The sequence below is a fragment of the Zalophus californianus genome, chromosome 8 (assembly GCF_009762305.2).
Source record: "Zalophus californianus isolate mZalCal1 chromosome 8, mZalCal1.pri.v2, whole genome shotgun sequence".
NCBI lineage: Eukaryota > Metazoa > Chordata > Mammalia > Carnivora > Otariidae > Zalophus > Zalophus californianus.
In genome coordinates this window covers 135,364,488-135,435,753 of record NC_045602.1, presented here as the reverse complement: position 1 = coordinate 135,435,753, position 71,266 = coordinate 135,364,488, and positions in this window count along the sequence as shown.

The window sequence follows — 71,266 nt, the reverse complement described above, 5'->3', positions numbered from 1 at the left end:
ACACCAGCCACACACCCTTCCCTCCCCATTTGCGCCCCACTCCTCCTGCAGCAACCCCACGGACTTTTATTCCTCCTCTGTGCCACCTGCCGGCTCGCCCTAGCCCCGGGCCGCACCCCTCCACCTGCTCCCCGCCCTCTGCAGAGGTGCTGCTGGAGAGCATCCCTGCGACCTCCCCGTGTCCCAGTCCCGGGCCGGCTCTCTGCTTCTCATCCGACGACATGGTTTTCAGGAGCTCAAAGCGCTAACTAAATGATCCCTTTGTCTTCTAATCTTCATCCCAGCTGAGCTGGAACTTCTCTAACGTTTCCACCCAGATTCCACTAGAAGTCAAAGCCAGGGCTTGTCTCCCCGGGACCTGGGGAGGGGCTACAAGGCTGGAATTTATTTAGAGCTTGTGTTTTACCTGGAAAACTCTCACAGTTCTCTTTCTTCTACGATATATGTCTGTACCTTCCTCAAGGCAAAATAAGTCTCCCTGGCAAGTCTCTGGGTGAACTCCGTGCTCCATGAAGACCGGCTCTGGGCGAGGCTGGCAAGGAGTCCAGGCTCCAAATGTAAAGAGGGCTCCCTGTCAGTGCAGACCCTGGAGGAGCACGACCCTGAGGCTGACACCTCCCTACGTTGTGCACCTGTGCTGCGTCTTCCTCATTGTACCCCCAGCCTGCTTGCACCGCATTTTGAGAGATGGGAGTAAAGGTAAGGGGTGGTGCTAGCTGCCCGTAGCATCTATCACCGTGCACCAGAGCAGATGAGATTCTAACAAAGCGCCTCCTTGAAGATCTCAAGTGGGGATAACACAGAGACAATTAGATCATTCACCAGGTTAGCATCCTTATACTTATTTATTCACTCTTTTTTAAAAAAAGATTTTATTTATTTATTCATGAGAGAGAGAGAGAGAGGCAGAGGGAGAAGCAGGCTCCCAAGGAGCAGGGAGCCCGACGCGGGACTCGATCCCAGGACCCTGGGATCATGACCTGAGCCGAAGGCAGACGCTTAACCATCTGAGCCACCCAGGCGCCCTTGCTTATTCACTCTTAAGAAATAGTTTCTGAAAGCTGACTGTGTCCAAACGCCTCGCTAGACACTTGGAAAACAGCAGTGCCCGGACAGGCCTGGTGTCTCTCGGGGTCTGGCATTCCAGAGGCTTCGGTGTATTTGCTGGAGCAAAACCAGACCGGAAGGTGGAAAAATGCGTCTGCGTCTGGGTGAAGCTGGGTGCGTTCCTGGCCATGCCCAGCTTTCCTGCTTCAGCATTTGCAAAAGTGGCTGGTCCTTGGGGGGGCGCTCGCCCCAAGAGTAAAAGGGGGTGCAGTGTCCAATACACTTGGGAAATGCTGGCTAGTCGATGTCCTTGAGAGATTGGTGATGTGCATTTGCAGATTAGATTCTGCATTTCCACAGGTAGCCCCCTTTTCCTGCAACATCTGTTAACATCTGGCCACAGAGGTTCTGCCACGCCCACTTCCAGAAATGCTGATCTTCAACTTTTCCACTAGTTTGTTGGGCTCAGCATTTTCCTCATTTGTCTATATCTGAGGAAGAGCTTACCTCTTCCCTCCTTCTGAGAACTTGTGAAGCTGCGTGGACATAGCTTGATGGTTTTTCCGGATTGTGCACTTGGGGCTGAGGTTGCTGGGTGCAGAGCCCACCTTGGGATGCCGTCGCCCCGAGCTTAGGGACGACGTAGTGATAAAGAGGATTTTGCTGCTGCAGACAGCTCTGGTATAGCCCCTAACGTGGTAACAATGAGGCAGAAACATTAAAAATCACACCAACAGAACAGAATGTGGGGGAGGGGGCATGGAAGCCCATCGGAAGGGAAACACAAAACCCGGGCAGCCAAGAAAGGTAATTTAGAAATAAAATGGAAGCAGTTTCCCTGAGACTGCCCTGCTAGGTTGTGAGCTGCAGGAGAAACTGGTCCTCGCTCCGGTGTGTGTGTGGGCCTGTGCGCGCGCAACCCCGAGGGGGCAGGGGGGAGAGGGGGTGATGCCCCTCGCTCCCAGCTGGCCCGGCTGTCCTTGCAGCCAAAGCTGAGAAGCCCCGCTCCCCAGGCCTGCGGTGGGGACCCAGGGAGCACCACCTCCCGGTTCACTCGCTCTTTGTCCAAGGGAACTTTTCTGGCATCTTACTAAGTGTCCCAGGTGATAAAACAATCCTTGCGTCCCATCCCTCTCTTCTTTCAGACCCTATTTCCATCCTGATTGCTCCTCTTGCTTTGTTGTTCTCCCTCCTGAATGTCTCCCCGCCCCCAGCCCTCGCCCCCCACGCACCCTCGCTGGCGCGCCCCTGCGCCCTCCGGGTACACAGAGGAACTGAGCAGCTCCCCGAGTCACCCCAGCCTGGGTATTTTTGACAGTGCAGCTGCAGTCTCTCTGGGAACTGGGCTACACAAATCCGGGGAGCGGCGGGTCTTGTACCTCTGCTTCTTCCCTCCTGGGCTCTGCGCGTCCCAGAGTGACCCCCAGCAGCGCCAAGACATAGGTGTGGGAGAGCCCCGGGGACGGCTGCCCTCCCTGCTCCCCTCGAGCCTTCTTAGCTTGTAGCCCTGTTGCTGGCTTCCTCTGCGGGTCAATGGCCAGGAGGATTCCAAGAACGACAGTTCTCACCTGGGACACGGGGCAGCGGCTGGGGACATTTGACTGTCATGCCTGGGGGTGGCAGGTGTTGCTGGCATCTGGTGGGGAGAGGCCAGGGATGCTGCCCAGTGCTGCAATGCACAGAACAACCCTCGCCCCCGAGGATGAATGCTCTGGTCACAAACCTCACTAGTGCCCAGGCGGAGAGACCTTGAACTCCACCCTTTCTCTCCCTTCCTTGGCAGCCCTGTGGTTGATTCCAGCAGAACTTGGGCTAGAATTGGGCTGAATCGGCCTCAGTTATTTCCTTCATAGATTTCTTTACATTGAGGCACTCTGCTTTCTCAAGTCAAATAAACGTATCTGAAGTAGGAACTTCCTGTGACTATTGTATTTGGGAAACCAGTATCACATGCCACCAATAGATGGTACTCCTCAAAATAAGAGCAATGAAGATATGGCCGAAGTTATTCACCACATTGGCCGCAGATGGTTGCCTTGTGAAGATTCTGAACACAAGGCTCCCTTTTTTTGTGGTTGCTGTTACTCATGTGTCAGAAGGAGGTTAAAGACATGCTAGCATCCCCAGGAGACTTCCCCCACAAAGGAGGAAGGGCCTGCAGGAATGAGCTTTCTTTGAGAGATGGTATTCCCTCCAGTGCTGTCTGCCTGTCACCTGGGTCTTCTCGGGGGCTGTGGGTGGTGCATATCTCATATTAGGGGAGAACACAGCCTGCCCTTCTTAGGCCTACCAGGGAGCTGGACCTCTGCTCTGAGAGACTCCAGGAGGGAGAGCCGGGTCAGCCACCTCCAGCTCTGCAATCCCAAGCAAGCTACTCAAGCTTCCTCGGCCTCAGTTTCTTTACCTGTAAAATGGGGGTGTTGCCGTACTCACAGCCAGTGTAGTTGTGAGCATTCAGTGAGAGAACAAACACACATTCCAACTCAGCTCAGTGCTGAGCATGGTTACTGCTGAATGATTCCACTCTTATCATGATGCATCATCTGAAAACAAGGAGGACAGTCTCTACTATGATGTTGAGCAACAAATGCCTACGTGTGTTTGGTGAGATTTATACATTATATTAACATACACATGCACGCACGCACAGATGACCATAAATGCTCTAAAAGCCAAATCACCCTGCCTGGGGCGCCTGGGTGGCTCAGATGGTTAAGCGTCTGCCTTCGACTCAGGTCCTGATCCCAGGGTCCTGGGATCGAGCCCCGCATCGGGCTCCCTGCTCCGCGGGAAGCCTGCTTCTCCCTCTCCCACTCCCCCTGCTTGTGTTCCCTCTCTCGCTGTCTCTCTCTGTCAAAAAAAAAAAAAAAAAAAAAGCCAAATCACTCTGCCTGATCTTCAGATCCCTCAAGGACTGTAGATGAAGCTTTGATTTCCCTGCCGGCTTCCTCCTTCTAATGTGCCTGGAGAACAGCTAGCTCCCTTGGGGCTCCAAAGAGCCCAGGTCTCTACTCTTAGCCCTGAAGAAATTCCCAGGAGGCCTGGACAGTCTTAGAATCCACGAGCCTGGAGAGGTGTTGGCCAAAGATCCAGGAGGGTGGAGTGTCACATCTGAGTTCCCTTGTCCCCTGTCCCAAGAGAGGCTTCCACCCATGCCCCAGACCCCAAAACCCTCATCAAGCCTCCCTGCCCAAGCAAAGCCCAGGCCAGTGCCTGTCGCAGCCAAGGAGCCTGGGCTTGGTCTTGCTGAGGGTGGAGCCCACCTGCCTTGGCTCTGATGTGAATGGGTGGCATTTGGATTTGAAGTACAGGGAGCCGTTCCACAGCTGTGGGTGTGAGTCCCCAGGACTTAAATGCTTGTGAGGGATGACATCCCTATCTACAGAATGAAGATAATAAACCTTCCAATCTCTGAGAGCTGACTTGAGGATTTGGTGGGACAGTGTCATCAGACACTTTGCGTGGAGCTGGGATGCAGTGAACCTGCAATAGATGGCAGCTACTATGAATATTTTTAGGTCACAGGGAGCTTTACCCATGAGAAAGAGAACCTTGTAGCCCAGAGTAGTCAATAAAGAGAAAAAGGGGAAACTTGGGCTGGAATTGCCTCTAAAGAGCAAGCATTGGTAGGGCTCTTGGACTTTCTGTTGCCAGGTGCTGGTAAGTGCTCCGGAGAAAAATGAAGGAGGGAGGGAGATGCGTGAGTGTGTGTGCCAGTGTGTGTGCCAGTGTGTGTGCGAGCAATTTAAATGTACGGTGGTTAGATGAGGCCTCAAAGGGAAGTCAGTATTTGTGTAACAATCTAAAGAAAATAAGGGAGTGACCCACTGGAATAGCAAGGAGTCTATTTCAAGTGGCCAAAACAGCCAGTGCAAAGACCCTGGGGTATCGAAGGACTGGCAAGGAGGCAGGTGGGCTGGAGCAGAGGGAGCCGGGGTAAAAGTGGGCAGAGTGTGCAAAAAGGCAAGGGGAGGTGGTGTGGGACCAGAGTGTGCAAAAAGGCAAGGGGAGGCGGCCAAGACCTCATGAGATGTGGATCCGTGGGAAGATCGAGAGCAAGGAATTGACAGGACTCAACTTGCACCTTACTGGGATCTTTTTGGCTGCTGAGATGCAGACTTGAGGTCCAGGCAAGCTCAGGAGTCTGGGAGGAGGCAACTGCAGGTATCTGGGTAAGAAAGGGTGTGGGTTGCAGCACGGTGGGATCTTCTGAAAGAAGTGCTCATATTCAGAATCTATTTGTTGACCAATTCGGAGTCAAACGAATGTGGGGGAACAAGGGTGACGTGTATCCAGAAGGGCTCCTGTGTTCCATGCCTGAGCTCCCTGAGTCTGGACCGTTGTGCTTTCTTTGTAGCTTGGGCCCCTTGTGCCTCCGCGGTGGGGGCTGAGAGAGAGGACGGGGCAAAGACAGAGCTGGTTCGAGGTGCCCGGGAATGGCCGCAAAGGGTGTGAAAGCTGGCAGAGACCAAACCCTTGAACCTGGGTTGGCAAGGCTGTAGGCCCGGCAGGAGCCAGGACCTTACGGCCGGACGCTGGCCAGCAGGTCGGGTAAACAGAAATTCAGAGAGGCTTCCCAGGCTGAGCGGGGCATGGCTCTCTCCACGGCCCCTCTCCCGCAGAGGCTTGGATCCATGTAGGCCTCGTGTTATTTCAGCTGAAGATGGCAGGAACCCCCCGAGGCACGGCACAGGGACCGGATGGGAAGGACATTCCTGCGCTGGGTACAGGCCAGGCCATGGGGATGCAGATGCTCTGTGTCCCCTCGTGGAATATTCCACGTGGACTGGGTTGCGGGGACCGGGTTGGGGGGAAAGTGGGGGGGACAGGGTCAGGCAGAGCCGGAGATGAGCACTGCCTCCTGCACACCTCTGCGTAACCCATGTCCTGGTATTGACCGAGCGCCTGCGGGGAGGCGAAGCTGGTCCAGCCGCGCGGCACCCCACCCGGCCTCCTGTGCTCACCCCGCAGCCTGGGATGTTCTCTCCACTCCTCCCAACCTGAGGACTCTCCCCGCCCGCTCTAACTCCAGGGTCCTGTCGTGGCTCTTGTCTGTCTTCTGTGGGCTCAGTGCTTCTCCGTCAGGGATCCTCCTTGCCCTCTGGGGGCATTTGGTGGTGTCTGGGGGGCAGTGTTGGTTGTCAAGAGTCGGGGGGCAGGGGGCATGCCCCCGGCATGGGGTGGGTGGGTGAAGGCCAGGATGCTGCTGAAACCCAGCGAAGCCCAGGATGGCCTGCCGCAGGGAATAGCCTGCCTCAGATGTCGGTGGTGGAGGCCAGGAAGGCCTGTGCAGAGGACAATGGTGGGTGGCTGGCCGGCCCGCGGCACCCTTCATAAGCCAGGTGCTGTCCTGACCTCGCCACGAGGACATCATCTTTTTTCTCTCAGCCCTTGCAGGAAGACCTGTAAACCACCCCCTTTGACGGGCGAGGAACCGAGGGGGGGCTGTCCCTGGCCTGGGCGGTGGGCACAGAGGGAGGCGGAGAGCTCCCAGAGCTGAGACACGGCCGCAGCGGGCATTTTAAAAAAGTACACCGGCCCCACACAGATCTGGACCGGCGCCAGCTCCGCGCCCATGTCCAGTGGATGCTTCTCTGGGCTCATGGCCATCATGGGTGCAGGAGCATGCCTGCCTGTGATGGACACGGACGTGCCTCCCAGATCCCCACAGGGAGGGATTGGCCGCCTCAGCTGCTAGGATCTCCATCAGCAGGCAGACCTCCGTGGTCAGCCCCGGGGGCTGGCCTCAGCTTAGACTGCTGACCTGCCCAAGGCCTCGTCCCTCCCCGGCTGGCCAGTGTCCACTGACCGATGGATGCAGGGCTAGAAAGACCTGGCCAACATGGCCCTACTCAGGACAAGTCCCCCTGGGGCAGGCTGAGGTTGTCATGGAGCCCGGACCTCAACCCACTCCCCTTCCTCCTCAACCTCTTCACCCACGTGGGATCCCAAGGGCCCCTCATAATCCTTCTGGTGCTTACCTACCTGTGTCTCAGGGCCTGCTTCCCGGGAACCTTGGCCAAGGCAGTCCCCATTTCTCTGCCAAATCCTCCTCCTGGGAGACTGTTCTCACACCTGCTCCGTGGAGACAAAAGTGCCCGGAAAGCCTAAACAGAATCCTGCCACATCCTAGATTGACCCCTTCTGTCACTTCCTGTTGCATTTAAGATAAAATTCCATCTCCATTTGGCCTGTACACACTGAAATGTCACCTCCTCTGGGAAGTCCACCCCGACCACTCTGGCCGAACCACGCTCTGCTCTTTGTCAGCCCCTGCTGGTTTCCCATCACAGTGTTGATTACAACTGTGATCATTGTCCTCACCCGTCTGGGCCTGTGGCACTGGATGGTGAGCAACACGAGGGCGGGGACTTTCTGCTTCATTCATCATAGCTGGGTCTTACCTGGAGCAAGGCAGACACATGGGGGCCCTCAGGAAGAGTCTGTAGGATAAATGAATTGGGGCAGAAACAGCCTGAGGTGTGTCCCCGAGTTGCACCCCCTGTGTGATCTTCTCCCCTTGGGTCTGGGTGGAACTTGCAACTTGCTTCTAGCCAATAGAGCATCACAAAAGGTGAACAGATGGCACCCCCTTGATTAGGTTGTTTATATACGACGCGGCCTGAGCAGATTGGAGAGCGATTCTCCTGCTGACGCCGAAGAGGCAGCCATGCTATGAGCTGCCCGCAGAGTGGATCAGGGGCCAGGAAGTGTGGGTGCTTCTAGGGCCTGAGGCCGGCCCCCGACTAGCAGTCAGTCAGCAGTGGCACGTGAATGGTGCCAACAACCATGTTGATGTACGTGGGGGTGGGCCCTTCCCCAGCTGAGCTTCCAAATAAGAATGCAGCCCTGCAGACACCTCGACTGCAGCTTTTTGAGACCCTCATGGAACGACCCAACTCAGCCATGCCCCGATTCTGACCCATGGAAACAACTGTGAGATAATAAATGTGTGTTGCTTTAAGCCACTAAGTTTGTGGTAATAATGTTATGCAGCCATAGAAAAATAATGCCATTATTGCTAGAAAAATGCATGTAAATGTCACATGTACACCAGCAGACATTCATTGGGTGGTATTATTGTTATTCTACTAATTCATTTATCCATCCATCCTGCAGCGTGAAGGTCACCACAGGGAAGCTCTGTATCTTGCAGCCACCCTGATGCTTTGACCAGCGATATCTGGAACCCCAGGGGTATGTGGGCTCCATCTTGGGATGTCCCTTGTCTGCACGTGATTAGCAGACCAGCTTTAACCAGCTTTGAAAAGGCACTGAGAGTCTTACCATCTAAATCTGATCTCAGGAAAATTAGAAGTATTTTTTTAATTCTAAAAAATTAAAAGTAAATTTTAAGTATTAAAATTAGAGGTGTGTGTGTGCATGTGTGTGTGTCTATGCGTGCAGTTGGTCAAGGGCAGGGTAGGCAAAACAGCATTACTCTCCCTCCCACTGACTTGGGCTCAAGCCCCGAGCGGCTGCAGGGTGTGAGTGAGGGAACAGGGAAGCGACTGCATGGGTCCTGATCTCTGGCTGGCTGTCAGCGGGGAGACCAGACACAGATGTCAATATCTACAGCAAATGCGAGACTATTTAGGTACACTTTAGCAGAAATGAATCATCCTGCAGACATAAACATTTTAATCGGAGTGACAATTTATTCAAACAATTTGACAATGCTCACACATGCAGAACAGATGGGTTGGGGTGGGGGGCCCAGCAAGCGAGCTGGTGGGGGAAGAACCCCCAGCAGATACTGGGCAGCCTGCTGGGGGTGCAAAATGGAAGATAAGGGGCTCCCTGCCCCTTCCTGCCAGCAGATAGGCTCCTGGAATGAGCACAGGTCCTTCCCCGTGGGGAAACCTGCCTGTCTGTTTAGGCACTTCTGTTTGATGTCCAGACTGCTGGAGTGTGAGGGAGATTATGGATAGAGGAAAGCCAATCATTAATTCATTCAGCTATTTGGAGAATTCGCTGAGCATCTATTATGGGCCAGGTACTGTGTTGGCTGGTGGGTGTGTGTGTGTGTGTGTGTGTGTGTGTGTGTGTGTGCGTGCACACGTATGAGTGGGTGCACATAAATGTGAGTGGGTGGGTGCGTGTGTGGTGTGCATGCACACGTGTGTGCACAGCCTCATCCATCATTACTGTCTTAGGGTTTTTGCATTTGGAGTCCATAGCTGTCTGAAACTGGCCCAGAAGCAGCCCCAGGACAAGGGCTTCAGTCAAGGGGTTCATTTGGGAGGTAACCCTAGGATGCTCCCATAGGGTTTGAGGAAATGAGGGAAGGTAGGGCTGGAGGCTGACACAGGGTATGTTAATGAACAGGTCACCTTGCAGGCAACTGGGGCTCAATCTCGCTGGACCCCTGGGAGGTGGTATAGGGCATGCCTCCGGGGTGTCCTTCCCAAGGGGTGAGGGAGCAGGGCACTGGTCCTTCACTCCCACTCCCTTTCTCTTGTATCACTTGTTCTGGACAAAGACACTGCCATGTTGAGGACACTCAAGGAGTCTATAGAGAGATGCTCGTGGCAAAGAACTGAGGCCTTCTGCCAACAGCCATGTGAGGTGCCATAATGGAAATGGGCCCTCCAGCCCCAGCCTATCTTCAGATGATATAGCGCCTGTCAACATCCTGACCCCTACCTCATAAGAGACAGTGAGGCAGACCCACCTAGATAAACTCCATCCAAATTCCCAGTCCACAGAAAATGTGACACAGTGTCTGCGGGGTCATTAGTTACACAATAAGTAACTTGTACAATACCTATTTCTCCAATTAATCCTAAAGGAACTTGCGAAGTACTTAAGGACTGTCATTATCTTCATTTTGCAGAGGAGGGGACGGGGGCAGAGTGACACCGCCAAACATTTTCAGAGCTGGGATTAGATCCCAGGTCTGTCCCCCTCTGAGACTGTATTAGTCAGGGTACTTCAGAGAAACAGATCAAGAGGGCATACAAAGGAGAAGATCTAGGATAGAAATTGCCTCATGCGGTTATGGAGGCCGGGAAGTCCCATGAGCTGCCATCTGCAAACGGGAGACCCAGGAGAGCTGTTGGTATCATTCAGCCCTAGTCTGAAATCCTGAAAACCAGTGGGGTGTGGAGTGAGAGAGCTAAGGGGTCAATGGTGGAAGGGCCCTGGTCTACCTCTCAAAGCCCAAGGACCAAGAGCACTGACGGGTGTCTCAGCTCAGGCACAGAGAGTAAGTTTGCCCATCCTCCGCCATTTTGCTGCGTTCTGGCTCCCAGAGGATTGGGTGCTGCCTACCTGCCACGGCGAGGGCATCTTCTTTACCCAGACCACTGATTCCCATGCTAATCTCTTCCAGAAACACACACACACACACACACACACACACACACACACACACACACAGAAATAAGGTTTTACCAGCTGTTTTGCACATAAAATTCACCACCACGGAGACCAATTGTCTTAACATGGCGCATACACCTCCCCTGTCTGTTCCAACACTTGGTTTACAGCCGAGAAGAAAAGCGGGGAGTGACACTGAACTGCATGCAAGTAATTTCGGCCTACATTTTTCTTTTCCTCAGTGATAAGTTCACCGGGAAAGAGCCGTGAGGAACGGGCTAGCCCCCGGCGTGCAGGGCAGATGTGCTGTAAGACCCCCTCCCCCGAGCAGGGGTGAGCGGCAACCCCTCCTCCCGCCGCATGTGTTCTGAGGATAGACTCTTCCCATTTATCTCTAAATATAATCACCAGTTACCCACTTCCCCCCTCCCAAGCAAGTGGAATGGTTTTGCAATTTAATTTAATCACCCACTGAGTTTCCAAAATTAATTTCCTCTTAGAAATAAATATTGTACTATGAATTATAAATCAGACCAGGCGGTAATTTACAGAGAACCTGGAAATTAAAATTTCGGCTGTTGTTCTCTGCCGCAAATTGAAGTGGGAGCGCTGAGGGTGTCCCCGGGATTGAGAACATTCGTGGACTCCCAGGGAAGGTCAGGTCCGAAGGGACACGTCGTCAACAAAGGAAGGCCCGGACTGCCTGGGGTGGTTTCCCAAATGAGCTGCTTCCGTTTCGTGTGATTCGGATCGTCCAGCGTTTGGAGCATGTTCCCTGTGTGTGGGCCACTGGGCGTAAATGATGAATAGCTCGGTCCCTGCCCCAGGCCCCGGGAACCTCCTGGTGGCGTCCCCGTGGAGTGGTTGTGGTGGCAAGGCCCACGGGAAGGGCTCGGCTTGCACTCAGCCCTTGCAATGTCAGCTTCTATAATCTTCACGGGAACCCAGCATGGTAGGTTCTATGATGAGTCCCTTTCGTGGATGAAGACACAGAGGCCCAGAGAGCTCCAGTCACATGTCAAAGATGGCAAGTCTGCAGATGGCGGTGTCCAGGGCGTGTGAGGCCGCCAGGTTCCAGAGTTGGGTCCCCATTCCCACACTCAGCCCTGGCTGGTCCACTCTCCCTGCCCCACTGCCCCCCTGAGGCCAGACCACTGCTGTCCATCTCCACGTGGAGGGCCATGTTGCCTCCCAACCAGTCCCCCAGGGGCCACTTGTCCCCTCCTGTCCCCTCTCTCACACACACACCAAAGAACTCAGGGAGAGCTTTAGAAATGTAAATTTGAATGTGAAAATCCACAGTGTTCCCCTGCCCCCCAGGCCTGCCCTCTGCTCTCACAGGAACAAGACCGCATCCCTGCCCTGAACACCTCCCAGGTGGGCAGCGGAGACAAGCCCACAGCAGACGGACCCGCTAGTTGGAACCTGGCGGAGGGATGCTGGTTGTTTGCACTGGTCACAGAAAAGTGATGATCTTGCAGGTTATGGGAGGAGGGGGGGATCCTGGGGGGAGTTAGCATTTACACGTGTAAGCATTTCTTGGGTGAGCAACTGTCACAAACCAGTGGTGCGAAGCCTCAGCAACATATTTATTGACTGGGTGCAAAACTTTCAAAAGTGGGGGCCTTTATGATGAATGGGACAGACGAGACCCTTGCCCCAAAGTAGTTCCCAGTTCAAGGAAGAAGATGGAAAATCTGTGGACGATCCCAGGGCAGTGTAAGGAGTGCTGTGATGGGGAACAGGAGGTCCGAGGGGGGCTCCTAATGGCTTCTCGCTCGCGTCCCCCTGCAGCCCTATGAGCCTGGAGGTGCTACTATCATTGTCCCATCTTGTGGGGGTGGGGGGTTCTGAGAACTGAAGTGACTTCCGCTAGTTCACATTTCCAGGGCATGGCAGACCCCAGGCCTGACCGAGCAGCTGGATCATCATGAGCCCTGCCTCTTCTTCCCTAGTTCTCAGTAAATTGTTGAATGAGCTGGTCAGGTGAGGCCCACAGCTGAGAGGCCCTGTGCCCCAGGCAGATAACTCTCCCCCTCCAGACAATCTTTCCTTATCAGTTAGGCTTTCTATAGCAGGTGCAGAAGCCTAAGAAACAAACCGAGCTAGTAAACTAGCTGAGAAACGAAAAGGAAATTTGCTGGCTCATTTTTATCAGGAATTCCAGGAATATTTGGCTGCAGGTATGGCTGGATCCAGGGACTCAAGCTCTGTCTTCTAGATTCTTTGTCTCTTCTCATCTGATTCTGCTTGGCTTCTGCTGTCTTCCAGTAAAGAGGCTGCCCTGCCCCACAGTAGAATGGCAGTCCCCAGTGTCTGCAGGTGTCCTTTTTCTCCACCTCCAAACCCAGCCATAAAGGCCCTGACTGGCCATCTGAGTCACCTGCCCACGAGGCTTCGCTGCCCAGGATCGGTTGGACAGAAGGTTGCTATTATCACCATCGTCCCTCCTCCTCTTCCTCCTCCTTCAGCCTCACGATCCATGGAGGCCGAGCTGCTCTCGGCAAGGAGCACAGCCCCAGCCCCAGCATGAGCGCTGTGCCCTCCAGGTCAGCTCAGAGGGCAGAACCGGCACCGGGGTCTCCGACAGCAAGCCGGTGCTCTTTGACTTCTCCCCACGAGATGGAAGCGGTGTCCTGTTACAAGGGGCCGCCTCCCACGCAGTGAAAGGGCCAGCGTGGTCCCCAAGAATGTGACCGGCTGTGGCCGGAACAGCTGAGCAGAACATCTGGCTTTGCTTCTTGCCCAATTTTTCTCAGTGCATAAATTCCTCTTTTTTTGCTGCTTTCATCTGGCCCCAGGCCTGGTCCCCTGGGGGCACAGAGAAGCAAAGCAAATATTTACCTGAAGCATACTTGGCTTCGGTTTAGGCTCAAAGCCTTCTTAAAACGTGGAGTGGAAACAGCCAGACCCTCTGGGCGATGGCCTCCTGGCCCTGTCGTGTCGGTCTTAGAGCAGAGGGCCCTGTGGGGTGGCCTTGCTGGGGCCGGGCTCCGGCAGTCCATCACTGCGGTCTCAGGGGTTGGGGGCCACGGCGTGGTGGGGGCTGTGAGGGGAGGCAAGAACGGGAGGCACCTGGGACCCCAATCTGCAGTGACTCGGGTTCCAGGCAAGGAGGTGAAACTTCCAAGCTGTTGATGGAGGCTTCAGGCAAATCAGTGTCCACTGTTAACCCCCAAGGGTCATGTTTGCAAAGTCAAGAGTGGCCTTTGGGGGAACTTCTTAAAAAATTGTGGTAAGATATACATAACATAAAGTTGACCTAAAAAGTGTACAGTTCATTAAGTACACTTCATGGGGTTGTGTCACCGTCACCACCACCCATCTCCAGAACTTTCCATCTTCAGAAACTGAAACTGTCCCCACAAAACAACTCCCCATCTCCCGTCTCCCCTCAGCCCCTGGTGTCACCGGTCTACTTTCTGTCCTCACGAATCTCCACCAGAACCCGGCCGTGCTCGGCGCTCCGGACTTCCAGCCTCCGGACTGTGAGAAATGAGTGTCTGTTGTTTGAGCCCCCAGCCTGTGGAATTTTGTTACAGTGGACCCAATGGGCTAAGACTCTCCTGTAAGCGAAGCCCACGGTACCTGTCCTTTCGTGACTGGCTTCTTCCACGGAGGACAACTAGCTTCGAGCTTCATCCATGTTGGAGCAGGAAACTTTTTGTCAGTCCTTCCGGCTGGAATGTTTGACTTGTTTACTTAGGGACCAAACAGAATGATCCTGGGCGCATTGAGAGTGGGGGATAACCATGTCCTTGAAAGATGGACATTCAGGACTGGCCCTGTGACAGATTTCCATTTGTATGACCAAGAATAACCCTCACGAGAGACCCTCCTAACTCGGGCCACACCAATGTTAACTGTTGGTTTTGAGTGACAACAGAAATGGTTTGGGAAATTTTCTCCAACCTCCAGTCTGCAGAGCTCTGTGTTTGCAATGCTGTGGTCCCCTGGGACTCCCCTCCGTCTGGGTACTCAGCAGCAAGGCTGCACTCAGACTCCCTCAGGAATGGCCCTTTCTGTTGGGGCTGCGCCATTTTGCGCAAGTCTCTCTTTACTTGGCAGGAGTTCTCTCCCTGCAAGACGCATCTAATTCAGAAAGAGAGGTGCATATTGACTTTGCTGATCAGCATTTCTCACAGTGCACCCCACGGGCCACCTGCCCCCAAATCACCTGAGGGCAGGGAGTCACCCACAGAACCTGCGGTCTTCATCATTTCCCCAGAACATTCTTTGCCCACCAAAGGCTAAGGACCAACAGATTCCTTTACGTTTAGATTTTTTACGGCAAAGTTGTGTTACTTTTATAATCAAATACAAGTCAAGATACATAGAGGTTTTCCTTCTTCCTCTTCAGTCTGTTTCCCTCTCTGTCCCTCCACGCCCGCCTGCCCGCCTGCCTGCCTGCCTGCCTGCCTCCCTCCCTCCCTCCCTCCCTTCCCGCCTTCCTTTTAGAGAACTGAAGTTAAGACCTTGCTCAGAGAAGTCCCAGCCCCTCCCTGCCCTCCCCTCCTGATTCAGGGGTGGTTCCCAGATGCTGGTGAGTGACACGGGTTGGAGGTGAACAGGGAGGAGAGTTTGTCCTCCAGGAAGCTGGGAAGCTCAGGAGCCAGGTCACTCGCCGTGCTCCCTGGGAAAGCTTCCTGTGCACCGGGCTCGCTGCCTGTGTGGGGCACCAGGGCCCAGATGAGCTTGAGCAGACCAGCTGGACCAGAGGCCTTTGGGGTGCCATCCTCTTATTCTTTTCTAGAGAAGTAAACAATACAGCTGATAAATTTGGGGGCCCTTCCACAGAAAATTCCTAAAGGAGCCGCCCCAAGCCTCCGGGGTCCTGGCAGATAGGCCTTCGGAGAGAGGGCTGGGCGTCAGCAGCACTATCTCTGCCCGGCGGCGTCTTCCATTCTGAGGCTCTTCCCTGCTTTTTACCTTCAGAGCATTTGGCCCAGTGGTTAGCACACCAGTGATTTCTTTCTCTTCCACAGTGTCAGTCCCCTGCCCTGTGCGGCGTACTCCCCAGGGCTGGGGACTAGGGCCAGGGCCGCGACTGTGGTGTTTGCCGCTGAGTCCCCAGGGCCAGGCACACAGTAGGCCTGCAGTGTGTATTGCTCAGCTTAACAGCTAAAGGGCATACAATCCCCCAATCCTCCGAGTTCACTGGACCACAGAACGCACTCCTCCCGGATCTCCTGAGGGCCTGCTCTGTGCCAGGAACTTTGCTGAGCCCCGCTGGATCCCTGCCTCTGTGAGCTGAGTAAGGTCATGGAACAGACACAGGTTTTGGAATCAGAGAGACCGGATTTTGAACATCACAGGAAGTAGGCCACTTACCTGGGTGCGCTTGAGCAGCAAAGCACCCTGAGCCTCAGTTTCCCCAGCTATAAGATGGACATAGCGGGAATATCTATCGTGTCTGATCGTCGGGCAGATTGGAGAAAATGTCTGTACTGCACTCGACAAAATGCTTAGCATGTAGTAAGTGCTCAGTAAATTACCTCCTGTATTAATTTCCTAGGGCTGTTATAAATACCGCAAATTGGATGGCTTAAAACAACAATTTATTTTCTTATGTTTCTAGCGGCCAGACGTCTGAAATCTGGTGCCTTGTGGAGGCTCAGAGAGAGGGAGAATCTGTCCATGCAACACCCCTAGCACCTGCTGGCTGCCTGTTCCTTGACTCGGAGCAGCAAAACCCCGATCTCTGACTCCATTGTCACCTGCCCCCTTTCCTGCGTGTCCTTATGTCTTCGTGTCCCTCCACTCTTATAAGGACACCAGTCACTGAATTTAAAGCCCACCCTAACCCAACATGACCTCAGCTTAAGTAATTATACTTGCAAAGACCCTATTTCCACATAAGGTCACATTCTGAGACTCCAGGTAGATGTGAATTCTGGGCGGACATTGGCGGACACCTTCTATTGTTCTCGTGCTTGGTGCTTTGTAGGCATCATTTCATTCCATCCTCCAACCCCCCTGGGAAGAAGGGACGGCGAGGAGGGGCAGGCAGCCCTCAGGATGGGCCCCTGTTCTTGCCTGGGCTTTGAATGCATGTGATTTTCAGAGACAGACCTGCACTGAACCCCCACCTGGACTCCTCTCTCAGGATGGCATCCTCCCCTGAAAGCACAGGGAACAACATGGGGCTGGCTCCAAAGCACCCCGCGTTCTCAGACCCCACGGCCAGAAGAAACGTCTTGGTTGTAAAACAGACACGGAGCTGACCAGCTGAAGGCCCCCCAAGAGAGCAGGAGCGCGGGGCCTACTTCCAAGTTGACGTTGGCGCAGAGAGCAGAGCCGGGAGCTCTGCGTGGGGGGTGCTTTCTTGGTGGCACAGGCAGAGGCCCGGCCGGGCGTCCAGCCTGGCTCGCGGGTTCTGGGTTTACACGCCCCGGTGTGAAGAGCTCTTGCTTTCTCCAACATTCCGGGAACCTGGCCTCAGCCTGGCACAGGCCTCATCCTTCCTGAGGACACGATGGGTATTCGCTGCTTGACGTCAGCAAAATTCAACCCCCCGGTCGTCTCCCCTGAGGGCGCATTTGTGGCGGGTTGATGTGAACCCGTTCTGAGGACAGAGGCAGAGGGATTCGCTGTGTCTCTTGGGAGGAGCCCGCCGGGTAGCTCAACCCCCAGCCAGAAGAGAACCGTTTCCGTGCATGGATGTGCAGCAGCTGACCCAGGGAGGGTAACCCAAACAGATCCTTGCTCTTGAAACTTGACTTTTTCATCACCTGTTCAAGTATGGGCTTGCTCTCGTCAGCCTCCTGACAAGCACCCGTCCTGTTTCTCTAACCTGAACGCCACTCCTCACGCTCCAATCCAGAGCTGGGGGGCTGGTGACAGGCAGACTCTGGGGGCCCTAAGCCATTGATTCTGACTCAGTAGGTGGGGTTCAGGGATCTGCCTCTATAACAGGTTCTCTGGGTCACTGATCCGAGCTGTCTGTGCAAAACCCTGGGACGAATACTGAGCTAGCTCTGAGGGGAGCTGTAGCAAGTATTATGCAAAATTAGATTTTTTTTTTTTAAAGGAAGATCCAAACCAGTGTTTTCCAAAGCATAGGGTCCCTGGTTGAGGGTGAGGTGGTTTTCAGTGGTGCATGCACGTGGCATTGAATAACACTGGCTCAGGCGGTGCAAAAATTATGCCCCTTTCCATCCCTCTGGGTGGTTCAGGGGGAACGCCTCCTCTGGCATGAAGAGCCTTTAGCGCCTCCTGATGCTTCTAATCTCCCTTGTCAACCAAGTGAGGCGGGCCCAGGTCCGAAGACTTCAGCAGGCAGCAGCACTGGGCTGGCATGGAGTGATATTAGTTTAGAAATACTTACTTCTCAGAATTGTGAATAATAGAGAAATTATTATTTAAAGTAATCATTTCAAGGCATGTGCTTCTGTAGTTACCTGCTATTGATGGCAAGGGATGCTCATTTCCATGTAGGATGGTGATACCAAGATTCCTTTTAAATTAAATTAAATTCCTTTTAAATTAAAAGCTGGTGAAAAACCTGAGGTGATTCGCAGAAACAGTGGCTGGGCCAAAAGTGTGGGGGTGATTCAGGAAATGCTAATCCAGGGGAAGCTTCGAGTTCTGTGTATGGGAAGAGAGAGGCCTCGGGTGGGGAAGGGAGCTGCCCAAGATCACAGAGCACCTGGGGACAGCCTGTGGTCCCCTCTAGGTCCCCACTGCGCATGTCCGTGAGGCCAACGCCGCCGAGGCCCGTTCCTGGGAACCTGGAGTGATTCTCAAGACACCAATAGCTTTAAAACAGATCAAAATGAAGCGGCCAGAGGGACCTCCCCCCAGCATGCGGTGGCTGCTAGGAGCGAAGGGCTGTGTATCTGGTGACCCACTCTGCACGGGCAGGCCTCTCCTTCCCCGGTCACCCAAAAGGTGGCGTGGGGGGGCAGGGGGGCGAGAACATTCTTTGGGCCTGACACAGTGGTTCCACACTGACCTCACCCCAACGACTGAAGGCTTGTTATTCAAAACTGAATTTCATTTCGTTTCTAAGCCCTCAGGAGCTGGGGCTCATGAGCAGCTTTTGTCCCTGAAACGGAGATCCAGGTGGTTGAAAAGAGCCCTCCACGGCTGCAGAAGGCTGACTTTGGTAGTCGTTGGTTCTGGTTCTTCCCCAGCCCTGGCAGAGACACCCTGCTGGTCTTATGGGGCTCCAGGTGTGGTTGGAGGGAACCCCCGGGGCACACCCATGTGGGAGCCGTGGGAGGTGGGGTCGCCAGTCAGGCTCCAGGAAGCAGAGCCTGAGACGGGGGTTCTGGTGCAGGTGCCGAATCCTGGAGCAGCTGGAGAGGCAGCGAGGGCAGGGAAGGAGGTGAGGTCTCAGCTAGTGTCCAGCCTCAGCCGGATCCCACGGGGAAGGACCCGGGGAGTGTAAACTGCGTCGGGTGGGAGGCGAGGCTTTCGAACCCCCTTGTCAGTCAGTCGTGGGCTGTGGGGTGCCCTTGCAGTGGGTGGGGAGGCTCCCCCCAGTCAAGGACATGTTTCCAGAGAAGGGGTGGTAGTCCTAGGGAGTGACAGGGTGCTGGGAAACCAGCTTTCCAGGAGTGGGAGGACCAAAGTCTTGATCTGTAGCTTTTGCCATTTCTGTGGTGTCAATACTCCCTCTGTGGCCGATTTCAAAGCTACCAGTGGTGTAACAACTGGCCCACAAATTCCTGGCTATTTGACAGTTAGCTCTCACAAGCCAGGAGGAGCTGAGCCCGCCCAGCCTTGCCGCAGCTGGAGGGAACAGGGCGGGTGGAAAGCGGTCCGGGCGGCACCGGGACAGCGTCCCTTCGGCCCAGTGACCACAACTGCCTTCCTGCTTCCTCTCTCAGCCCTGGAATCTTTCCTTCCACCACGAGCAGAAGCACATTTCGCACACAGCTGCAGCATGCCACCCCTGAATTACACCTTCCAGGCCTCCCTGTCACCTCCAGGATAAAGCACCCCCTCTGCACCTGGGTCCATGGGCCCCTGCCCTGCTGACGCCTGCCCACCTCCCCAGCCTCATCTCTGCCACTCCTTCTCTCGTGGACCTCCCACTCAGCCACTCTGGGCTCTCTTCCTTCCTCCAAGTCTTGACACCCCCGCCCCCACCCCCCCAGTGCCAGGCCTCTAAGCCCCTCCCAACACAGCTGTCCCGGCCAGGAGCACCATTTCCCTGCCCCGTCGTCTTCGCCCAACCAGCTTCTATGAAGGTTTGCTAGAACGTCTTTCTCGTTCCTGAGCAGGGCATTCAGGCCTTGCTGGGCCAGCTTGGGCCAGTGCACCCCTGTCTCTGGGCTCAGTCCCCAGTGTCTTCTGCTCTGGACTGGCTACTCCTTGACCATAAAGACCTTGCTTGGCTTCAGTACGCCTGAGTCCACGTCACTCAGCATGGGGCCTCAATGGTAGAGAAATGAATGAATGAACAATTCAGTATCAGGAACTTTTAATGACTGAGTGATCAAGGCACCGGGCCAGTAACAAATGTCACACAGAGGAGCCACCATCTGTCCCCCTCTGCTCTGGAGGACTCTGTTCTGGGGACTTGAGAATGCAGGCGTCGCGTGGAGCTCAGAGCTGTCCCGGCACAGCCCCCACGTCGCACCTGCTGCTCCCTATATGTGGCTCCCAGTCTGGGGGAGGGCAGAGAGCTGCCCCATTTTAGAGACAAGGACATTGAGGAGGTCAAGAGGTTAAATCACTTGCTCAGGGCCACACGACCTCTCAATAGCGAGGGTTTGACAACTTGTCTTCCAACCAACAGCATGCCCTTGGCCTCTTTCTACATCACGCACAGAGCAGGGCCTCCTCATTTTATCTGCCGCTCTGTATTCCACGGGATGGGCGTGTCTTTCTCTGTTTAAATGTGCCCTGGTCCTGAGCATTTGTTTGGTTTCTTTCTTTATCCCTTTTCTAACCAGAGTTACGGTGGACACGTTTGTGTCCATCCAGTGGCATCACTGGCTGGCCGGAGGGGAGGAGGGTGACAGATTGCAGAGTTCATGTCTTGAGAGATTTTGCAACTCAACTTCTGGGCAGTAAAGGAATCACCTTCCTCAAGGAGAGGTCTGCCCTCTTCCAGGCTCCTGGGAGGCTCCCCCTAATTCCTCAGAGTGTCCAGCCTCACAGAGTGGCTTGGTTTACTTGTTGGCCATCTTGGGCCATGTGACATCAACTTGACCTCCAGACAGGCTGAAGACAAGAAGGTCAGCCACGTGGGCAGCCAGCCAAGTCTAGTGGCTGAATCCTATAAAAGCCCTGGATGCCGAGGCTCACGAGCATCGCCGGTGGGCAGTAGTCTGTGTATGCTGTCATATATCATTGCCAGGAAAAGTTAGCACTCTCCATGATTCCATGGGGAGAGGGCAACTGGAGGCTCCATGCGTGGAACTCTCCTGGGCACTGTCCCCTGTGTCTCTTCTCTCGACTGATTTGCATCTGTATCTTTTGCTGTAATAAAGTGTAACTGTGACCTATATCAGCTTTCGGTGAGTTCTGGGTCCTTCTAGTGAATTATCAAAACTGATAGTACCCTTGGGGACCCCCAAACTTGCAACTGGTGTCAAGGTGAGGATGATCTTGGGGCCCCCTGTACTCTGCAATTTCCATTTTGAGAACTCCTCTTCTGTGACGGGCCTTAGGATGTAAGTGCCTAAGGGGCCTCAGGCTGGGTCTCGCACGGCGGGATCCCTTGGCCCTAGCACACAGTAGACGTTCAACAAATGGTTGTTGAATTGATCCATTCAATAATGGCAGCCCTTGACATTCAGTAAGGTTGGATGTTGGTTTTATTACACTCACTTTACAAAGTGGAATTGGACCCAGAGAGGGGCAGTGACTTGTCCAAACCACACAGCTGAGCCAGGATTTGAACCCTGGTCTGAGGGTTCAAAGCCACACATTCTACTGTCCTCCATACCTCCCCTTGCTGTGTGGCTGGGAAAGTGACAGGCTGAGAATAAGGAGGCTGGGGAAGCAGGAGTCGGGGGTGGGGCAGCACCCAGGGAACACGCGCGGTGGGGGTCCCCCAGGGGCTGCTCAGCTGCTCCGAGCTGGGCTCAGCGGAGACCTGTCTGGGGCCTGCAGTGATGCTATCTGTCCCGCGTGTGCATGTGGCCTCAAAGAAAGGAATGAGAGGGCGGGAGACTGAGAGACAGGAGGGAACCTTTGTGAGTTATGAAAGGAGAGCCAGATGAGAGGAGATAAGCACTTCAGTGCTGTGCTTTTATTGCACAAATCTGCACTTCTAGTTGGAAGAAAAGATTTTTTTCTTTGGTTGTTATTTGCTTAAGAGAATTGGAGAACCAAGAGCTGTCTGGGTGGATGATTAATGGGAAAAAAATTACATTTCGATGAGGTCTCTCCTCCTGAAGGGTGACTCTCAACAAAGGGATGTGTAGAGTGAATGTCAGGTTCATTTCCTCATTTCCGCCCCAGCTGGGGCTGAAAGAGATGCTCTCGGGGGGGGGGGGGGGCGGGGGGGGGGGAACGGGGTAGACAAGAAACAGTTGAAGGCTGAGGGGGTCTCGTTTACAATCACTGCATCTAATGTGCACAGGTTGCTTCCTACAGGGCCTGGTGTGGCACTGAGCATGTTTTCGATGGTGTGTACCATATGGCGGCCCCATGAACTAGGTGCCATGAACATCCCCATTTCACAGATGACAAAATGAAGCTCGGGGAGTTAGGGAGTTGGATCGGGGTCTTGGGCTTGAAACATGACTGCAGCCAGATCTGTCTGGCTCTTCAGTCCTGGGTCTTCTTTCAGACTCATTTAAGGCCTGGAAGAGAGTCTTTCTGAGATAACCTTGGGCAGGTGTCCATCTGTTCCCAACGGAAGTGTTCGGGAGAGCCAAGAAATGCTCCTGCTCTGCAAGTGACCACCCAAACTGTCGTGAGTGCTCACTTACCCATCGTCTTAAGAGGGCTTGGGCACCTCTCAGGGTGGCTCCGTCCTGTGTGTGGGGATGGTGGTTTGTGACTGGAAGGGGTTGGAGGAGGCTTTCTGCTGCCGTGCGGTCCAGGAATGCAGAGTTCAGAAGGGGCTCTTCTTCCTCTCTCCACTTGAGACTCAACCCTGTGCCAGCTCTTCAAGTTCAGAGGTGGGGCCATCGGCATGTGGAGCAGTGGACATGCTTCAGAACAGCATGCAGACACGGCGTGCCGGCAGGGTCATGGAACATCTCCGGCGGAGGCCACCTCGGCCAGCTTGAGGGAGTCAAGGCAGCCAAAGCTCTCTTCTCCTTGTTTCCTGGTGGTTCCAACAGGGTTCTTCTGTGGAGAATTTTTGCAGAATAAAGATCAAGATTCATCTTTTAATTCTTCAACTATTTACAAATATGCTAGACCCTGGGGTTACAGCAATAAGACCATCACGATTTCTGTCCTTATAGAACCGATGGTGGATGGATGCATGGACAGATAGATGGATGGATACATGGACGGATAGATGGATGGATGCATGGATGCATGGATGGATGGATGCATGGATGCATGGATGGATGAATGCATGGATGCATGGACGGATAGATGGATGGATGCATGGATGCATGGATGGATAGATGGATGGATACATGGACGGATAGATGGATGGATGCATGGATGCATGGACGGATGGATGCATGGATGCATGGATGGATGGATGCATGGATGGACAGACAGATGGAGAGACACAGAGACAGACAGAATGTCTGGGCTCAAATCTCAGCTCCTCCCCTCACTAGTGAGTGACCTTGGACAAGTTGCTTAACAAGTCCGTGCCTCAGTTTCCTCAGATGTTAAATGGGGGTGATAATAGTATCAACTTCAGATGGTTTTTCTGAAGATAAAATGAGTAGTTTTATAAAGTGCTTAGAATAAGGTGTGGACAAGGTAAGTGCTATGTGAATGTTGGATTATATTAGGGGAGGAGACAGACATTAACAAAAGAATAACATAAAAAAGTATAAAATTATAACTTTTTTTAAAGATTTTATTTATTTATTTGACAGAGAGAGAGACAGCGAGAGAGGAGCACAAGCAGGAGGAGTGGGAGAAGGAGAAGCAGGCTTCCCGCTGAGCAGAGAGCCCGACGTGGGGCTTGATTCCAGGACCCTGGGATCATGGACCTGAGCCGAAGGCAGACGCTTAACTGACTGAGCCACCCAGGTGTCCCTAAAATTGTAACTCTTATCAGAGCCACAAAGGAGAGGAGACGGGTGCAGTGAGAACACTAACAGGGTGGGGTGGGAGAGGGAAGGAAAGGTTGACCATGGTAAGGAGGTAAAAGAAGGTGAGATGAGAAATAGATTCAGAAGTGGCCTGGGGGATGAAGGCTGAGAATAGCATTTTACACTCAGGGAACAGCATGTGCAAAGGCCCTGTGGTGGGAAGAGGCATGATGAGAATGAGGTCTGAGGGGAGATCATGTGGCTAACACTCAGGGTCAGGTAATGAGTGTGGAGGGTCAGGGCTGAGAGGTCAGCAGGGACTGAGTTGGTGGGGGTTTCTGAGAGTAGTGGGGGGACCTTCTCTAAGAGCAGAGGGAGAGACCAGGAAGGGAAGGAGAAAGGAGTCTAATCATGTTTGTATTTCTAGAAGATTGAGATTGGCAAAAAAACAAAATCTAAGTGTCAGAGCTGAGGGCCTTGGACACCGCAGGCTGGTCATCTGTTAATGGTGAGGGCAGGGACCCAGGGCTCTGCAGAGCTGGGGGTGCAGGGCCCTACAGATGGGTTGAGGAGTAGCCAGGAAGCAAGGTTCAGACCCCCACCCGCGCTTCATACGAAGCAGACCTTTGAAAAAATTTTGTCTGATACACATTTTGGGACTTTCACAGAAGATTTCATTCAAGGGAAGTTCTCTCTGGTCTAATGGGAGGAAAGAAAGGAAGGAAGGAAGGAAGGAAGGAAGGAAGGAAGGAAGAGAAAGAAAAGGAAGGAAAGAAAGAGACACCACTCTTTTTTTTTTAATTCTTTTATTGTTATGTTAATCACCATACATTACATCATTAGCTTTTGATGTAGTGTTCCATGATTCATTGTTTGTGCATAACACCCAGTGCTCCAGGCAGAACGTGCCCTCTTTAATACCCATCGCCAGGCTAACCCATCCCCCCACCCCCTCCCCTCTAGAACCCTCAGTTTGTTTCTCAGAGTCCATCGTCTCTCCTGGTTCGTCTCCCCCTCTGACTTACTCCCCTTTTCTTCCTCTCCTAGAGACACCACTCTTGAGCCCAACCCTTTACTGTGCAGACGGGGACCCCGAGGTGCGGCGTGGCCAGGGATGCAGCTGCCCAGGTCCCGGCATCTCCTCTGCCCTCCCCTGGGCTTCCCTGGAGGACTAGTTTCATGTGTTCCCCTAACACATGAGCACAAACCCAGCAGCTTAAACAATATGAACGTTATCTCTTACAGTCTGCAGGTCGGACATCTGCACCGAGCCCCACAGGGCTAGAATCAAGGTGTCGGCCAGGCCGCGCTCCTTCTGGAGGCTTGACAGTGGGATCTGTGTCCTGCTCATTTGGGGCATTAGTGGAATTCACCTCCTTGAGGTTGGAGGACTGATGTCCCTTTTCCTTGCCGGCTGTCAGCAGGGCCTCTGGGCTCCTCGTCCCGCCTGTGGGCCCATGTCTCAGAGCCAGCAACGGGGTGTGACGGCTTCTCACCTGGCATCCCCTGTCCCTTCTTCAGAGCTGTAGCCGGCAAAAGTTCTCCATGAAAATGAAGTTGTTTTTTTTTTTTTTAAGATTTTTTATTTATTTATTTGAGAGAGAGAATGAGAGATAGAGAGCACGAGAGGGAAGAGGGTCAGAGGGAGAAGCAGACTCCCCGCCGAGCAGGGAGCCCGATGCGGGACCCGATCCTGGGACTCCAGGATCATGACCTGAGCCGAAGGCAGTCGCTCAACCAACTGAGCCACCCAGGCGCCCGAAAATGAAGTTGTTTTTAATTGTGGTCAAATGCAGAGAACGTAAAATGTCCCATCCTCATCATTTCTGAGTGTACAGTTTCGTGGCATGAAATACATTTACATTGTTGTGTGACCATTGTTACCATCAGTCTCCAGAACTCTTTTCATCTTGCAGATTTGACGCTTTATCCCATGAAACACAAACTCCCCCTTCCACCCCACCCCCCCGGACTAGCTCTGATCGCAGGGTTCCACTTTCTGCCTTTATGAGTTTGACTTTCTGGGTACCTCCTATAAGTGGAACCATGCAGCATTTGTCTTTTTGTGCCTGGCTTATTTCGCTGAGCATCACGTCCTCTGGGTTCATCCATGTGGCAGCAGGTGTCAGAATGTCCTTTTTAAGGCTGTATGTTGCTGCACTGTATATATACATCACAGCGTACTTATTCATTTATCCATCGATGGAGACACACGGCTCGCTTCCTCATTTCAGCTATTGTGAACGATGCAGCTAGGAACTTGGGTGTGCACATATCTCTTCCAGAACACGCTTTCAATTACTTTGGGTTTATACCCAGAAGTGGAATTGCTGGATAATAGGATAATTCTATTTTTAATTGTTTGAGGAACCTCCATATTGTCTTCCACGGCAGCTGTGCCAGGGTGCATTCCCACCAACAATGCACGAAGGTTCCTTTTTCTCCATATCCTCGCCAACACTTGTTATTTTGTTTTAGTTTTTTTTTTTTTTTTTTTTTTGATAGTAGCCATCTTAATGGGCGTGAGGTGCTATCTCCTTGTGGTTTTGATTTGTATCTCCCTAATGATTAGTGATGTTCCCAGGTTCTCTGCTGGTTAGGACTCATGTTAACTCGATCTGACCCAGCTAGGTACCCAGATAACCCAGGATGATCTCTCCATCTCCAGCAGATCTTCCACGTAATCACTTCTGCAAAGTCCCTTTGGGAAAGGTAGCATAGTTTGGGGGCCTGGGACATGGACATCGTTGGAGCCATTAGTCTGCCTTCCACAGTTGGACAGGTGAAAATGGAGCTGGAGAGTTTCTGGGGGCCCCGTCCCCTTCCCTGTCCTCAGACCAGGTGGAAGGTGATCATCCAAGGGCTGAAAGGACTGCCAGCGTTTTAACATACATGCCCTTCCTGCTGTGATGTTCCCCTGCCCAGGTCTTCCGAGAGGAATCACCTGAGAGGCACATGTCACTGTCTCCGGCTCTGTCGGTCTGGGCAGCTCTTCAGGCTGGCTGTCATGCAGGTGTCCACAGCGGTGGTGCTCAAGGTCCCCTGTGGGAGACAGACCTGAACCGTAGTGTCGCACAGATTGAAATGCGGTTTTGAGTGTCTTAACAGTAATGTAGAAAGTGCAGGGTTCTATGACAACAAAGCTACAGTGACCTGGAAGTTCAGAAGGTTCCGCTGGGGAGGTGATGTTTAAGCCCAGAGCAAGAGTTATTTAAGCAAAGGGTGAGGGGAGAGTTTTCCCAGCAGAAGGAACAGAATATGCAAAGGCCTTGTGGTTGGGTAGGGCTTGGGAGTTCTGGGATCTGAGAGATGGGGAAGGTGGCTGACATATAGTGAGCGGGAGGCTAGAGAAAGCAGTGGTCCCACTTCCCATTCTAGAAACATCTATGATATTCAACACTTTCAATAAGGGATTGTTTTCCTTTCTGCAAAAGTCACGGAAATACCACAGTTAGGAATCGCTGTGGGGCCACATTACTCAATGGTAATCACAGCGACAGCACAACTTTTTGGTAAGAAATTCGGCCATCCGTTTATTATTCCAGTAGTGGAGATTAAACACACAGCATCTGTGGGATGAAAATTAAATTGTGGGTGACCCATGGGAGCCACAGGGATGTGGGAGGCTTCCTTGCCTTCTCTTCCCGGCCCCGCACCCCCCACCCCTGCTGCCCTTCCCATCCACCCCAGGTTGTCCCCCCCAAAGACCTTCCTTCTGAGTTGAGTCACAGATGAATCTTAGTCCCCATTTCCTGTGCTCCAGGAGGGCCTGCACAATGAAACAGCATCTCCCCACAGCAAAAGCCAAGCCAAACAGATTAATGTAAGATGCATCTGCTGTAGATTAAACATTTGGAAAAGCCATTTTATAAATATTTTTTCCCACAACCACATCCCCATATGGCCGCGACTCCGGTCTCCGCTCCGACTGCTGCTGGCGGCCCCACGCGTGCGTATTTAACGTGCACTCCCGGCCCGGGACTTCGGCTCCCGGCCTCCCAGCGGCATTCCAGAGTGACTGCTAATCTCCTTTTGGGGCACTCATCAGACTGCGGGGCAGACAAGGCATTTGGAGCCTACGAACCAGGTGGGGCCGGGTGTGGGGGGCGAGCAGTCCTTCGCCGTCTTCTCTCCAGACATCCCGCTCACGGCCACGGCCATGGATTCCAGGAAACCAGGTTCTTGTCCTTCCAGAACAGCCATCCAGCAGAAAAATACCCCCAGGGCAAGCTCTTGCCCCCTTAAACCACGACACCCTGGAGAATCGCCGATCCCTGTTGATTCTCTGTAGTTGGTTTCTCTAGAATGTGCTTCTGTGACCCACTTACCTCGCCCCCTACCCACTGCCTTCACCCGGACTACCATGGGCCCCCCTCCCTCCATGTAGCTCTAGCAGCCAAAGGGATCATGCTTCTGCCCTGGACTCCGAGCGAGGCATAGAAAGTCTAGGAGTTTGGGGCTTTGGCATTGAGCACAGCTGGGGGACTTGGCACGAACTGAAGACAAGAGGGGCTTGCAAATCCTTGGCTGCATGTAAGACCCCAGTGTCTTCGCACATCTTAGGATGACCAAGACTGAATTTCCCTTGAGTGTTGGGAGCTCGGAATCAGACATAGGTATATTTAAAGCCTTTTTAGAACCTAGTTTTTTTTTTTTTTTGTCTGAGTTTCTGGGTCAGAACAGTGCTGCTGAAAGACTGGGAGCTTGTAGGAAATGCTTACCCTTGGGCCCTACCCAAATCTACTAAGTCAGAATCCCTATGGACAGGGCTCAGGAATTCCTGCTCCCCCAAGCTCTCCAGGGACTTTTGCACATGCTAAAGTTGGAGAGGCCCTGGATTCAGAAATGTACCCCTTAGATACAATGTTCCTATTGGAAGGTGCCCGATGAACCCACAGCAGAGAGTGGAGACAGAAGAAGTTGTGGGTTAAGAATGGTGATTCTCAAAGCGCGTGGTCCAGGGAACTCTTGGGGTTCCTGAAACCTTTTCAGAGGGTTTGCAGGCTCAAAACCATTGCCCTCCTAATACTAAGCCATCACTTGCCCTCTTTCCCTCATTCTTTCATGGGAACGCAGTGAAGTTTTCCAGTAGCCACATGCCGTGTGATTGACATCCTTGCTCTGGGTGCTTGTGATTCTGGTGCCTTAAAGATATATTAGTTTTCATTTCTAACACATTAAGTATCAATAGATACACTCTCCATAGACAAAAGCTTTTCAGGTTTCCCAATAATTTTTAAAAGGGTAAAGCAGTCCTAAGACCAAAACGTTCAAAAACCTCTGACCTAGCCCTTGTCACAGGGACCTTGGAACTTGGTTCTTTTTTCTTTTCTTTTTCTATTATGATTATTAGTTTCAGAGGTAGAATTTAGAGATCCATCAGTTGCATATAACACCCAGTGCTCCATCAAGTGCCCTCCTTCCTGCCCATCCCCCGGTTACCCCATGCCACCACCAACCTTCCCTCCAGCAACCCTCAGTTTGTTTCCTAGAGTTATGAGTCTCTTATGGTTTATCTCCCTCTCTGTTTTTATCTTATTTTATTTTTTCTTCCCTTCCCCTATGCTCCTCTGTTTTGTTTCTTAAATTCCACATGAATGAAATCATATGGTATTTGTCTTTCTCTGATTGACTTATTTCGCTTAGCATAATACCCTCTAGTTCCATCCACATGGTTGCAAGTGGCAAGATTTCATTATTTTTGATGGCTGAATAATATTCCATTGTAAATGTAAATATATATATATATATATATATATATATATATATATATATATACCACACCTTCTTTATCCCTTCATCTGTCGATGGACATCTGCACTCTTTCCACAGTTTGGCAATTGTGGACATTGCTGCTATAAACATTGGGGAGCAGGTGGCCCTTTGAATCAGTATGTTTGTATCCTTCGGATAAATACTGAGTAGTGCAATTGCTGGGTGGTAGGGTAGCTTTATTTCTAACTTTCTGAGGAAACACCATAGTGTTTGGAACTTGGTTCTTAAGCAGAAGGACACAAATGACTTTCTGGAGCACAAGGAGGCCTCTCCCTAGCTCCCAGGACCCCACTTTGCCAAGAGCCACCTGCAGGAGAGCAGTTTCTCACGGGTCTCCCAGTAGCTCACGGGGAAGGTGTTTAAAGCGACCTTCCCCGGACAGATGCCAGCATCGAATGGAAAAGCAGACCCTGTGGACACATTTGACTTCATAAAATGACTCTCCTCCCCACAGCCCCCTCCTCACGGCTCCCGAATCTTACCAGTGTCTACGAGGGCCCTGCCTGTACTGCCTTCCACCAGCAGGAAACATCTCACGGGATTTACTGGAGAAATCACCCGACAGACGAGATTCCTTGTTTGGAGTTCTGTGTCTCGAAGGCCACAGGCCCAGCACACTGTCACGCGCTGTTTGTGAGTGAGTGGTAGGCACAGTCCCCCGGAACATCCCTTAAAAATACGCTTGCTTAAAAAACAGCCACCACCTTGTTTACGGTTCACATAAAGAACCACGACATCTTTCTTCCCGGGATGCCTGTGTTAGCCGCCTGCAGCGGCGGAGCTCCGTGACTTTGCCCTCGCTCCCCACGGAGGCTTCAGGGGGGAGGCCGAGCTCAGCCGCCCTGGGTGCCCGTCATCCCACCGGGTGGGGTGCACACGCCACTGGGCTCTGAAGAAGGAACCCATCTGACCGGGCAGGGAGGTCATCGACAGAATTAAAAGGCTGAACAAATCCATCCATGCGTGAGCGCAGATGGGACAGGTTGATTCGAGGCACACGCTCAGGGAAGGGCTGTTTCATTGGGTTTTGCAAACTGGGAAGACCCCTGGGCACCTCCTGCCTTGCTCCTGGCCCTCCCTGGTCCCCGTCTGGATCCTTCCCCTTCTGGCCAACCTTCTGCCATGACTGGCAGGTTTGGAATCCTGGCCGGGGAGTAAATGACCAACGGGGCAGACAGGACGGCCCCTCCCGCTGTCCATGCTTCCTCTGGGCGGGAGCCCATACAGAATTGTTGCGCCTTTGGATCAAGGCACCGTGGGCGCCTGTCTGCTCCAGTAAGTTAACATCTCCACTTGGGCAGACTCAGCTGGCGGGGCGAAGCGTCCACCCGACACGGAAGTCTGCCACGGAGCCCCTCGGCTGGGAACCATAGAGCATCCCTCGTGCTTGGCCCTGCCAGGCTTTGAGAAAGGGGTGGCTTCACCTTTCCCTTGTCCTCTGGGGGGACGGCTGCTGGCCTCGCTTGACGTCGGTGGCATGCACATGTGCTGAAGTTTGCATTGCAGTGGAGGAGGAGGAGGAGGAAGGAGGAGGGAGGGAGGAGGGGGAGGAGGAGGGAGGAGGAGGGAGGGAGGAGGGGGAGGGGAGGAGGAGGGGGAGGAGGGGGAAGAGGAGGGGGAAGAGGAGGGGGAGGGGGAGGAGGAGGGGGAGGGGGGAGGAGGAGGAGGGAGGGAGGAAGGATGGAAGTAAGGAGGGAAAGGAGGGAGGAGGAGGAGGGGGATGAGGAGGGAGGAGGAGGGGGAGGAGGAGGGAGGGAGGAGGGGAGGAGGAGGGAGGAGGAGGGAGGGAGGAGGGGGAGGGGAGGAGGAGGGAGAGGAGGAGGGGGAGGGGAGGGGGAGGGGGAGGAGGGGGAGGAGGGGGAGGGGGAGGGAGGGAGGAGGGGGAGGAGGGAGGAGGGGGAGGAGGGAAGAAAGGGAGGAGGGGGAAGAGGGGGAGGAGGGAGGGAGGAAGGATGGAAGTAAGGAAGGAAAGGAGGGAGGAGGAGGAGGGGGATGAGGAGGGAGGAGGAGAGGCAGGAGGAGGGGGAGGAGGGTGAACTGCCATGGCATCTCAGGACGGGGTCAGCTATGACATGCTTGTCCAAAGGATGGGAACAGAAACTTGGCTCAAAGATATGAAAACCCTCGTGACTCCAAGATATTGTCGAAGGGGGGGCGGGGCGCGGCGGGGAGAGGCCTTGGCGTGGAAGGGTTCTGACCACCGCCAGGAGCAGTGGGGACTCCCGGCCAGGGAGCGGGGGTGCGGTGAGGGTGTCAGGATGGCAAATTACTGTGAGGGAATCTCAGGGTCGGGGGGCTCTGGATAAGCTGAACCAACAGGATTCTTGCTAAGGGTAGCCAAGGGGGTGAGACACCCCCTGAGGGCTGGCCTGGGGAGGGGGGCGTTAAGGACCCTGACCAGACGTGGAGGGGGTGGATTCTCTCCACACTGATGCAGCAGGATTGTCTCCAGGGCTCTGCAGGGGTGGAGACGGAGCGCGGTGTGGGGCCTCGTGGAGCAGAAGTCAGGGTAGCCTGACTCAAGTCTGGTCCAGAAGAGAATCTTTGTCAATATGAATGTGAGGGAAAGGGCAAGATATCTGGGGGAGGCAGGGTGCTCCCAAGAGCACACCAGGGGCTGCCTGTCTGTCCACTTACCAGACCCTGCAGGCTCTCTTTCTGGATCTATGGCTCGAACCCCCTAAATCTCCAGAAAGGGCGTGGTTCTCACTCACGGCTGCTTGCCAAAAGCCCCCAGTCCAGCCCAACAAAAGCTGCTGAGGGCTCATTCCATGTCAGCCCTGCCCTTGGCTCTGGGATCTACTGATGAACACAAGACTGTCCCTGCTCCAGGGAGCTCTTGGTCCAGTAGGGAAGCAAGGCAAGGATCATGCTGCAAGACAGACGCCCACTGCCCACCAGGGTCCTATGGAGAGGGAGAGGTTGGTTCTGATTAAGGGGGTCCTGGGTGTGGGGCAGAGCACCCCCCACATTCTCCCCAGTCCCTCACCTCCCTCTCCCTCAGGGAACCACCCTTCCCATTGCAAGGATGGGTGGGTGGGGAGGGCAGTGCTACCAACCAGGAGCTCCAACTCCAGAGCCAACCCAAGTCCATCCCTGAGATTTCATACTTGGACGCTGGGAGATGGACGTTCTCTCTCATGCTTAGAGCCTTGGGGTGTAAGATCCTTGCTGTCCGTGCCCTTGTGCCCCTGTTCCCATGTGTCCCTGTGCAGTGGAGTAGGGCAACACCAAGCTGATCACACCCTAGTGGCATCCATAGAGCTCCTAGATCAAACCTCTCCTGAAGGTCGCCCCCGGGATTCTTTAGTTGTATGAGCAAATAAATCGACCTATTTTATTTAAGCTGAGCTGAGTTGTTTTTTTGTCCCTTGCCACAGAGAGAATCTTCTTTGACATAGGGAATCTAAATTATCTTTATGGAGGAGGCATCACTGAAGTGGGTCTTTAAAGCAGAGGGAATCCAGATGGGGGACGATTGAAGCCAAGGGGTGGGCAGGGTAAGTTGAGAGTATAGGGGAATCCCTCCCCACCCCGCCCCAGCTTTGTCCTTCATGGTATTCTGTATGACTCAGCAGAGCGGACACTGATTGATGAGAGTGTGGTTGAATGTGGAATATGACTTGAACGCTACGCTCACAGACACCTTAAGGCAGGCTTGGAATCCTCGGGCATCGCCATTAGCCCTGAGAGCAAATGGCTAACGGGCTCCCCAGCCAGAGACATTTAGCCCCAAGCTCGGCTCCTCCCCAGATGCCCCGTATGTGGAAAACTGCTCAGGACATGGGATCTGCACTCACACCCTGGCGCCTTCCAGGTTCATGAGCCTACCTGTCAGGGAACATCTCACTTGAAATCAATAATTACAAAAGCAACTCCAAGTCAGCTCTTTTGCGTGCCAGCAACCAAGGTGGGGAATTATTTTTTGATTCTGTTCCTGGCTTTTGGAAATGGTTCCAGACCGTTCCATCCATAAGGATGTCAGGAAGGAGTTAGTGTCTATGCAGCAAAAGGCAGACACTTCAGCGATTGCTCGATGATCTAATGCGGAGCGAGGTTCCTCTCGCCCACCAGCATGGCACTTGAGCGCTTCTGAAATGCTAATGTTTTCAGACCCAGACTGTGGTTTTTCAGTATCTCACATAGCACAGTAAATTCTGATGTCAGCCACCTATTGATTTTACAATTTCCTTGTTTCCCCTTCCCTTGCTTTCTGTCTGTGATTTTATTTATTGAAGATGCAACCTCACTAGGCACGCAGGATCAGCCTGTTACTCAGATCGGCCCCGGGGTCCCAGTTCCCAACCCGCGGGCCACACAGGAGTCTGCCTCCCTCTCCAGACCGGCAGTGGGCAAGCCTTCTCATCTGCCTTTGTCAGCGTTTGTCGGAGTTTGTCAGAACTCAACAGTGTTGAGTTCTAGAAAAGTCAGACGCTTGGGACAACCGCCAGGAAGATCAGGGAGGGCTCAGGAAGGCGGGTGAGAATACCCTGCCCCCTACATCTGAGTCCCTTGCCAGGTTCCCTGTGTCACCGCGACTGGTCCTCCCACAACCCCACCAAGGGAGACTGACCATCTCCATTTTACAGAGGAAGAAACCGAGGCTCGGAGGTGATGCACCTTGCCCAGGGCTGAACAATGCCAGAATGTGCGCCCAGATCACACCGGATCCTAGGTCGGTATTGTCATCAACCGCATTATTTCGCAGCTTAAATGATTTTAGAAGTTGCCCCCTAACTGCCGATGTTGCGTGGGCTTTGGAGCCACCCGACAAATCGGCTTCGTGTCCCTTAATCTCTCTTAGACGGTTACTTCTCACTCTCTACTTCTTTCCTCAAACCTCTGCTGTTCCCCATTGCCCACCTGGTTTCTACAGCATCGCCCCATCCCCCGCCGACCCCATCCATCCCTCTCCTCAGGCACCAGCTGCTGTCCATTTGCCTCTGGACCACCCACATCTCCCCCTCTGCTGGGTCATCTCTACTAGCATCAAAAATGCTGTAAATTTTTCCCAAGTTTTTAAGAAAAATCCTCTTCTTGACTCCCACACAGATGCCTGAGCATCAGCTCCGTCAACAGCCCCCAGTGGAGCTGCTGGTACCCTCAGCCCCGCCCCCGCCCCTGACTCTTGCCCATCTCAATAAATGGAACCCCATTCTCCTCATTCCTCAGGCCCGAACCTTGCCTTAGAGTCCCCCTCGACCTTCTGCTCATCTCTCCTCTCCCCCACATCCAGTCCCTCGGCAAATGTGGTTAGCTCTGCCAACCACCTCGCACCGGGTCACCAGGCGGAGGGGCCCGAGTTGCCCAAGACCATCATCACTGTGCCTCTCCCCTGGCCTCCGCCCCTCCTCCTCCTGTCTTCCCCAGCTGTCCTCCACACAGCTGACGGAGTCCTCCTTTCACGTATGAACTTCCCCAAGAATAAGAATCCAAGTCCTTCCAGGGTCCACGGGTCTGAACTGGCCATCTGACCCTTCACCCGGTTCACGATAGACTCGCCCGTCATGCACAAGCAGGCTCCTCACTTGCCTGGAAGGCTGGTCCCCTCCCTTCCTGCAGGCCGCACGTGGGATGGCCTGGGCCTGCCCCTGTCCCCCGAGAGTGTGATCTCACGGGTCCGGGATCGGCCTGGGTATGGGGTATGAAGCTCCTGGTGGGTCAGCTGTGCAGCAGAGCTGAGGACTGTGGCTCTAGCCCCTGGGTGTCTGGAAGGCAGGAACCCGGAACTCCTCTGCTCTCCCAGTTCTTACGAAGTGTCGGGAAATGGTGGCTTGCACCCAACTGATTAAAGTGGTTAAGACAGGAGGGCGCTTCTGCCAGGGACGGCCAAGCAACCGACCATCCCATGTGGTAGCCCCAAGGCTGAGTTAAGGGAGGAGGGAGTGGCTCAGGGAGGCAGGAAGCAGATGGGCTGGTGGCTTGTGCTCTTGAGTCGGGGGCCTCTCCCATTCTCTGCTTGTCCTTGGAAAAGTTGCCTTTGGGCAACTACCTTAACCGTCTCATCTTTGGAACGGGCGGGACAGTAACTGTCCTCCAGCCCTGAAGGTTAAATGTGGTAACAACATCTGTTGGGTCTTCAGCACCATTCCTGACCCAGAGTAGAGGCTCGAAGCCTGAGCAGCACAAGGCCACAAGCCCCACACGGCTGCCTGTCATGACTTTGCTCACTACCCGGCACACACAAGTGCTCAGACACAAGGCTGTGGGCTCCACGAGGGCAGGAATAAGGTCTGTCTTGGTTATCATTGTAACTCCAGCACTTAGAACATACGGCATGGGAATAGAGGGTTAAGTGCTCAAAAAGGTTTCTTGGATGTTGAATGTAAATAAACATTTACACTGGGGAGCTTCTGGCGGCACCTCAAAGAAACAGAAAGGCACTGTCCTTCACAACTGACACCAGGGGCAGGAAGGAACTCAGGAGTGCTGGACAAGAGCCTTGCTGGACACGTTAGGGAGACTTCTGCTGTGAGTGGTAGAAGATCCTGTCTTAACTGGTTTAGTAATAAGATAATTGCTTAGGCTCTCGGGCAAGAAACCCGAAGGTGGGGCAGCTCCACGGTTGGTTGATTCAGGGGCTCAGGGACAGCGCGAGACTGTGTTTCCTTCTCTGCTATCCTCTGTGTGCTGGCTTTGTCTTTGGTTGCTTCCCCTCAGTGTCACAAAAAGGCTGCCACCCCTCCAAGCATCTCACACAGATATGACAATATTCCAAGGCAGGGAAGGGGCCATCTCTCCTTGTAGGTCTCTTTGTAAAGGGAGAAAACCTACGGCAGCAGCCCCACCATGTCTTCTCATATCCCGTTGTCCGGAACTGACTTGCATGCCTGTTCCCCAACCATGAGTTCACCTGGACTGGTCAGCACTCATCCCCGAGTAGGGGATCAGGTTGGCCTCCTGAATGGAGAGGAGAAAGTCAGCAAAGAACCATCAACATCAGTCACCTGTACCCCAAGAATTAAACCGTGAAGGACACGTAAGGGGAAGGCAGTTGAGTCCCAGGCAAGCATCTCGAGGCAGGGGCTCCAGCCCAGAGGGGCTGATTCCTCATCAGATCAGTGGCTTCTCACAAGAGTTCTTGGGGAAGGCCACTCCCGGTAGACGGGAGCAGAGCTGATGAAGGCAGACGCCTGGGTTGAAGAGCATGTTTCCCTGGATATGACCTCTTTTCAAAACCCCAGGTATCAGTGATCCATTCAAGCAAGGCTGGGGAGGCGATGAGAGATCCAGACTGGGGTCACCAACATGGTCTGGAGCACCCTCCCATTGCACTGGCCTGGCCAGGACCCTGGAATGCTCTGGAGCGTGCCAGGCTCCCCCCAGGGAGAGCCACACTCACAGGCTGGCTGGACCCTGGCTTCTGGACACCCTGATGGGCAAGACACACCAAGAAAAACCACCTCCCTTTTAAATACGTTAGTAAGCACCACGCTCCCCTCCCTGATGCCCTGTGGGGCTGCTGTGTTTCCATCTGCGGAGCGGAGCCGTTCTGACCTCCCCTGGCAGGTTCTGCTTCATTAACTCACCATATCTGCTGCAGACCGCGCATGACGGGAGAAACTGTTCCTTTCCTGGGTGCCCCCCCACCCCCGGGGGCCCTGGGTGGGGAGGCTGCCAAGACGTGGAGGTGGTTGGTAAACTTGAGAGAGGTTCTTTGCCTTTTGAGACTGTTTCCTCATCTGTAAAATAGGGGTGTTAATAATAGAACATAGAGTACAATTTCAAGAAGTGACAGTTAATACAATTACTATGATTAGTCTAATTACACAGTGTGATATATGTACCTCGGGCTGACTCCTGGTGAGCCCACACTCTGATCCTGCTAGACACAGTTGGGCTTGCAAACAGTTTTCTTTTGAGTGAACTAATTCCTAGAGGGGGACACTGCCAATGCTGAGGACGTGTTTTTAGGCTGAGGGGTGACAAAGCCTCCGACTTGTGTCTTTAGAGGAACTTTCTCCTAGGGTCCTGAGAAACCCTCGGGACGAGGCCTCCCAGAAGAAGGGTCTAGAAGGAACAGAGGGGGAGGCACATGACTGCGTTGGCTGGGGCTTCTCTAAGTGCCCAGACCCTGTCCGAATCTACAAGGTTTGGAGATGCAGGGGCTCAGGTGCCCCAGCTCCCAAGGGGAGAAAAAGAGGTCATTCCCTGCCTCCCATGCATTCTGGTTTGCCTGATTGTGGAAGCAGAAAGAATCCACTGTATTTCCATCCTGACTTCCATCTGAGTGGAAGTCTCCCGTGGACCACCAGCAGTTACAATATGAGATAGTCTCGCTATCGTTCCCATTCCTCAGGTAAGGAGATGGGAGCCTGTAGCACGCACTGGAGGTGCTCTGCTCCAGTCCCACAAGCCCCCTGGCCCCTCTGTGCCCCCATCCCAGCTCTGCCTGCCCCTATGCTCTCAGAGACCTGCTGGAGTCTGGCAGGATGGAGCCACAGAGCCCGGGGTTTTCGTGGCTCAGCCTCCAGGATGACTGTCCCCAGGGACTGATGGGTGCAGCGGTTGAAAGCTCAGTTCCCTTGGCTGGAGTGAGGACACACCGAGGGGCAGCTTCTACTCCAGACCTGCTGGTGGGATTGGGCGAGGTTGGGACTACATGTGAGGTCACACGTCCCAGAGTCCTTCCTTAATAAATCACTTGCACGCAGATCTCAGGATCTGCTTGGGAGCCTGCCTGACCTTAGAGGCAGGAAGAGGCTGGGTCACTGGCCCACGGCCCTGCAGGGAGCGCAGTGGGTCTGAACGGTGTCGGTTCAGTGCCAAAGCTCCCTCTTGGTGCTCCTGCACATGGCCTAGCCAGGGGCCATCCGCATCGCAGCTGGACCTGAGGTTCCAAGGAGGGCAAGCCAGACAGAGCCCACCAACCCAGGAGACTGTGACCCCTAGGTGAGGGGCGCCCTCCTCCCCAGCGACTATTTCAGGGAGACCTCACTTTATTTGTGGGCATACTCATATTAAGAGCACATGGTGCATGTCCCCTGGGCTTGATGTGGCTGCTCTTATGGAAGGAGCACCGGACTGGGAGTCCAAAGGTAGAGTTCCAGTCCTGGCTTCCCCACCTGTAGGTTATGTGACCCTAATCACACCTTCATCTTTGCAGAGTGCTTCTTCAAGGGCACGGAGGTATAAACACACCAGCCTCCAGTTAAGGTAGGAGCTTGTACAAGGGTAGGTGTGAGGGGGACACACTGATGAGGTCCGCCCAGCTCATTCTGCACTAGCTTTGGTGTGTAGGCACCAAGCACCTGAACACCGGATGTGTTCTGACTCTCTGTTTTCCTGGACTCACTTCCCCTCCGCTGGGCGCCCAGAGTACCTGTGCCATTGTACGCTTCTTGGATTTGCGTGTGCCAAGTTCAAACCCAAGTCAGCATGCATCCGTTCCCAAGCAGGACCCAGAAGACAGGACCTGTCTGTGACAACTTAGACGATGTCCCTGCAAGTGGGGGATTCACTCCCCAGAAACCGCATTAACATTTGACAGCCACTGAATTTTCATGGCAAACCTCTGAGGTGAGTACAACTGTCCTCCCACTTGTCAGGTGAGAAAACTAAGGCTCAATCATGACAGATCTAGAGGGAGAAAGAGAGGTTTGAAGGCAGGAAGTGAGGGAGCACAGGCACCCATGTGAGATGCAGAAACGATTGTTTACGTTTGGAATACAGAGTCAAGCAATGACTTGGAGTTTGTTGTTGTGCGTGTATGTGTGTGCGTGTGTGTGTTTCTTTGTGTTGGCTTATCTCCTTCTAGAAAATCACAGAAATAAATACATCCTGGTAATAGAATAAAGCCAGAACCCAGCCACCTTTCCTTCTTGCCGCTGCAGGCAGGCATGCAGGATGGGGGATTACTGTGTCAGAAAGCTGGCTGCAGGGGAGAAGTGTGGACTCCCACAGTCAATTAATGGCAATAATTACACACTGTAAACAGTCTCGGATATAATTAAGGCTGGGGGCCCAGGGCTGGGCGTGCACCCTGTTGAGACTGGCATCATCAGACATGGGGGCTTCTGGGAAACATCAAAGCGCTGGTCTAGCCCTTGGGGGTGGGCTGCAGCCTCCTCCCCGCCTCCTCCACTGCTCATTCTCCTAGGACAGAGCCCATCTTCTGAGGCGAGCCGTGTTCTGGCCAGTTGCCTGGTGCTGATGCCCAGAAACAAAGCCCCTAGTGACCCCCCCAAGCCCCCCGAGAGAGGGCCTCAGCTAAGCAGGGAGGGGGTGGCTGCTCCTCAGACACCAGAAACTCACTGGGTCTGAAAGTGAGCTCACTCTCCCTCTTTTCTCTCCCACCATGCTGCTTCACTCACAGCTCCAAAACCCACTTCAGGGCTCAAACCCCAAACCTGGGGGTCCACCTTGAAGCCTCCGTCTTATCTCTGACACCCGGTCCATTCATTCTTGTGTCCTTTATTTCCACAAATATTAATAGGGAGCCTCCCATGACCAGGCTCTGTGTCATCACCAAGGACAGTCAGTTTTACCTCCTGAATGTGCTCCATTCCCACTCCACCTGCCTGGAATAAGTCCCCGTTGCGTCTCACCTGGACAACTGTTGCCAACCCCTCCCCAGTCTCCTGGCTTCCTCCGTGAGCCCTCAGGATGAGCTTAGAGGACCCAAGTCTGGCCAGGTCCCTTTCTGCTTAAAATTCCCCAAGAGCTTACTATTGTCCTTGCGATGGGACAAAATCCTTAGCAAGTTGCAGGATCAGGCCCCAGACATGTCCAGTCCACCTTCTTCCCCTCTTACACTCCAGTGCTCCAGCCACCTGGTTTCCTCTCTGTCTTCCTGCTTCTGAGCATCTGCCCGGGCTCCTTCCTTTGCTGGGAATGCCCCTCTCTCCTCGCCTTCCCTCCCCTAGAAAACTCCAGCTGGTCCTTTTTATGTCCATTTTATGTCCACAGCCTTTCTTCAAAGGAAACTCTTCCAACCCTCCTGCCTGGGTAGAGTCCCCCAGTACATGTTTCTAAGATTCCATGATGTCACCTTTTGATAGTTAAATACCTTTGTAATTGTGTGTTTAATGTCTTCCCCTCCTGACAATTGTTTGTAAATTCCATGATAGCAGGGTCCTGTCTGGCTTGTTTGTTGCATCTTCAGCACCTGGGACAGTGCCTTGCACATAGTAGGTCTTCCCTTTATGGAACAAATGGGTGAATAAGTAAATGCATGTGTGAATAAATGGCTTTTATTTTCCCCTGGGCCATAGAGAGGCAACATGTTGCATTTTCTATTTTCTCTTTCTTTGATCTGCCTGGAGCATTCTATTTATCTTTGGTTTGATTCTTGTCATTTGTAATTTCAAGCCTCGAAGTTTCCAGGTACTGTCAGGTTTAGGGTGGTAGTGGTTAAAGATGGTTACAAATTATCTGACTTTTCTTTCATGGTGGGTTAAGTCCATGTTGCCTCCACCTGAATCTCGGCTGGTCTGTGACTGGTTTGACCACTTGGGTATGGTAAAAAAGGATGCTCTGCCAGCTTATAAGAGGACAACCAGCTCCCGCCTCCTTCCTTGTGGAGCCCTGAGCCACCATGTAAGGAGTCTGGCTACTGTGAGGCTACCATGCTATGAAGAAGCCCAAGCTTCTTGAGAGAGCAAAGGAGAGATGTTGGGCCAGCTCCCAGCCATTTGAGTCATCCCAGCCCAGGTCCTAAACATGTGCATCCCCGCTGAGCCTTGTCCACCTGACCCACAGAATGCTGGCCCACAATACCAAGTTGCCATTTGAAGCCATGATGCTTGGGATCATTTGTTATGCAGCACCAGACAACCGGGACAGGGGCTCCTCAGCTTTGACAGAGAAGACAATACTTTCAGATATTTAAATAATGCTACGCCTGCCCCCACTCATCACATTTGCAAATCCTCCCACGAGAGAGCTTGCTCTTCTAAAGCACTCCTCTAAGTAAAAACAAACAGATAAACAGCATATCCGTGGGTTTCTGACTTATGGGACAGGAACATTCTTTTGGTTTTGTGTTTTGGAGGGCCTTTCCTTGTGGTCTTTAATTTTTCCAAAACAGACTCTCAGCTGGTTCTCATTATCCATGTGACTGCTGGAAAATTCTAATCCCTAATGCAAGACCTATATTTTTAAGAACAGCAATCAAGAAAACTATGTTCAGGAGGAATGGAGCATTCTGGATTGTGTTGGGGGTGCTGTGGGGAGAGGGCTCTGAGACCAGAAAACCTACCATTTCTTTCCAGCACCTGGGCCCAGCCTGGAGCTCACCTTCCATGGGAGGGTGCTGGAGGTGAGATCAGTTGGGGATGGATGTGGAATTATTTTTAGCGTGGAAGGCTTTGTCGTTTCTGCCAAAGTAGAGGACCCCCATTCTGGTCATCTATTGCCATGATGTGTCTCTTGGCCGAACAGAAGCAGTTCCCCCTCTGCAGCTGGGCTGTGAGGGTCTCATCTGCAGGTGGAAAGACGCCGGGGACTTGGGGCCCACAGCTCCTTCCATGGAGAGGCATCACAGGTATACGGGCCAACTGCACAGTCTTGGCATCTGATACTTGCCAACAGCTTCCACGGGGCTCCTGTTGACACCTTTCTCAGAATGAGTCCCTAGGAGGACATCTTTAGGCAGCTTCATGGATGGGTAGGCAGGAACACGTTGGGCATCAGGCAGATATCACCTGGAGGAGGCGGCGGCGGCACTCCATCTCCCTCATGGCAGAACGGTTGTTTCCTTCAGGGGAGAGCAGTCAGCTGCTGGGTCAGTGAAAATAGTCAAGAGTGGGAGAGGAACTTTAGAGAGGAGGCGAGAGACTGAGAAAGAGGGCTTGGGTGAACCCTAAAATACTAGGTGAGGGAAAAACTGGGGCTTTTCAGGAGAGAGCAGAGGTGGGAGAGTGTGTGCTTGGGTCCCCAGAAGGGACCAAGCTGAGCCCTCCTAGGGTGGAGAAGGAGGAGAGAGAGAGACTGCCTGCACTCTAATCCACGCTGCTCTGCCCCAGGCCCAGAGTGGGCTCTGGCTTCTCCAACTCAGAGAGGCCTTCTCTGATCCCTCCCTCACATCATATGCAAAAAGCAATTCTAAGAGTGTTTATAAATCTAAATGTAAAGTCAAAAGTACGAGGCTTCGAGACGGAAACATAGGAAGTGATCTTTATGCCTTGGAGTAGGCAAAGAATTCTCGAGCAGGACATAAAAAGCGTTGGCCAAAGAGGAAAGACTGCTAAACCCTTTTAAAATAAAATTAAAATTAAGAACATCTATCCCACAAGAGAAACCAATAAGAGAGTAACCAGCAGGCCACAGGGTAGGACGGAATATCCACAACACAGATATTCAACAAGGGACTCGGATATTCGGAATACATAAAGAACTCCTGCAAACCAGTGAGAAAAAGATAACCCGCAAGAAAGAGGATACTCCACAGAAAGGGAACAGTCCAGCTGCCAGTCAACACATCAGAAGGGATTCACCTCATTACTCATTAAGATAATGCAAAATAAAGGCAGAGTAACATACTACACACACCCACCAGAATTACTAAAGTTTAAAACTCAGGCAACACCAGATGTGGGCTAAAAGGTGGAGTAACTGCTTGCTGGTGTGAGTGCAAACCAGATTTGACTTTAACAAACGCTTTGGCAGTATCTGGTAAAACAACATATTTCTACCTTAGGGTCCATCAGTTCCAATCCTGGGTGGAGACCCAACGGATAGACGTACATATGTGCACAAAAGCCACACACAAGAACTTCGGGGTGACACTATTCACCACAGCCCCACACTGGAAACAGCGCAGTGTGCGCCCCATAGAAAGGGTGCAGCACAGTGTCCTTTGTACAGTGGAGCAGTGCTCATGCCCAGCAACACGGAAGGATCTCGTACACTTGGAGTTTTGTGAAAGAAATCAGACAGCCGAGTGCACATACCGTATGACTCCCTCTACGTTCAGTTCAAGAACAGACAAGACGCATCCTTGGGGACAGATGTGGGGGGGGAGACCGGGATGGGGCGGGGGGCTTCTTGGGCTGGAACTGGTCTTCCTATGGAGGCTGATCACACGGTGTGGTCACTTTGTGAAGATTCACGGAGCCAAACGCTTGCTTCTGGTTTGTGCGCTTTTCCAAATGTGAGTTCTACCTCAATCTAAATTTACCTAAAAAAATAGCTAAAAAGAAAGAAAGCAGACCTAGTCTTCAGCCACTCACTCTCCTGAGAACCCATTTTATTTTCCCCAGGTACTTATGAGAGGGAGTCACAAACACATTTTGGGGCTCAATTTTGTGAGTTCAAAGACACTGTGTGACTTTGGGCGAGTTACTTAGAGTATCTGTGTCTTCGTTTCCTCATCTGTTAAATGACCATGATGGTCAGATGGTCCTTGCCTCATGGGTGGTTGTGAGGCTTGACCGAGTTAATGTGTTGAAAGACAGGCAGCGTGAACTTGCACCGGGACTCACGCACAGATTTCTATGGGCATCAGAGTACCTGCTGTTCTCGGGGATTATCCTGTTAACGTAATGTCCTTCTCCCTGGCTGACGTGCAGTCTTCGAGGCAGCAGGGGTCTTGCCCGTCTTCCTAGGATGCTACTTGACCACTCTAGGTATTTGATAAATATTCATCAAATGACTGAGCAGGGTGGCCGGGGACCCTTGAGGCAGAGCAGCCCCAGAACAGGCAAGAAAGGAGGCATTTCGGGCACATGAACTGATGGAAGGTCAGTGTGGCCTCCGGTGGAAGGGGGGGGCCATCTGGGACCCCTTACATGTCCAGTGCCCAGAAGGGGGCCGCTACGCAAAGAGCCACACTTTGTGATCGACAGGAACCTTGGGAGGGAAGGGAAGGAGAGAAGGGCCACACTTGGCTAGGCTGGCACCTTCTCCCTGCGTCCCGGGGACCCTGAGCCCCTGAAACAAAATGAAACATCCAGTGTGCCTCCTGCTGTGGTGCTATAGCATTTTCTTTTAAGTTATGCCAGGATCACCAAAGACCAGAAACATGTTCTCTGGAGGCATTGAACCAGACACTAAGTCTCCGCTGCACCCCCATCACAGCTCCTTAGAGCTGAGACCCCAGCTCAAAGGAGCAGGGTCCCTGGACCCCAGCCCCTGCTGGGCAGCAGGTGGAAACCAGGCGGCTGGCCTTGCCCAGGAGGCAATCAGGGATGGTGCGGATGGGCGCCCGCCTTTCCCAATGAGCTCTGTTTGACAGGACGTAATAAAAATCTTTTAATCTTTGTCACTGTGGGTAGGCGGAGAGGCCAAAAGTCTCCATGTTTTAAAGGGAAATTTTAATTAGTATGTAAATTCGACTCACGGCATTAAAATGTCATTTGCTAAGTAAATGTTGCCGTACTCCGAGTTCAGGTATTTATTTGATCCTGTCCTGCCAAGGTGCCTTTGTGGGTTTCCCGAGTGTGTAATAACAGCATTTCAAAAACAAAATGAAATTCTCCCTCTGTTACAATGCACCCGGGTTACGGCTTCGCCGTCGGCGATGTGACTGGAATATTTTAAGAGAGCAGCCGGCGGCTCTGGCAGCCGCATGCGTGTCCCCCTCCTTCCTGTCTGTCTGAGACGGCCTCTGGGGGCTACGAAGGAGACCCTCGCATCCCTGAGCCTGGAGCCTCGGCGTCCGGCTGGGGGCCTCGGGGGTGACGGCCAGCTACCCGCAGAGGGACAGACGTGAGGAGCGTCCGGGTTTGCAGATTGGAACACCCACAAAGGAAGGGGCAGAAGTAAGAGCACGGGGGGCCACGTTTTCCTTAATTCCGAGATAAATGATGGTTTAATGCTAGGGATCCAAAGAGCAGGAGCTGATTATCCGGCCCTCAATGCACGGGAATTTCGCCTGACAATGATCAAGCACCCCGTGAATGTTAATGAAGCATCACTAAAGCCATCCCCGTGTGCGCGTGTGTGTGCACGGGTGTGCATGCGTGTCTGCAGCTCCAAGCTGCCTGCCTCCCACAGTAGGAGACCATTCAGCTCCCCGCCCTGTCTAGACAGCAAGTGTGCCAGCCACTGCCAGGCTTGAGCCTACTCTGTGTGTGTGTGCGCGTGTGTGTGTGCATGTGTGTGCATGTGTGTGTGCATGAGCATGTGCACGTGTGTTGCGGGTAATTCTGTAGATTACCGTACTTTCCAGATGCACAAATCAAGACCGGTGGTTCCACTGGCCTACCAGCTCCCCCTCCTCTAACCCACCCCCGACACAGCCTACTGGGGGGATGAATTGGGAGGCATGTTCGGGAGCCTGGGAGGGGCTGGGACAGCAGTGCCCACGAGTGAGTTGGTTCTCATGCTGGCTGGGCCACTCACCAGTTATGAACTCCACCCCAAAGGCTGCTCCCCAACCCCCATCTTCTCCAAGTCAGAAGATGGGACCACAGGTCTGGGTGGCTAAGCCCCAAAGCCAGGGCGTCCTCTGGGGCTCGCCTTGGGACACCATCTGTGTCTAGAGGCAAAGGAGGGGGAGGCCAGAGGAGTGAAGTCAACACTCAGGGACCCTCAGCCTCTGGTACATCATACCCGCCTGGCCCTGCCAGAGCGTGAATGGTTACTGTAAAACACCCGACCTTTGGCTGCTGAATATTTACACCGTAACACCCCCCTAGGGCCCCAATAAAGAGGCATCCCTCCCCCCACAATCGTCAGGCTTGCCCACCTACCCTAGAGGAAGACGAACATGTGCTTTAGAGGCACAAGCTTTCTAAATGGCCCTTCTGCGCTCTCGTTAGTGCATCCACAAAAAACCCTGGCGGAGGGCCTAGCGCATGCGGGCGCCATGCTCAGCGGTGAAACAGGTGGACGGTGTTGGCCCCGGGAGGGTTCCAGGGGAGATTTGGGAAGTGGGACACCCTATCCAGAGCCTGGGAGCACCAGCGACGGGGTCCAGGGCAGGGAGGGAGGCAGACAGACAGGGAAATGTGGGGGGTCCTTGGAGATGGGCCAGTTGGAGTCAGTGCTTATCTCCTCCTTCCGCCCACTGGTTTTGGACACAGCCAGCGGGAAGTGGGCAAGAGCTCACTGCAGGTGTCGGGCAGGAGGGATGGTGCCAGGAACAGGGGACACTGTGCTTTTCATACCTGAGAGACAGCTGTGGGGTGGCTGCTCTCGGCCGGGCGCCTACACCCTTCCCGAGTAAAGGTCCCACTTAGACCAATGAGACCAGGGTGCCCCCGTCTGTCTACACCAGTTCTTCCTGGGGGCCGTCCTGTCCTGCCCCTGTGGCATTTGTCAATGTCCGGAGACAGGTTGGGTTGTCACAACCGGGGAGGGAGGTGCTACAGGCATCTAGAAGGTAGAGGCCAGAGATGCTGCCAGATGGGGGAGCCCATCCCCTCGACCCTCCGAACGGAGCAGGTGTAAGGAGCAGGCTCTGTGTCAGGAGAGCCAGGCTGGGGTCGGGGCCGCGGCTCACTGGCTGTGGGAGATTAACTTCTCTGAGCCTCAGTGTCCTCGTGGGGCAGTTGGTGATCATCACAGAGCCTGTTTCAGAGATGCTGCTCAGGAAGTGCCCAGCATAGCCCCCAACCCCTTCGGCAAGTGGCAGGTTTTACCATTGTGCTGGAACTTCCAGCCCATTCTGAACACAGACCCTTGCTCGTGCCAGACTTGCCACTCACGAGGAAGGGGTGGGAAATGGCTTGTGCCTTTGTTTCCCCAACCACTTTACCGAAAGATCCCCCTTCCAGGCTACTTTGCCCTCAACCCCCTGCCCATGCTCCAGAGTTTCCAGTCAACAGCCAGGTTTTAATATTTCTAGAATCCTGAAAAGCTCTCAATATGTAAAGATGCTTCTTTGGGCCTTGGAAGGGTCTATAAATAGGGAGGAGCTGGGATGAGGTTTTGCCTCCTGAAAGGAGACTCAGCTTTACCTCCTCCTGGGTCCCTCTCCCCATTGGCAAAGTTGCAAAAGGCCTTTTAGCAGAGCTGGTAGATTAGCTCGTGGGCACTTTCTGGGAAGGAGCCCAGGGAAGCAAGTCACCCATGACACCACTTCCTACAGGGAGGGTCTGAGTCAGTGGTCCTTGGCCCTTGCTACACACTGGAATCACCTGGGGAGCTTTGAAAGCATGGATGCGTGGAACCCACCCTGCAGGGCTGACTTCCTGGGTAGGATGGTGATCCAAGGAGCAGTGGGTCTTAGAATCTCCCCAGGTGACTCTCATGTGCAACCCGGGCCAAGAACCACGGGCTCAAGGGCTGCAGTGGGCAGAATGGTGAGAGAGAGAAGAGTGAGGGGCAGAACCTCATGTGCTCCTGTAGGAGGCAAGGAACCAGGATTTCTGGGGAGAGGGTTCTTGGGCCCAAGTTGTAGGACGGGCTTGGACAAAGTCAGGTAGGGCCACCTGGGTTGGCTCTAGCGTGGAGGGTACAGGAGCACCACCCCAGTTCCCAGAGCTTAAGCCCCCGTCTGAGCTGAGAACTCAAACCCATCACCTCCTCCCACCATGGACATGTGCCCCCGGGGACCGAGCCTGTGTGGTGACGCTGAGCACACAGGGCAACGTCTCAGCTAGAGGAGCCCGGGCATGACCTTCTGGCTCTCCGTCACCCTGTTTCATTCCTCTGACCTTTACTGAGAACTGCCTTCGTGTCGGGCACCATTCTAGATTTGGAGACACAGCCAAGGAGAGGACACTTGCCCTCAAGGAGCCACGGTCTAGCCAGAGAAACGAACAACACACAGGGGATCAAATAAAAAAGCAAGAACGTTTCCAACAGTGGTAAGTGTTCCATGGACAATCACACAGCAGTCCACCCATTAAGATGGAGATTATGATAAAACCCAAGGCCGATGGGAAGGTAAATTAAATAATTCATGAAAATAGGCATGGCACGGTAACAGGCTTCTAGCAGGTGTTCCGACTGTAATTCCACTCGCCATCCCCATCTCGCAACAGCGCTTGGTAAAGAGAATCAATGTGGCATCAGGAAGAATATCAAGGACGGAGAAGTAATTTGGAGAAAAGCAATGGAGGGTAGAGTATAGGGACTTCTCCGGCCCAATGGGAGGCACCAGGATCAGTGCTGGGCCAAACGTGGTTAGCATTTCCCTAAATATCAGTCTCCTGTCCTCACACAGCTTAGGAGGCCCAAAGGGTCCTCATTAGCCAGGCCACCGTGGGCGAGCTCTCCACTGCCATCCCATCAGAGATAAAATCGGGAAATCTGCATTCAACGGAAAACCGTCCATGAGTGGAGGGGAGCCCCGGACTCCAGAACGGGGCCTCAGACCTGCCTTGTCTGTAGGCTGTGCTGGCGGCCAAAGGCAGGCGGTCCAACCCCAGGGGATGGAGTCTGGAAAGTGGCCAGATGAAGGTTTACCCACGAGGGCAGGTCCTGCGGCGTCCCCAGCGCTTGGACCAGTGCCTGGCCTGCAGCTGTGCTCAGGTCAGGTCTGTGGGGGGCAGGGGGGCAGGGGAACCGGGAGGATCGGGGTGGGGGGGGCTGGTGTGCACTCTCAGCCAGCTGCACTCCGTGACACGGCAGACAGGCTGTCATGTCCATGCACTGGCTGGGGGGCTGTGAGGAAGGGGCTGAGATGGGGTCTTCCCCCAGGAGGTCTGCAGGGGGCAAAATGAAGGGCAGGAACCCCGATGTTTTAAAGGAAAGGACTCCTTTCAAGATGAGCTGAAAGAAAAAGTGACCTCATTTCATAAGCAATGTGGAAAGGGGAAACCGTGGGGGTCTGGCTCAGGCTCCACGGGCAAGAGACCCCGAGGAGACCTGCATACGTCTCCCAGTGGGAAGGCCGGGCCGCAGGGGGGGTGCACTCCAACATAGCACAGCGGGTGGCGGGGGACAGCCCCGCTTTTCCCCCCGTGGCTCCTGGCACCAGTGAGTGGCTGGGTCGCAGGCCCACCCAGGTCTGTCACTGCTGCGCTGGCCTCCGTGGAATGAATGAGGGAACCAGTGAGTGAGCATGAGGCCTGGGAATCCCGCCTCTTCACATCTGGGGCTGTAGTCCAGCTATGGCCTGACTCGCGGGGTGAGCTTGGGCTTCCCCTCCGTCTCTGGGCCTCACATTCTTCCCGTGTTTAAGTTGACAGACTCCTTTTGGCTGTTCTTTCCTTGGTGACCGTCCGGACCCAGGCCTCATTAGCCTAGGTCGCGGGAAGGGGGCGGGGTGGGGCTTCTCCAAATCAAATCACCAAAACTCAAGACCCCAACTAAGTAGATCCTGTTTTTTCAGGCTTTTTATTTCAAAGCCATGACCCTCAGGAGCCGAGGGTGCAAGGGACCCATCCGGGACAGGAAGTGGGTCCGGGCTCCGTCTCCTGGGCTGTTTGGATCCTGAATCCACTTTTTTCTAGGCACAGCCTGTTTTCTCGGCAGCCCGGAGAGAGACAGAAAGTACGCGTGGTTATCAATTCATCATCCAACAGAAATAAAATGCCTCTCAGGAATGCATTTCAAACCTCCATCCTGTGAGCCTGGGGTCACGAGTTCCCGCTGCTTACAGACCAGTGTCACGGCCCCATTATGGAGGATTTGCATGGGCCTGTTGGGCACACTCGTGCGGGCCTGAGGCCACCAAGCAGAAGGGCGGGGCTGCCGTGATCCCCGTCTCACAGATGAGGAAGCTGAGCCTCACAGCAGCTGTCCAGTGACCAAAGTCACACGCCTAAGAGAGGGGGACAGCCGGGATTTGAAACCAGTTGCCTGGGAGCCCAGTTTCCCGCTCTATTCTTCCTGCATCTAAGTGTCCAAGGCTGATACTGTCAAGGCCCCTACTCCAGTTCGTACCTGGGTCCCACCCACTTGCATAAGTGCTTAAGGACAGCAACCCCCTAACCGAGAGCCAGACTCTAACCCAGGCCACCTGACCCCAGTGATGGAGCCGTTTACCCACGATAGACACCCTTTCTCCCACTCAGTCCTTCCCAATACACATAGGCTAAGTGGGGTGAGAATTTGGAAGTCAATACGTATATGAGTATTTAGAAGTTTTAGCAGAACTTAAACAGAAGCCCTGGAAAGAATGCTGGCATTTTCTGCCCCAGAGGGCTTTCTCCCTTGACTCTGTCCAGGGCAAACAGAACCCTTATAGGAAGGAGGCTTTATAAATAAAGGCCCAATTTTATTTCACTGCCTAGAAATCCGAGGGAGGGAAAGCATCCGAGAGGGGTGCTTCCAATGCTGGTGACATAGCCCAGGAGAAAGTTTACTCAAGAACACAAGCGTTAAGGAGAAACACACAATGATTTATCATTGCTCCCCACCCTCACCCATCCTCTGGCCAATGCGTGATTTATCTGTGTAGAAATACCAACGGGGCGTCTCCAATGGGACAAGATGATTGCATTCTTTGGGTTTAATACTTTCCTTATGTGGTTTAAATCCTCCCAGTTCAAGAGCCACTCCTCAGGGGCCAATGGTCCTTGAGCGCAGGGTTAGCAAATGTGAGGTTGGCCAGGAGACTCAGCACTGTCTTGGACTTTCAGGAACTTCCCTTTAGATGAAAAGCCAGCAAGGTAGGGAAAACTGCTAGAACCATTTAGGAAGAGTTGCCTGACGGAGGCTTTTCAGATCTCTTTGAGAGGAGAAATTGCACTTCCTTGCAAGAAGTGTACCTGTCCGGCTAACAGCTGAATTGCCTCGTTACACTGAGGGCGTCATGAAAAGGCTCTCACTCGGGGAGCTGGGACCGCCAACTCTTTGAAGAAGAGAAACGGCCACATTCAAACTGATTTGACCTTGCAGGGCAGGATGCTCAGAGCCGGGCCGCCCGGCTAGGGTTTAAGAGCAGATTGTTTCCAGAAAGAAATGAGGCAGCTCTTTCAGCCTGGGGCCAGAGGTGACTTTTTTCCCTCCCTCGGATTTCTAGGCAGTGAAATAAAATCGGGCCTTTATTTATAAAACCTCATTCCTATAAGCGTTCTGTTTGCCCTGGAAAGAGTCAAGAGAGAGAGCCATGGGGGGTGGGGGTGGCTAGTAACCTGGCTTGCAGGTAGAGGGAACGAGGCACAGAGAGCAAGTTACTCACCCTGGGTCACAAAGCCAAGCAGTCTCCAGGTGATAGGAGTCCAATCTGTGTTTCTGGAACATTCTGGAACATTCATCTTTCCCCTGGAGGGGGGTTTCCCAACCACACCATTGACATTTGGGCTGGATGTTCCTTGTGGCGGGGGCTGCACTGTGTATTATAGGAGTTTTAGCAGCATCCCCGGCCTTGGCTGCTTGACCATAGCCCCACCCCCACCCCAGTGGTGACTACCACTCCAGAAAGGCCCCATTGTGCCTGCTGAGAACCACTTGCCTAGAGGATAGGGTGACTCCCTCCGTGTGTCTTGTTTGAAGAGCATAGGGCCTAGACCTTGGTTCTCTTGATTTTCTATTTTCTTTTAATTATTCATTAAACAAACATTCCCTGGGGGCCTCGTGGTTGGGGGGGGCTGTTCCCTGTGGGAAGTGTGTGCAGTGTGTGGGGTCCCCGAGGCTGGGCGGCTCAGACATTGCATCCGCAGGAGGCAGACCTTGGGCCTGCAGCTCGCCCCTCCTCGGGCCACATTCTCCTAGAATCGTGACATCCCTCACCCCTGCCCCCAGCCTCCTTCTTTCTCATCAGCCCTCTGGCTGCTCCCTGCCCTAGGGCATGCTTTCCTAGAGCAGAACAGCACCACCCCGTTCTTACTAGGAGGAGGAGAACTTCTCATTGGACCAGGCTCCCTGCTAAGCTCTGTATGCACACCCTACAAACACAAGCCCCATAGCCCTGCAGGGTGGGGCTCAAGGTTCCACTTCCCAGAGGAGACCCCATACCCCCACGGCGACACGAGGCCTGCCCTCTGTACCCTGCCCCCACTCACTGGCCCTCTCTGCTCTGCTCTGTCCCACGCAGGAGGGGCTTCCCACTGCACGTGGTGACCCTCCGTGGGGAGAGGGGGGGGAAGCGACCTCTGCGGCCCCCAGGAGCAGCCTCACCTGGGCTGGATGAGGGATGACCGGCTGGTCCATCAACATCCCGGCCTCCTCAACCCAGGGGCCCTTGCTCTGCTCCACCCCCTGGGGTCCGCAGTGGAGGGGAGCCTGGGACCCATAGCGGTGACCTCTATCCACTGTCTGACCTTCCCTGCTCAGGCCCCCACTCACCACCGATGCTTCCTGGGAGGGACTCCCAGAGAAACCACCTCCCTGCCTGGGTCAGGGTCAGCCTCTGGGGGGACCCAGACGAAGAGCCAACTGCACCTGTCCTCCCCACCTGCCAGTGGTGCCCTCACACGTCCTCCACGCGCCGCCTGCCTCTGAGCATCTCCATCACCCGGCGGGCCCCACAGTCACCGCAGAATAACACCAGGTTCTTGTCCCGTGCCTGGCCTCACCTGTAACACGCCGCCTCTCTCGCTTTCATCCAGCCGCTCTGGGCCTCCTGAAGCACGGGCACCCTCAGGGCCTTTACGTGCTGGCCCCACAGCCTGGACTCTGTCCCTCCAGGCCAGCACGCAGCGGCTGCTCCGCCTCTCCGCCTCCGACCCTCCGACCCCGCGTGCGTCTCGCGCAGCGTCCCCGGACCAGTAGCCCCGCTCCGTCTCATCACCCTGCTTTGCTGTGTCCACACTTAGCTCTCTACATGTGTGTACCTGTCGGCTGCTTCTCCTGCCTCCTCCACATAAGAGGTGAGCCCCATGAGGGCAGGAACCTCACCCGCCTTAGTCACTGCAACATCGCCATGGACCCCAGGGCCTGGGAATGGTAGGTTTCGAAGGATGCTTATAGGAAGACTGACAGCGCAGATGGACGGGGGGCTGGGGGGGGGGGGCTTGAAAGGAGTCGCTGTGAGTTTCTCTGCGTTCCCAGGACCCCAGCCAGCGGGCATCGAGTGTCCTGGGCACTGGGCACCCTGTCCTCATGCCAGCTGGAAGCGGACAGCCGTGAACCAGGAGACACTGGCAAAGACTTGGTATGGCTCCCTCTGCGTCCCCCCATCGTGCAGGAGGCCCCCCAGCTTTGAGCAGGACACCAGCACTTGGCGGTGTTCCAGGAGAGGAGAGGGACAGAAATCCAGCCCCACTGGACAGCTGAGGATCTAGGAAAATGCATTTAAAATAGCTATTCTAGCAGCTTCCTGCAGATTACTTTTTCCGTGCAGACTGGATGGCTTTAATAAAAAATGAGAACTTCTCCATCTGCTCTTTAAAGATAAGCCCCCAGTTCTCCAAATCGGTGAGCGACAAAGGCCCAGGGGGCTCGGGTAGGCTGGGAGGCGCGTCAGGCCGGTGACAGAGCCGATTAGCCGGGATCCAGCTGTGGGATGGGAAGCGGAGGCCAAAGAGTGGGACTTGGGTGATTAAGATGTCATTTAGTCCTGTGGTCGCCCCCTCGGAGCCCCAGGGCCACGCTCCAGCCTCTCTCCTTTCCAGCTGTCGGATGGGAAACGGCCCGGTCACCACGGGACCAAGAGTGGTCCCAGGGCTCCCACAGGAAGCAGCTTGGCGGACCCCCTGCTGGAGCAGGTCCCACTCCACTGGAGCAAGATTAACCACCAGGAAAGCGGGCGTGTGCACCCCAAAAGACATGGCTGGTGGAAAACCCCAAATGCTGCCTATCACAGCAACTCTTCTCCAGTTATTAGAGAAGGAGGCGGTGGATGCAGGCTCTGTGGGGCCTGATGCTTACGCTGTTGGAGGCCTTTGCGGAGAAAATGAAGATAAAATTGTGAATACAGAATTGCTAGAGCCCTTCCTAGGACCTTGGAAGTGAGAGGCCCCAGACCCCAAGCTGCGTGGGGCTTCACAGTATGTGTTGTGCGCACGCGCATGTGTGCTTGTGTGTATGTGTGCGCGCAGTGCACAGCGCTGTCTTTCCACCTGAACCTTCTTTGGTTTGGGGTTGCAGACACAATATATAATAAGTGAGATGTATTGCTGTGTGCCGATTCTCGCCTCCTGACCCGGCTTCCTGCTCCGGCCCCCAACTCGAGGATTACCCCTTGCCAACCACGTCCCAGAATTTGGTAATGCAGAATCGGAAGGGTAGTGGATGGAAATCGGACCGGAAAGGCAGAAGGAGAGAGAGGGGGACCTGCCCAGAGAGGCCAAGTTTGTCTACATGAAAAGAATAGAGATTTGGTGGACAGGAGAGAGCTTATGCCTCAACAGGCAGCGAGTCTGAAAAAGCCTGGAGCTTCTAGAAGGCCAGCTCTCCAGAGTGGATGTGGTCTCCCTTGTCATGTTGTTGGTCACGAACAGGATCCTCTGATGTTCTTTGAGAGACACCGGTAACTACCCAACTGCCTGCTATTGACTTGTGGTTGTAGCCGCCAAATCTGACTCTTGTATCAGTGGGCAGCGTGGGGAGTGGGTTTTAACAGGATTGCGCTCTACCCCAGGAGGAATTCTGTGTGCATGCATCTGCACGTGTGCACATTTGTGCACGTGTGCGTGCCTACATGAGTATGAATATGAACAGTAAGGTACCAGACCTCAGGGCTTGAGGAGCCACAAAGCACCACCCATCTATTTTCCCTTTTATGGTCTTGAGATACCACTCAAACTTGGAAGTGAGGGGGAAAGATTATTATGTGTTCTTCCAGAATCATACTAGAACAATGTCTAACGCACCCGAACAAAAGTGATCTGATTCTCGGATGTGACTTTGCGTGACTTACCGTTTACTCTTGTTTAGAGCCCAGATTAGAGAAGTGACTTGTTAACTTGGAGAAGACTGATAAATTGACAGTGATTGTCCAGAAGAGATGCAAATGATTAGTGGTCAATAGAAAAGATAACCTCAGTTTACCTTTTTTCCCCCAATAAGACACAAGACACGAACCAGTTTTCTATCTTTTTTATGGTTTGCTTTTGCCACTTTTGAACCAACTTCGTCATCATGCTAGTTCCCTCATCCATGAAAACAATACAGTGACGTATTCTCACTGCGTGCTTCTCTGAGAGTTATGTTTTTGACTTTTTGAATATTTTACTTTGACATAAGTGTCCTTTCTCTAGTCTCTTTGGCAGGCAGTAAACTGCTTTTATACCCCCTAAGTTATTCCAAATGAAAAGACCCGACTTATGGCATATGAACATCATTCTCTTGGTTCTATCTCCTTTTTAATCCCTGATTCTTTTTAAGAACCCAAGTTGTGGTTTCAAATGTAATCCGAATAACCTCTTGCTTTACAAGGCGCAGTGTTGACTGGTCAAAGCACACGGCTAAGTAATCAAAAGACACTTGCATTTTCAAAGGACGTTTAAGGGATCCAGACCACAACTCACAAGACACTTCTGAGAAACGCCCTCTGCCTTCCCTGCAATTTTGTCATGCCCAGCATTGCTTCAGAGCCCCTCATTCTCACTGCTTCAGCCTTCACGCACGGCCCTCATGCTCCCGGACATGTTCCTCAGCGGCTTGTGTTAGCAATGCTTTTGATTGCAAGCAGTAGAAAACTCAACTATAAGAATATTTATTGTTCACTTAAACAGGTATATATGGTCATGGGGACGGTTTAGACACTCAACAACAGCATCAAGAATCCAGGCTTTGCCCCTTCATATACCCAGTTTTGTCCTCCAGCTTGTTGCCTTATTGTCACCAAGTGGCTACCACAACTCCAAACATTATGCCCTCACATGCAGCATTCCCAAGCAGGAAGAAGAAGGCAGAGGCCAAAGACCTTCTCCCCAAAAGACCCGGCCTTTTTATTCAGGAAGAAAATTGTTCCCAGATGCAACCCAGTAGAATTTTTCCTTTCTCCTCATCATCTAAAACTGGATCACACGACCACTCCTAGTTATAAGGGAGGCTAGGAAAGCAAGCATCTGACAAAGTAGAAAAGAATCGTCATGGCTGTCCGAGACCAAAACACAACTCATTCCGTGGGACAAGTGGGGATGTGCATCCAGCCTTAGGCCAAGCACTCACATATTGATCTATTTCTAATGAACACATGCCATTGGTACCATTGTTTTCTGATTTATGCAGGAGGGATAAAGAAGGTCAGAGAAGTTAAGTGGCTCGTAAGGAAGTGGCTGAGCTGAGATTTGGCTCAGGTCACTATGACTTCAAAACCTGTTTCTTTTTTTAAACCCTTAATACCTTATTTTTTGTTTTAGCAAGGGGAGGACACGGAGAGAAAGTTCATGGCTGGGCGATGGGCGGCTGATGCACCCCCCGGGCTGTGATGCCAAGACCCTTGGGAACCTTGCCTGGGTACCCGGGGCCCACCCCTCACAAGACCTGGGTCCTCAGCTCTGTGTGTCCTGCCTTCCTGGTAGGCTTTCTCTCGTGCCTCCTGCTTTTTGAAGGGGGTAGATTCTGTGCCATCACCATCTAATTCAGAGGGCTCCGCAGCATCCCTCAGCGTCAGAGGTGGGACGGACCCTCCGAGATGCTCTTGTCCTCAGGGCCAGCAAGGATGGATGGTGTGTGACTGTCAGCATCAGGAGGGGAAGGGAAATACCAGAATCACTCTGGGCCCTGTTGGGGCTGAGTTCCGATGGTCTTGACGGGACTGTATTTTGGGAGGCCTTGTCCCTGTCAGGGCAGGCAAAATGCAATGGGGACATGGCTAAGCTCTGGTGGCACTTCCTTCTGCTCCATCAGCCCAGGAAGAGAAGCAGGGTGCCCACGAAGAGCACCAGGTTGGAGATCTGGGTTCGAGGCCCTGTGCCACTCCTCACCGATTAAGTGACCTTGGGCAAATCCTTTCCCATCGTGAGCCCGTTTCTCTACCTATAAAATGGGGGTGGGGGTAACAGTGGTACCCCTTCACTGGGAAGCTGCAAATTTGAAAGAATGGATACTCAGAAAGCCTTCTGTAGTGCTGGGTATGCCATTCAGAAATTTACCACCATTACTACTGCAGCTAAATACTTCCTGCGGTTGGTTTTAGGTTAGACAAACCATTCGATCAATCACCCAAAGCTTTTCCCACCCTGCCCCTCCTTTCTCTCCTTTCTGTGTCCTGAGTCCGCTCTTTCAGCCACTCCTGTGGGTGGTGGTATCTGTCTCTCCTGGGAAGATGTGCTGGGTATGGCAAGCAGACAACCTAGACTCTGGAATCCTCCAGAATCTTCCAGAATGCCAGTCCCCCAGCTTGCTCGTGGTCAGACCTTGGGCAAGGTGCTTTACTTCTCTGCACCTCCATATTCTTTTCTCCTGTGGGAGGGGTGATTTGGGGAATGAAGTGTGATCTCACCTAAGAGCCCCCTGCCCAGGTCCCGGCCCCTCCCTGGATCTCCATGAAGGTCAGTGCTCTCCCCTCTCAGGACGGGACTCCTCACCGGGTGAGACTGGGTCCCACAGACATGACTGAGTGGAGGACGGAATGACCAAGCGGGTCTGGGAGAGGATACTGGGGGTGTTAGTTTTTGATAAACAGGGGAGGCGGCACTGCACATGGGAGGGGAGGCAGGAAGCCCACGCCACTTAGGGAGTTGCTTCCCGAAGTTGTTGACTCACCAGGGAGCTTTGCCCAAGGTTCCCCACATTCTGTAGGCCTCGCCTGGGGGCCGGGATTGGGGCAGGACCCAGAGGAGAGCGGCGGGTGGGGGGAGGGGGGCTTGTCTTCCACACCCAGCCCCCTGGGGCATGCCCCCCCCAAGCGCGCTGAGTGAGCAGATTTATTTGCATGGGAATGGAATGAAAAACTCCCTGCTGACCTCTCCACTATGTTTTCCTCACTTGTGCCACTCAGGGTTTTATAAAAGCCCTTGAATTAAACATGCTGCGTTTCGGGCTCAGGAGGAAGGGAGGAGGGAGTGAGGGCGGATGTCCTCTGGGCTGTCTGTCCTGCAGTCACCACCCGAATCCCCCACCTGCCAGCCCAGGGAGCCGAGCCTCGCCCCCTGAGCCAGCCTGGCATTTATCTGCGTCCTCCAGCCCGGCCCACGCTGCCCCCTCACCGGAGGCTGGGCACGGTGATAGCTCGTTGAAAGATTTTATGCTTTTTCTGTACAGGACATTTTTAATGCAGGTGTTTACATGCTGGGGAGAAATTCTCCAAAGGAAGAATAATCTCTGCTCGTTCTGTCACATCCCCACGGTCCCAGGAATCGTACAAGCATCCGGAGCTGCACTGTCCCATGTGGTAACCCATACACGTGCCTGTTTCAATTGTAATGGAAATCAAATTAAATTTAAAATTCTCCTCCCAGTCACATTGGCCCCCATGTGGTGAGTGGGTACCAAATTGGACCGCGTGGATGTAAAGACATTTCCATGATCATGGAAAGTTCCATTGGACAGCACTGGACTTGAGGAAAGCCCTGGGTTGTTTTTTTTTTTTTTTTAATTCTCTGCTTTTTTAGTAACAAAAGTAACAACTGTTTGTCTTAAAGCACTTAGAAAATACAGAATACCACAAAAGAGCAAAGAGGGACTTGGGTGTAGCTGTGGGCTCGGCGGCATACTGAGTCCCCGAGCACCCGCAACAGGGACCCGCCATCGTCACCTCGGGCACTCTGTTGCTCAGCCACTGACCGTCCCCAAGGAGGGGCAAGGAAGTGAAGAAGGAACGAAGAGGACACTTGAAACCTCCCGCACCATTTGAGGGATTTTGTAAAGGGCAGCCTGTGGGCAGGGCAGCCGGGGAATGTAGCTCCCAGAGGAAGGGGGTGGGGACGTGGGGCAGTCACTGGTGGCCTGTGGACTGAAGTGGGGTCTCCCAAATTCATATGTCGAAGCCCTAACCCCAGTGCACTGTCTTTGGAGGTAATTAAGGTTAAATGAGATCGTAAGAGTAGAGTCCTAATTCAGTAGGACCAGTGGCCTTGATAGGAGAGAGAGAGAGACAGGGCTGTCGGCTCCAGCGCCTCGGTCTACAAACCCGGACTGATCTCCCACTCCCAGCCGCCAGGACGGTGCGGACATACTCTTCTGCTGTTTAAACTCCCCTCGTGCTGTGGTCTTTTGTGATCGCAGCCCAGGCTCACGCAGACATTCTGCACTTCTGGAAACCCAGCTCCACAAACTGGCCACGCTGGGCAGAATCACGGCCCCCAGAGACGTCTGCTCCACAATCTCCGGAACCTGGAGGCGGCTTTGCAGTTGGGATTAAGTGGAAGATCTCGAGGTGGGGATGCTCCTGGATGATCCAGGTGGGCCTAGCAGCAATCACAAGGGTCCTCATGGAAGGAAACGGAGGTAACAAGGTCAGCGACAGAGCAGGGGTCCTCGCCATGCCACCGCTGGCTTTGAGTGCGGGGAAGGGGGCACTGAGCCAGGGGACTCGGCAGCCTCACAAAGCTGGAAAAGGAGGAGATAGGGGCCTCCAGAAGGAAGGGGTCCACCGGCTCCTTGATTTCCAGCCAGCGAGACCCATGTCAGACTTCCGACCTCCGAAACTGTAAGAGAATAAATCTGTGGAGTTTTAAGCCGCTAAGTGTGTGGCAATTTGTTAAAGCAGCTGTAAGAAATGCCTACACCGGAAAGTCTGTAATGTATAGACGGCACATTTCAGAGTGTGGTCTTTTCTGGAGGGGCCGTCCGTCTCCGTGTTTGGTGCTCATTTGCTCAGTGAATAGACAGCTCAGCCTTTGGTCCTCCCAGCGGACCCGGTGGTGGGGACGGTGAAGTAGCTAAGATGGCAGGTATGAAAGCCACGCAGCCCTGAGTCTCCCCCACCCGTTAGAGCTGTGTGACCTTGGAAAAGCTACTTGCCCTCTCTGAGGCCTAGCCTTTCCTGCACCCCAGGCAGCTGCGAGGTTGGGCCTTCTGTCCTTCTGTCCTCGGCAGGCGTTCCTTGATCATCGGCCACACACCAGGAACCGTTCCAGGGGCTGGGGAGGCTATGACATTCCAGGAACCGAGCCCCTGACCTTTGTGGAGCCCACGCTCTGGCGGGTTCGGGGGTAGAATGTCACTCAGGCTCCGGACCAGGTCCACTACAGGCGTTCAAGTGACTTCCTCACTGAAAGGGATCACAGCAATTTCCGTGTCTCACTCAAGTTGGTGTGAGCAGGTGCAGGTGGGAACTGGAGTCTGGGTTTCGTACCCTGGGCCTAGGAGTGGGGGAGCTGCAGAAAGGACTCCCCCGTCTAATGCAGTTCAGCTTCTAGGCTCTGTTTCTTTTTAAGGTGAAAAGAATCCCCGAAGCGTGTTAGGCTCTGACAGCCCCGCTGCGGGTTGCATGGACAGCGAGCCCTTGGCGGCCCAGCCCCATGGGCCTCATTCCCTAACTCAGCCTGAGATTCCCAGGAAATGGCCTTCCTGGGTTTCTCTCCCTCCCCACGGGTGAGGATGCCAGACCTCGGTACTTTTGGGAAATCGCTGGAAATATTCCAAGGACAAGAGCAAGCCTTGCCTCTCCCAGGCCCCCGACGGGCTTGGCTCTCAGCAAGAGAGGCATGAAGCCGAAAGCCTGGTGTCAGTCTCAGGGCCAGGGGATTTGTGGGGGAACAGGGCCATTCGCTGGGGGCCAAGGGCCAAACGAGCCGCTACATATGTTTGCTTTGGCCAACGTGGTTTTTGAAATCAGAAAAAAAAGAAATGACACTGACCCCCAGTTTCTAGACATTTTCAACCTTCACAGGTGGGAGGCTGGGGCTGCTGTGGCATCTAAGGGGTTGAGGCTGGGACCCTGCGAGGTCCAGGGTAGCCTTGCAGCAGGGAGTGGTCCCGCCCCAGGGCCAGTGGTGCCCCCGGCAAACTCTGATGGAAGGAAATAAGTCTTACTTTGCAGAGCTTGAGGCAAGGCTTGGGTCCAGACAGTCTTTTTTTTTTTTTTTTTTTTTTAAGGTTTTATCTATTTATTTGACAGAGAGAGACACAGCGAGAGAAGGAACACAAGCAGGGGGAGTGGGAGAGGGAGAAGCAGGCTCCCCACTGAGCAGTGAGCCCGATGCGGGGCTCGATCCCAGGACCCTGAGATCATGACCTGAGCCGAAGGCAGACACTTAACGACTGAGCCACCCAGGCGCCCCTGGGTCCAGACAGTCTTGTAAACGTGATCCCACCAGCAGAGGGGAGTGAATGCGGACACTGAGGTAAAAGAAAAGAGAGGAAAGAAAGCCAAGGGTAGTCGCCCAGCGGGGTCTGCTGTGGGCCACCTGGCTCAGGCACCTGGGGCCCCCGGGGATGCAGATGTGCTCAGAGCCCACCACACAGGATCAAAGGAGGCAGGCATTGACCACCAGCTCCTCTCTGCCGGATGAGGGTGGTCTCCCTGGACCCTTGAGTCAGGGCTGCAGCTGCTCACCTTGAGCTGGGAGCCTGGCAGTGGGTGGCCTTGATCACAGAGCCCTGTCCCCTGGCCACACACCCTGCCAGCACGAAAGCCCTCTCTGGTCCACAGCATTCCAGCCCGGGACATCAGACCCAAGTCAGGGGAGAGCTGGGGGAAGAAGCCACACCTGAGCTTAGCTCTGCTGTCCATGAACTCAGCGACTACCCCGTGCCTGCCCTGCCACAGCCTGACTCAGAAACCCCCTGTTCTTGAATCTCCCAACCAAGAAAATGTGATACAAAAGAGAAAGCATTGCAGGCTGGCCTCCAGTATTGGGGGACCCTGGGGCTCGTGGCCCCCAGAATTTGCTGAGTTTCTTTAACTACAAAATTCGGCCTTTACTGACTTTGAGTTCAAGCAGGTAAAGAGCACTCAACTTCAGATACTGATCTGTTCAGTGCAAACAAAGGAAATTGTTCTGATGGCTCTAGCCAAACTCACAACTTTCTGTTCAGAAATTCCAGAGGTTCTCATGGTCTGCCTGTGCTCCCCCTCTGCCTCCTATCTGCAGGAATAGGCTGGAGCTGCACTTCCTGGGTCAGGGGGACCCTGGTCCCCAGGAATGCTGATACCCGCCATCCTGCTGGTGGACCAGGAAGCCGGTTCCCCACACCACCCTGGGGCAGGGCCTTCAGCATCCTCGAGCCTCCAGGGAGGTAGAAGGAAGAGGCTCTCAGCCTGCGAAGGCTGCCCGTTCTTCACTTGGAAATATCATCAGAGCCCTACCCCCACCGCCCCCTCCTTCCGCCACCCACAAGGTTATTCATGAAAGCATTAAAAATGAGCCCAATGTGAAGGCAATCTGAGTAATAAATGTGTTGAGACAACTAGACAGCCAGTTGGGAAGAAGATAGAATTAATCCATTCCTCATCCCGAACACAAGAGTAACCCTGCGTGGATCAGAGACACCGTGCAAGGGTTAGAAGGAATTCCATCTAACGTGGGTGAATTTCTTTAAGCTGGGTAAAGGGGAAGACTTTTGATGAAAATTCAGGACTGATAGTTTGATACAAATTTTACAGTGTTTTTTAATTAATTCAATTAAAACCTGTCTCATGGCAGAAAGCACCTGCGAGAAATTCTCTGCAATATATATCAGAGACAAAGGATTAATATTGTTTAAAATACATAGAACAGGGCGCCTGGGTGGCTCAGTTGGTTAAGCGTCTGCCTTCAGCTCCGGTCATGATCCCGGGGTCCTGGGGCTGAGCCCTGCATTGGGCTCCCTGCTCAGCGGAGAGCCTGCTTCTCCCTCTCCCTGCCACTCCCCCTGCTTGTGCTCTCTCTCTGCCAAATAAATAATTAAAATCTTTAAAATATACATAAAATAAAATAAAATAAAATAAAATACATAGAACATTAAAAAAAAGGCAAGGAAAACAAACCAAAAATACTATAGGAAAATGACCAAAAGACATAAACACACAATTCACAAAAAGGGATATAAAATAGCCCTTTAATAATGAAGCAGGCCTAATAAGGGAACGCCAATGTCAGCTCCACGGAGGCGCCGTTTCTCACCCACCGGAATGGCCAAGGTCAAGAGCTCAGCCCCACCTCCGTTGGCAAGCTTGGGAAAGGGCCTCACTTGCCTTGCAGGTGGGAGTGCAGCATCATAGGACCAGTGCTTATGGAGGAGAACAAGGTGAAATCACACAAAGCCATATACGCACCTACCTCCAAACCAGCCACCTCGCTCCCAGAATTTACGCTAAAGACGTGCCTCCCATTGTGCAGAAAAGCACCGACACTAGGTTGTCCTCACTCAGTTGTCCCCACGGCGGAATACCACAAGCACCCCAATCACAGAAGCAGAGTTGCAGAAACCAAGGCCCCCCCACCCCGTGGCACATGACGCTGCTGTGGAAAAGTATGAGAGGGACCTCTGTGAACAAATAAGGGGTGATTTCCAGGAGATGATGCTCTCTCTAAACATCAGAGTGTGGAAGGGTGCAGGTAGTGCGTGTCCTGCCTCCTGTATAAGGAAAGAGGAAATAAGAAAACATACAGAGAAAGAAACACACAGAAAAGATAACCAGAAAACTATTAACTTGATCCCCAAAAGCACGGAGTCGGGGAAGGGGAGGGACTCAGGAGGGAGGCTCTTCACTTTCAGTCCAGTTGTGACATTTGGGAACATGGTGGTGTCCAAAACATAAAAACATGTCCAAAAACACAAAATTAAATCATTAAGAATGGAGTGGGGGGAGAGGATCTAAGAGTGAAAGGGAACGAACAGACGAGCTCAAACGTATTTCAAACGAGCACCATAACTACCCTGAAAAAGAGAAAGGACAAGAAAGCAAGAACTAATCCTACTAACTCACACCCACCACGGTCCTGGGCAGCCCCGGGGCCCAGGGCTTGGGGCTGCACAGATACTGAATGTATACCCAGCTCTTGAATAGACCTTTCTGGGGTGCTCTGAGCAATACAATTGTGAAGTTGTTTGGGGTTATAGAATTGAGCATATGAATAAGTGTGATTTGATTTTCCAGAGCCAGGATCCTCACCAGGGAAGAAAGGGCATCAGATGGCTGGCATGGGAGATGCACGGCTGACGTGACGCTGGGCGTGCACAGGGCTTCAGAGAGTAACTTCTTGAAGGAAAGGACAAGACGCAGGACTGGGCGGTGGGGGCTTCAGACCATCTGTGGACTCGATGACGACATCTCCCGTCAGCCCAACGGAGGGTCTCTGAGCCAGGACTGCCCAGGGAGGTGTCCCGTGCTGGGTCGCAACAGGCAGGCTTTTGTGGCTCAAGCTGCTCGGCCATTTGCTAGAAGCCTTCCAGACAGGACCTTGACTTCAGCTTGGAAGCTGAGGGACCTTGAGATGGCCGCTGGCCATGCCACCCTACTTGGCCGCAGGTCTGACAGGCAAGCTTCTGGGTCTGCGCATGATTTCCAAGATGCATTTATATGTGGTGTGCATGGTATGTTCACACTGCCATGCGCGCGCGCACGCATGTGTGTGCGTGTGTGTGTGTGTGTGTGTGTACATAGGCAACTAAGTCTATAACTAGACGTCCGGTATTTCTTAACTCTGTCTACTAAAGAGGCCTAGAAGCCCGCACCCCATAGTGATGAGTGCCCCCTAGTACCCAGATCTGGGTTCCTAAAACCATTCCCCATGAAAAGGAACAGGCTCCTCAGAGAAACAGTTAATTCCAGGGCCAGGGCAAGGAAGGTTCTAGATCAGCCTCAAATAGCTTGTCATTCCACAGAGTCAGGATGAGCTAAGCAAAAATGAGGCAGACATGTCAGAAGAACACAAAAGCAGCTTCAAGTGGCTCCCACTGGCTAAATCTGGGACAATTTAAACACCAAAATGATTAAGAACAGTAGTGAATGATAAACCATTGGGTAAAAAATGGGAATTCATGAGTCCATACCAATGATAAGTAGATGAAGGAAGGAGAAGGAAGGAGGAGGAAGGGCTCTTGCTTCAAGTAGAATTCCGATTGCAGACAGAGCTGTGGAAGGTGCTAGAGTGGGGAACATTTTGCAACCACAGTGGTGGAAACCGGTCAGGGCCCGGGTCCCCGATGGGTCATTTGGGAATTTGTGGAGGAGCTGGATATTTGGTGGTCTTAAGAAAGAATTGTAATGATGCAGCCAAGGAATCCGACAGTATCTTGACCAGGTGACCAACATCCCAGCGCAGGCTGGAGGTGGGGGGTCGTCCTGGGAAAGAACACACGTCACCTCGCCGTGGACCAGCCTGAAAGCCTAACCTGACATTAACCGAGTGGAAAACATCAGACCGATCCCCAAACAGGAACATTGTATTGTTTTTACAGAAGGGGATGGGGAGGAGGGACTATACTTTTCAAAAGTCCAAGCCGTATTAACGACATGGGAAGACTGCAGAACTTTTACTCCAGGTTCCAGGAGGCTAGAGAGCCATAACGATTAAATGCAAAACCCAGTCCTAAATTGGATCCTACACTGCCTGAAAAAATGCTATAAAGGGCGATGTTGGGCCGAATGTTCAACCTGGTATGCAGATGGAGGGTCGGATCAAAGAATTGCACTTGCGTTAACTTTCTTGACATTTGCCCCCTGCTCGGTGACCGGACAGGATGGTACTCCTTTTCTTAGGGAACACACACTGTAGGATGGCTCAGAAAAATCTACACGGACGTGTGTGGGGTGGGATATGGGGGCGGGGAGGAGACTGAGAGAGGAACGAGGAAGGAGAGAGAACCCGTGATGATAAAGCACCGGGATAAAACGTTAATGGTCAGTAAATCCGAGTAAATGGTAAATGGCTGTTCTCTGTATGGTTTTTATTTTTTATTTCCAACTTTTTTGTAAAGTTGGAAGTTATTTCCAAATAAAAAAAAATCTTTAACCATGAGCCCTGTGCCTCTTCCAGACAGTGTTGCCCTTGGGATGCCCTGGTGCTCCAACCCTGGGGCCCGGCCTCTGGACCCCAACTCCTCCCCAGTGGAGCAAGATGCCCCTGAGGCCCCTTGTTGGCCAATGTCAGGGCTGAGGAACACGGAAGAGTCCACACTGTGCCGTGAAATCAGAGGGAAGACAGGAGTCCCAGAACCCCGGGAGCCCCTGGGAATGGAGCTCAGGAGCCCCGGAGCCTCTGGTGCTCAGCCCTTTCTCCCTTCTGGTCCCTGGGCCTGGAGGATAAGCCAGATGTGGGCCACTCACTGCCCTTCCAAGTGTGTGTTCCCAAAGCTGACCCTTCTCCCGACTCCTCTCTGGAATCTGGTCACACCCCAGCCCCCAAACACCCTGCAATCGCAAACCACACACGGGCCATCTGCTGGCCTCTCTTCCCTTCCTTCTCGAAGTGCGGTCCTGGGACCCAGAAGCATCACACCCCGCCCCCCAGGAGCTGCTCCAACATGCAGAATCTTGGGCCCCATCCCACACCTGCTGAACCCAAATCTGCATTTTAACAAAACCTCCAGGGAAGTTGTGTGGGTGCATTCACACCTAAGGAACCCTGAGCTAACCCATTTAACTTAAAAAAAAAAAAAAAAAATCACATCCATCCAGAAAATGAGGGCGAGGATAGCCGTTCCTCTAAGTGTGTGAATCCCAGGGGCTGTAATTTCTCGGGGCTGTAGGCTCTTTGGCCAGGCTGAGGACCAGGGCCCTAGGTCTCCCCGGCAGGTGGCCAGGCTGAAGGCCCCAACACCCACCGTCTCACACCTGTAGGACCGTCCTGAGTGCTGCGGAACATCTGGCCGCCCCTCCCACCCTACCCCCTGCCTCTGTGACCTGGATTCGCGGAGGAGTCACTCCACACGGCTGGAAAGAAACCCTGCTCTCGCTAACTAAAGCCAAGAGCACGAAGACGCTAGTTTACCACCAACAAAACAACCATCTGGAATTCGCAAAAAGCATCTGGAACGAAAGGGGCCCCCGGGCAACTCGAGCTGTTAATCTCGGTTGAATGTCCTTTGTGATCAAAGGAGTTTTGGTGGACCGTGAGGTCTTCTGTGGGGATCGGGGAGAGGCGGTGCACGCAGGAGCCGGCTCGACCCTGCCGGCCCACCGAGCTGCGTGCCTGGTTCCGGTTCTGCCGCTGGCTAATCACACCGCCGTGGGCAAGTTACAGAGACGACCCAGGCCTCAGTCTCCGCTTTGTACAACAGGGATGCTAATACCATCTCCTCCATTTGTGGGGACTGAGGAAGTCAGAGTGTGCAGAGCACTTAGTACAGGAGGTACCCAGTGCTTGCTGCTGGGTGGATAGTTCTGTGTCCCGCTGGTGGGGGGCCGGGGGGGGCGACACTGCACTGGGGTCACTGGGGGCCCCCACCAGCCCAGGGTCTCCAGCAGGCCGCCTGACTACCTGCACTCGTAAAGCAGGAGTCACGGTGACTGTATGTCCCCTGGGATTCGCCCCCCAAGCACAGCACCCTCACTATTCCCACTTGCTAGCTGAGAGAACACCTGAACAAAGGAGCTTAGAGATCTCCAGAGATTAGACATCGCTTGGCCCCCGCTCCTGCCCTGGGGTTCGGTGTTGAGCACAGATCGTCAGGAGGCAGGTGACTTCCCTTGGGTTTGGGAAGATGAAGTTTGCGAGGGCAGCATGAGGGAAGGCTCAAGAGAGGCCAGGGAGCTGCCTGGTCTCCAGATCCGTCTCACAGATGCCCCCAGTGGGCACAAGCATGGGCCCCGGTTGCCTTTTCCAACCTACTTCTCAGAAGCGGGGGAACGCGGGAGAACTCCACCTTCAGGAAGAAAGCTGGCTCAGGTGACCCTTCAGAGGGGGCCTCCAGAGCCACACGCTGCACAGGGCAAGGGAGCCCCCAGGACCTCGGGCCCTACCCCGCTGCACTGATTTCGTGACCACCTTCTGTTTCCTGGTGGAAATGAGAGACCCTCCACGTGGAAGCCACCCATGGGCCTGTCTCTGAGGTCAGCTGGGAGGACAGGGCGCAGGGTTGCCCCCAAGGGCCAGGGAGGAAAGGAGACACAGGGCTGCTAGAATCCTCTCCATGTCTCCAACCCCCAGGAAAATCTTCCAAGGATGTGTGCATCTTGTGGGAGTGACAGCTCTCAGTGGAAGCCCAGGAAAGCCCGAAGCTCTTGTGGGACCCAGCACCATAAAGAGTAGAGGCCGCCGAGGCCTGGAGGACCCGTAACCCAAGCTCATTATGGGGACAGACCAGAGGCGACCGCGACAAATCGCCTACCCCTCCCCACATTTGCGGACGCCGAGCAGAGAGTTTTAGACTCCCACTGAGTGTGCAAGGGGGTTTGGAGGCAATCTTTTTGAGGATGCAAGGCGATGGCTGCTAATATTTGGACTCTAGTTCTATACCCACCCAGAAGCTGATGGCAATGTCTATAGACAAAGCAAATGGATAGACAAATGGCCTGGGGCGGGTGTGAGGGGGGAGCCCAGGTAGCCTGGTGACTTCTCTTACGGGGTTTGTTTCATTCTCGCCAAGAATAAAGGGAAAGAGACAATGCAAGATGCCAAGACCCCATTCACACATCCAAAGCCAGGTTTAACGCTCCAAGACAGGTTTGCCAGCTTTAGGTAAAACTGAAAGTTTTGGAGACAAAATGACCCCTCGAAAGTCAGCAGCAGGATCTGATGCGCTGAGTGTGGCGAGGTGCTTGCCAAAAGGTCGGTGTCAAGACAGAACTGAAGCTTATTTGCTTGACCTTGGGGACAAGCCTCTTAGTGAAGTGGCATTCCTGGGCCCCCAGAGCAACACAGTCACCTTGCACCCTCACGGACCAAGGAGGCAACCTGGAGGTGTGTGGGGACCTGGGGGTCTGTAGCACCCCCTCCACCAGCTTCCATTTTCTGACAGTGCTCAGCGTGCCCTTGGAGAAAAATAGAAGGAAAGGGACCAGGAATGAAGGGGATGGAATGAATTACCCAGCACATCAGACACTTCGGATGAAGCCCACGACCTCGCAGAGTCTTGCATGAAATCTTACAAGTAATATAAACAGAGCGGCAGCCAAGCTCACCCCCAGAAATATTCGATAATAAAACACAGCTGACGGCGCTGGCCTTTCCCAAGCAAAGCTTGTCATTCTCGCCGTTAGAAATGCTGACCGAGACAAAAACTGTAAAATGAAAGCCAGTTTTCTTCCCCCCACCCCCAAAGAGCGAGATTTTTTTGTGAACTGCACACTAAATATTCATTGAAAATTGGAACGATCCATAAAAATAATTTAAGACAGAACTTCTTCTTGAGGTCTCATGTTGACCAAGTATTCGTGAGAGACCTTGGTTAAGCCCGGCTAGGATAATCGCTTTGATTTGAAATCTCTGTCTTGATTATTAAAATAATAATCCCTCCAGTCCCTCTTTTTGGCTCACCCGAGGGCAATGAAGCCAGAGCTTTCTTAGCTGACTTGTGATGGAAGAGACGCAGGGCTGGCAACGGCGGTTGGCCGGTCTTTTCGGGACTTTATAACAGTAAACTCTTACAATCGTTAATGTGCAGAGAAAGACGCAGATGTGGGAGATGAGAAACATCTGGACCCACAGCCCCATCTTCTTGCCTCAAAGCTTCCCACTCCCTGGGGCCCCAAAATGGCAGCAGGAATTTTGGCAATGAAAACAAAGCTGGGGGATGGGGGGTACAGGGAGGGAAAAAGTGGAAAGGACCCCAGTGCCATTCTGTGTCCTCAGGTTTTTTCCTCATGGTGGAGACACATACAAGTCAAGGACACACAACCAGTGCAAGGTGTGGGCCGTTGCAGGAGGAAGAGCTGTGGGAACGGCAGTGGTGAGCGAGGCAGGCAGGGAGCAGGGAAGAGAGTAAATGAAGCAAGGTGGGGCTTTCCAGGGAGCAGGGAAAGCTGAGAGTTTGAAGCCCAGAAGACAGATTTTATTCAGATCTCTGCCCCTGAGGTTCGGAAAAGTAAATTTAAAGAAATTAACTCCATTAAAAAAAAAAAGCACATAAAACAAAGGAATTTGGAGAAGCACAGGACAGGGAAGTCAGAAGCACTGACTAAGAGAATCGAAAGAAGGAGTCTCCCAGAGGAGGTGACATTCAGGTTGGGTTCTTGAGGGATGTGTAGGAGTTTTCCAGGGAGACCGAGCTCCAGGCACAGAGCCTCAAAGGCAGGGGAAAGCCCAGCCAGTAGCCTGAGAGCTCCAAGGACACACAAACGTAAGGTGTCACACCTCCCTAACTTCTTCGAGTCTTGTCTTCCTGGCACAGCATTCCTGACAGGGGGCCACTGCTCCCAGCCCTTCATGGCATCTTCTTCCTCCTCTCTCTTGTGCTCATCCCAACCCCCCTCTCAGTGGCTGGCCTGGGAGTGGCATTTGGTGAGGAAGCAGATGTTGGATTTGGGGAGTAAGGACAGGGAAGGGGGTCATCTTTCTACTGCACCTGCTGGTGCCCTGGTCCCATCCTATGCCCTTTAGCCAAGGCTGCTTTGGGCTTAGCCGCCTTCCTTGTTGGCCAGAGTAACCCAAGTGTTAACAGCCATCTAACATCAGAGAGGGGGCCTCAGAACAGTTGATGGGGACTCATGGAAGGTGCCAGATTAGACTGCAGGTGCTCTGGCCTCAGGATGCTGCAGCTACATCTGCCTCCCAGGGCTGTGGTCTACCAGGGCCAGAAGGTCCTCCTCGGAGAAAGAGACACCGTGACATTCTCCAAGACAAGAATTCAATAGGTCAGTGCCCCGACCATCTTCCCACTTAGCCACACCATGAAAATGCCCCATCCCTTCCCTGAGAAAGGAACACTTCCCCCTGGACAGTAACTGGGGTGATGGAGAGCCACCGCCTTTTGTAGAAAATAGTCTTGTTTCAAGCTGTGAAAAATCAGAAGTTCTTAGCTGAACAACTACCTGCAATTCACAAGGAAACAAGAGTTCTGTGTGTTTGTGGTGTGCAATTTATAAAATAGTTTCCATTGTTAAAACGATGCTCAGAACTTCCCGCAGTGCTGGACGTGTTCTAGATCTTGACTGGGTGGTGGTCATGCAGGTGAACGGATCTGTCAAAAGTCAGGGAACTACAGAGTTAAAATGTGCCCGTTTAATTACATGTAAATTCACCTGGAGTAAGGCAACAGTTTTAGAGGAAGAAGCGATCTTCAGTAGCGCGTCCTCTTGGTTAAATACAACCCTGTCATCGCATTCAGCTTGGAGCACCTGTAGCCTAGGGTCGCAGAGCGTCTCCCGCCTTTGGTGCCTCTTCTTGCCCAGAGGCTGCTGGTTATGTACTGATTCAATTATGCCGGGTGCTCAGAGAAACGGGACACAGAGGTGGCCCTGACGATGGATGCTGTTATAGGCATGAAACAGAATGACAGGGCCATAAAGGGGGACACACTGTGACTTTAAAACAGTAATTTTCCTAGCAGCGAGGAGGGACTGTGATCAC